The sequence below is a fragment of the Adiantum capillus-veneris genome, chromosome 5, assembly GCF_014529385.1.
Source record: "Adiantum capillus-veneris isolate H3 chromosome 5, ASM1452938v2, whole genome shotgun sequence".
Taxonomy (NCBI): Eukaryota; Viridiplantae; Streptophyta; class Polypodiopsida; order Polypodiales; family Pteridaceae; genus Adiantum; species Adiantum capillus-veneris.
In genome coordinates this window covers 619,128-691,216 of record NC_140935.1, presented here as the reverse complement: position 1 = coordinate 691,216, position 72,089 = coordinate 619,128, and the positions used below count along the sequence as shown (strand labels likewise).

General features: G+C 41.6%; 1 protein-coding gene across 1 annotated transcript; it reads right to left on the bottom strand.

Annotated features, from left to right (window-relative positions):
* Positions 1-36,572: 36,572 nt before the first annotated feature.
* Positions 36,573-58,534, bottom strand: LOC147456765 (uncharacterized). The gene is made up of 4 exons (XM_086511894.1): positions 57,924-58,534; positions 37,210-37,259; positions 36,765-36,844; positions 36,573-36,677 (listed from the first exon to the last, which is right to left on the bottom strand). The coding sequence occupies exons 1-4, from the start codon at positions 58,532-58,534 to the stop codon at positions 36,573-36,575; spliced, it is 846 nt and encodes a 281-aa protein (XP_086368020.1).
* Positions 58,535-72,089: the final 13,555 nt, after the last annotated feature.

Sequence of the window (72,089 nt, the reverse complement as noted above, 5' to 3'; positions counted from 1 at the left end):
CATGTCATCAGAGGAGCCTCCCACCCCTTGTCACGGCACCATGACAACAAAAAAAGGGGGGGAGAGGGATATAAGGGGATTTTAGGGGCATTGAGATATTGTGAAAAAGAAGAGGACGCGAAGGATTCGAGGAAGGAAGGCATAAACAAAGGGAAGTGAGGAAGAGAGGAGGCAAAGGATTCGAGAAATGGGGGAAGGAAATATCTCTCTCTCTCTCTCTCTCTCTCTCTCTCTCTCTCTCTCTCTCTCTCTCTCTCGGCTTATTGGGAGCTTCAAAAACAACATGACGGAGGAGATAAGTTTATGGTGATGAAGGTGTAAAGCAAGGGAGTGTGACGGTGTCAGGAGTTTTTTGGAGCAAGGGATTGCGCATATGTACATACACATGCATGGTGCATCAAATAAAGAATTGCCCATTTTCCAGAGCCAGGTGGTTACGTGGGGCCCACATGTGTACAGGTAGGACAGCATGTACATAGTTCATCGATTTTCACTATCACCAGTACCAGTATGTTTTTTCTACAATAATGAGGAGTTTATAGCGCGTAAAACTTCTCGAGGAAGCTATCCGCGGGCCGACGACATGAGGTAAGCAGGTGCGTCAGATGGCATCTAGTGGCGTCAGGAGGGCGAACGAGGTCAATATTTGCACGCGGATGAGGACGGACACAACGTGGGTGTTTTCTTGTGAGAGTTATGCAGAAAGGTCATCATTAGGACCACCTTTTGGGGCCACTTCACGTGGTGGCGAGATGCATTATTGGAAAAAAGCTGAGTGCCAGGTGTGCGAATGATGCAAAAAGGTGACAACTATGCACTGCGAGGTCAGTTTTTGGCCTGTTCGGGGTCCGTTTGAGGTCATCTAAAAGGCCAAGGGTGCCCAACTAAAAAAGCTAAGTGTGGGAACTGAAAAAACAGAGAGAAGACCAGAAAAAACGTGGAGAAGAGAGGAGGAACAGCCGCAGGTGTGTTTTTGCTCATTTTGGAGCCTGTTTTGGCCGTAAACTGCTCATCCGAGGTCGGATTTGAGCACTTTGACATTGTAGACTGGGGTTTTGGGCCGTTCCGGACGCGATGGCGCTGTCCATTTTGCCAAATTCTTCACTCTTTTCCTGCTGTTTTTCTGTGTAAGTTTCTCCTATGAGCGAAGTTTCTTCTCCAATTTGTGATTGTATCTGGCTTCTTTTACCCATATTGTGTGAGCTATTTGCCCCATTGGTGTTGGCCCAAGCTCAATTGTATCTAAACATCAGAAATTCTCCTCTTTTGAGCTGAGTTTTTTGGGTGTGTGTGTCTGTGTGAAGTCGACAAGTGGATAGTTTCTCTCCTCTCACTCCAGAGGTGTGTTCCCTGTCTCGGCCAGGTGTGTTGTGTAAGCCGAGTGGTGCCCCATAGTGTGTGTGTGTATCTTCCCAAGAGTGTGTGTCGGGTCGTTAAAGAGGCGTTGTGTGTGTTTTCATCCCGCTCACATTCTTTTGGTGCCCCCACGGAGGATCTTCTTCGAGTACCTTCTGCTTCGAGCTTCGACCTTTGGGATTACATGTTGCAGGTTACAGATTACAGGTTACGGGTTACAGGGACAGGGACAGGTACAGGTACAAGTGAATCACACAAGTACAGGTAGCTGGAGTACAGTGATATACTAGTAGTGATGTCACTTGCAGTTGTTGTGGGAATGCATCACTTGGCGCCTATTTGAGCGCATTGTCTGCTGGATTGTACGTTTCTTGTGGAAACTGCCATTGTACGCATTTGTGGAGCCATACTTGGTTGTATTTGGCAGTCCCAGCCATTTCTGAGACTTGGTCTGGAAGATAGTCATTTCTGAGACTTGACTATATGCGATTTGCATTAGCCTTCGTGTGAGGGTCGATAGCGTGAGGTTTTTATTGAGCTGGGGGATTCTCAAATGTGGAGATCCTTTCGGTGATACAGGTAGCTGGAGCACCCTTTTCATGACCTCGCCATAGGCTATGTACTAGTGATTCCTACTTGATGCTCGGGTTCTATTGTTGACAGTTTATGCATACATAGACAGTCTATATTTTGGATTCTCATTGCTCTACTTCTGGGGAAACTCAGTCGAAATTTTCCCAAGTTATGATGGCTAGTTTTTTGGTATTTTGAGCCATTTACGCTGTTATGCTGCTGAAATTTTGGCAAAATCAGAGGTTGAGTCAGGTGTGCCTTCTTGGGAGCTTCATGGTTGGCTTTAATGGATGATCAAAATGGCCCTCAGTTCACTCCTTTTCATTTAACTCAAAGAATTCAGATTAATGTTCATGTGTCCAGGAAGATCTTTTTCAAGCAGCGCATAGTCTTCATGTTCGGGCCAAGAAGATTAAGGGAGATACTGGAATGTCCTTTGCCTGTTGTAATTTCGATGATCAACTATGAAAACTCATTTGATGTGCATGTGTTTGTTCTCATCTAAAGCTGAGCTCCATTGAAGTTTCTGAGGATTGGGTAGTGAAAAGTTTTGGGTTCTTGCACGTGTGTTTGAAGGGGTTCTCTAGCCATGGATTTCTCTTATCCGGAGTTTCATGGAAGAAGTGATGAAGATGTGGAGGACTTTCTGGAAAAGATGGAGGTTGCCTGCATTAGCAACCAGATTCATAACCCTGCGCAGATGTTACACCTTCTCCAAATTTGTTTGAAGAGTGATGCACGAGTTTGGTCCAAAGCATTTGAAGAGGAGCTGCGTGCAGCAGATCCACCTATAAGATTGAGTTGGGACAATCTAAGGCATGGATTGGAAGTGGAGTTTGTGAAGATAGAAGATCCTGACAAAGTGTGGCAAGAAGTACAAGGTTTGGTGCAGAAGGAAGGTGAGCCAGTAGATGCGTACATACGTAAGTTTTCATTGGCATGGGAGCGAATGTGCAAGGCTTTAGCACCACAGGTACCCCCGCCTGACATGATGAAGAAGGACAGGTTCTTGGCTGGTCTTTGGGAGAATATACGTTGGAGAGTGGAGCTAAAGAAGCCTAGGACATATGAGGATGCACTAGAGGTAGCAAGGAACAAAGAGTGGAAGCTGAGGAAAATGAGCCAGTTAGGGGTGGAGTCTTTGCCAATGAGGTCTGAATTTCAGCCTATAGAGTCTTTACAAGGGTGCATGTCAGGGGTTCATCATGAACCAGTAGTTCCTGTTACTACTCAAGTTATGCCAGCAGTGGTCACTACAGCAGTTCAAGATGATGGGCTAAGGCAAGACATGAGGCAAATGGTAGATTTGATGAAGAATCTCAGCCTAAACATGCTAGGTCAAGTGGGAAATAATCGAGGTCGAGGGAGGTTTGCAAATCAGCCAGGAGGTGAAGAAAGGCCTAGGAATGGTGTTGGACAAAGCAATGGTAGGTTTTGGAGGCATACGCCCACATGTTATAATTGCGGAGAGTTGAGCCACATCAGCCCGCAATGTGATAAGCCACCAAGGATGGGGGGAGACATGTATCCATTGCCAAGGCAGGTGCTAACTAGGTCAAATGATTATGGCATTGAAATTAAGGGAGACGAAGGAACGAGTGGACTGACCCAGGAGGAAAAGGGAAAGACAAAAGTGCTAAGTGTAGTCACCTTTGGAGAAGGCATCAAAGCTAGAGGATACATTAGTGATGCCTATTGGGAAGAGGACCACAGAGGATAAGGAAGGAAGAAGTGCCCCAGGTCCTAGTAAGAAGAAAGGAAAGAGCCATGAAGGCGAGGATGTCAAGGCCAAGAGGAAAAGGAGAGCTCGTCGAAAGTTTCATGTTTCAGATTTTCCACTAGGGGATGGGCAATTAAGCTATGACTTAAAGGAGGATCTGACGAGCAAGAAGGCAGATGTTACTTTTGGGCAGCTTATAGAGATGGTGCCTAAGCTAAAGCGACAGTGGAAGAGGATGGTTAACCCAATGGAGAAAGAGCCAGAGAGAGGTTCAGTGAAGGTGTTGGCAATGGACGAGCTACCAGACATTTGTCCAATAGTAGATGTGTGGCATAAAAGGAAAAATTTGGGACAAGGTTATGTGGATGGCGGAGCCCAAATATGCGTCATAACACACTCATGCGTTGAGAAGATGGGTCTCACAGTGGCTGGGGTGTCAGGGTTTCGGATCAGATTGGCAAACCATCAAAAAGTAAAATGCTTAGGTGTTGTAAAGAGCTTAGAAGTGGAGGCATATGATGCAAAGGCAGTGGTTGATTTTCATGTGATGCCAGCAGGGTTGGGAGCATATCCTATTATACTGGGCAGACCATGGTTACGTGCAGTGGGAGCTGTTCAAGATTGGCGACATGGTACGATTAGCCTCTATGGAAAGACAGGTACCAAGAAGCTTTATAATATGGACACAAGGAAACGATTGGAGGAGCTTTATGAAGATGAGAATGAGTCTAGTGATGAAGACTATTCCACGGTGACAGATGAGGACAGTGATAGCACTACCAGCAGTGATGAGGATGCTGATGTTGCATTTCTTTTGATGGATAAAGAAATCCAGGAGTGTGGTTTAGTCGCATTTGCAAATGAAGTTGAAGATGAAAGTGAAGGGCCTTATGAAGTGATTGAAGGGCTGATGCAAACCAAAGTTGAGTTGTCAAAGAAGCAGGAATTAATGACGCAAATGATTAGTAGAGACCTCTCAGCTATGGAGAAGGATATATATTTGCATATGCTGGCTAGTTTTCCTGATTTGTTCATTACTTCATATGAAGAGATCAGAGGGTTCAAGGGTGAAGAGATGCATATAGAGCTGAAAGAAGGTGCTAAGCCAGTGCGGCAAAGGCTAAGAAGGATGGGTCAAGAGCAAATGGAAGCCTTGCGGGTAGAGGTGGACAAGTTATTGAAGGCAGGGTTCATAGTTCCAGTGGAGACCACAGAATGGGTGAGTCCAGTTGTAGTCAGTCCAAAGAAGGATGGGAAGTGGAGAATTTGTGTGGATTTTAAACCCTTAAACGTAGCCACTAAGAAGAACCCATATCCTCTTCCATTCATCGATCAGATCTTGGATTCAGTGGCAGGTTATGAGAGGTACAGTGTGTGTGATGGTTTTTCAGGCTATTTTCAATTGAAGATTGCTCTTAAAGACCGCACAAAGACAACTTTTATTACGCCATGGGGCTGCTATTGCTACACAGTATTGCCATTTGGGTTGTCAAATGGACCTTCCTTCTATCAAGAGAGAGAAAATTGGGTGTTGGAACCATTCATTGGTAGTTGTGTTAAAGCTTTTATGGATGACTTCTGTGTCTATAGCAGTAGGGCTGATCACCATGAGAAGCTGCAGATGGTATTCGCTCGATATGATGAATGTGGAGGACAACTAAATCCAAAGAAATGTCATCTAGCACAGCCAAGGGTGAAGTTATTGGGCCATATGGTGTCAGAAAATGGCATTGAGGCTGATCCAGATAAGGTGAAGTCTATTATTCTTCTTCCATCACCTATGAGTACGAAGCAATTGGCAACCTTTATACACAAAGTGAAGTACATGGCACGGTTTATTCCATTGTCTTCGCAGCTTCTTTATCCATTACAGCAAGTGGCAAAGCATGATCCATTGCAATGGGATGACAAGTGTGAAGAAGTGTTTCAAGAGGTGAAAGAGGTGTTAGGGGGGTTGTCAGCCATGCAGGCTCCTGATTGGGAGAAAGTTTTTTATGTAAATCCATCAGTAGGGGATGATGCCATTGGAGCCATGTTATTGCAAAAGGGGAAGGGCAGCCATTATATGAGGCCAATGTATTGTGCAAGCCGAGTGAATTTGGTAGCGGAGAGAAAGTTATCGGAAGTAGAGCTAGTGATGGCCAGTGTAATATTTGCTTGTCGACGATTTCGTCATTACTTGCTACCACGGCCTTTTGTTTTCTTGACGAGTTATGCCTTTTTGCCACAGTTAATTAATGGTATTAACATGTCAAACGTGGTGAAGAAATGGGTAATTGAGCTGCAAGAGTTTGAGTTCTCTTTTCTAGTGGAAGATAGTACAAGGGCTACCCTAGCTGATTTGTTGACCTACAAGGAGAATCCCCTTATTGTTAAGGAAGAGGTGGTGAGAAAGGTAGTTGAAGAAGTGCCACAGATCAGCAATGCACATGTGTTGTTCTTTGATGGTTCATACAGAAAGAGCCACGATGCAGCTTCAAGGGGTATAGCACTTTATGATCCAAAGGGGAAGCTAGTATGTAAGAGAGGGTTCAAATTGGATGCGCATAGTAACAATGAGGCTGAATATGCTACATTGGAAGCCGGATTACATATTTGTTTGAAGCATGGGGTTCGAAGGTTGAGCATAAAAGGTGATGCCTTGTTAGTGGTGAAGCAAGTGCTGGGTGTGTGGAAGAGCAAGAACACCTCATTGAAGGAAATGTGCTTCAGAATTAAAGGCCTGTTAAAAAAGTTCGAAGCATGGAGCATCAGACACATTGAACGTGCTCTAAATGGAGAGGCACATGAAGCAGCTCAAGGCATGATTGGGGAGCTATTTGTGTTGAGGACCACTTTACCTCTTTATCATGGAGAGGCACATGAAGCAGCTCAAGGCATGATTGGGGAGCTATTTGTGTTGAGGACCACTTTACCTCTTTATCATGGCCGGGAAAGTTTGGCTCAAGAAGAGGAGTTTTTGCTAACAGGAATCATTCCAAAGGAGATTCAGAAGTCTAAGAAGTATGGCTTTGTGCGTAGAGCATACAGGTACAAATTGATTGGTGATGTCTTATACATGAAAGGGGCTGATCTCGTGTTGAGACGTGTACCTTGGCGGGAGGAGCTTTACAGAGTGTTGGAAGAGAATCATGAAGGCGCATGTGGTGGCCATTTTGCTCTAAAGATCACCTTGCATAAGATTTTGCAAGAGGGGTATGTATGGCCTAGTTTGCACAAGGATGTTCACCATTGGTGTAGGTCTTGCAATAGGTGTCAAGCATTTGGGAAGAGAGTGTTGAAGCCAGAGCTACGAAAAACCATTATGGCGTTTGATGTGTTTGAAAAGTGGGGGATTGATGCAATAGGCCCGTTACCTATCACAAGCAGGGGCAAAAGCTATATTTTGACGGCAGTGGACTATCTTTCTAGATGGGCAGAGGCTATAGCAGTAAAACAGATCACTGCAAAGGATGTGGCAAAATTTGTGTATGATGAAATATGTTGCAAGTTTGGGGTGCCATTAGAGCTACTTTCAGATAAGGGGCCAGGATTTAGAGCTAAACTGCTAGACTTCTTATGCACAAAGATGAAAATTAGGCACCAGCATACCACTCCTTATTACCCACAGTGTAATGGCTTAAATGAAAGATTCAATGGTGAGTTAGTACAGATTCTTTCGAAAGTGACAGAGCACCAAGGAAAGAATTGGGATTTGGAATTGCCTAGTGCATTATGGGCTTACCGTACTTCGGTGAAGACAGGTACAGGGTTTACTCCATTTCATTTGGTGTATGGAAAAGAAGCACTATTGCCTGTGGAAGTAGAGTTGCCTGCGGTCAAAATGTTGGAGAAGTTGCTTGGGCCGCCTAGTGATGCATTCAAAGAGAGGCTCTTGCAGTTACAAGAGGTCCAGTTGGATAGGATGAGCGCATTGGAGCATTATGGGCAGATGCAGGATAAGGCTTTGGCAAAGATAAATGAAAAGGTCAAAAGTAAGGGTATCAAGAAGCATGACTTGGTTTTGCGCTACAACAGCAAACTGGACAACACCTTCCAAAAGAAGTTTCAAATTAAGTGGGAAGGCCCTTTCAAGGTAGTGGAGTGTTTCCCGAATGGTACATATCAATTGGCTAACCTGGATGGGATTTTACATACGTCAAGGGTAAATGGATTGCGTCTTAAGTTGTATCATGCCAGGTTGATGATGGTGGAGCAAGATGAGTTTTCTGAAGAGCGAGTGATGTCTGTGAGGGATGAGGAGACCTGTGATGCGGCGAGTCTCATATCTCTCTTTGCTGCTGCTGATCATGAATGATCTAGCAGGCTAGGGGGTGGGCAAATTATGTCAGGAGTTTTTTGGAGCAAGGGATTGCGCATATGTACATACACATGCATGGTGCATCAAATAAAGAATTGCCCATTTTCTAGAGCCAGGTGGTTACGTGGGGCCCACATGTGTACAGGTAGGACAGCATGTACATAGTTCATCGATTTTCACTATCACCAGTACCAGTATGTTTTTTCTACAATAATGAGGAGTTTATAGCGCGTAAAACTTCTCGAGGAAGCTATCCGCGGGCCGACGACATGAGGTAAGCAGGTGCGTCAGATGGCATCTAGTGGCGTCAGGAGGGCGAACGAGGTCAATATTTGCACGCGGATGAGGACGGACACAATGTGGGTGTTTTCTTGTGAGAGTTATGCAGAAAGGTCATCATTAGGACCACCTTTTGGGGCCACTTCACGTGGTGGCGAGATGCATTATTGGAAAAAAGTTGAGTGCCAGGTGTGCGAATGATGCAAAAAGGTGACAACTATGCACTGCGAGGTCAGTTTTTGGCCTGTTCGGAGTCCGTTTGAGGTCATCTAAAAGGCCAAGGGTACCCAACTAAAAAAGCTAAGTGTGGGAACTGAAAAAACAGAGAGAAGACCAGAAAAAACGTGGAGAAGAGAGGAGGAACAGTCGCAGGTGTGTTTTTGCTCATTTTGGAGCCTGTTTTGGCCGTAAACTGCTCATCCGAGGTCGGATTTGAGCACTTTGACATTGTAGACTGAGGTTTTGGGCCGTTCCGGACGCGATGGCGCTGTCCATTTTGCCAAATTCTTCACTCTTTTCCTGCTGTTTTTCTGTGTAAGTTTCTCCTATGAGCGAAGTTTCTTCTCCAATTTGTGATTGTATCTGGCTTCTTTTACCCATATTGTGTGAGCTATTTGCCCCATTGGTGTTGGCCCAAGCTCTCAATTGTATCTAAACATCAGAAATTCTCCTCTTTTGAGCTGAGTTTTTTGGGTGTGTGTGTCTGTGTGAAGTGGACAAGTGGATAGTTTCTCTCCTCTCACTCCAGAGGTGTGTTCCCTGTCTCGGCCAGGTGTGTTGTGTAAGCCGAGTGGTGCCCCATAGTGTGTGTGTGTATCTTCCCAAGAGTGTGTGTCGGGTCGTTATAGAGGCGCTATGTGTGTTTTCATCCCGTTCACAACGGCTTGGCCTTGCATTTAATAAGGAGATACCAATAAGGGATGCGTAACAAGATAAAAAGATCGACATCAAGAGTGTTCTCGCTCTTTACCGAAGTGGCTATGGGCAATGAGGATTCTTTCGTTCTTTTTCTTTTGAATGAGGTGAACATGCAGCAACATTATGCTCTAATAGCTTGCATACTAATGTGGACAAGCTTTTATGGTGTAATCAGGGTTAATTTTACTCACAAGGCAGGCTTTTGAGAGGATTAAGCTCTCACAAGTTGGAGATTTGCTCTAACAACGTCTTTAACGGCCAATTGTAATCAAATTTCACTTTGGTTAACCATTAGCAGCTTGTGGCTTTCAAGGTGTCAATTTTAATGGTTTTTCTTAGTGTCCTACATCTGGTCTCTTATTTTTTCCACAGTGAGCAACCTGCCGGCCCACCTCTCAAACCCATTATCCTCGACATTGGGACTACCCCAACACTTATAATTTCTACATGATCCAAAATTGTGTCAAACACAAAAATTTATCAAATGTTCGGTACCACTAATTTTTGTTATGCAAGTGGTTCAAGTGGCCAAACAGAAACTGGGTGGCTGTCCTTGATTTTTCCAGTAGTAATGGATATGGTTTTCTTGGGACCCCGGGATCTCGAAGCTTGGGAAAAAATAGATCTCCGTGACTCCAAGTGACGTTCGGAAAAACCCTCCTTATAATCTGACCCGCAACCTTCATGCTCGCTCCTTTCACTTTGAAACTCCTCCGAGAACTCTGTAAAATTGATGATCACTGGTTGTCCTCTCTTCTTACTTTGTTTAGGTATGTCCACTAGAGTTTTTGGGCAAGTCTTGTGGATATACACACATTGTACGTGACTATATGAGCAACCAAATGCTAGAAAAATGCCATTTTATGGTTCACTCCCACGTCTGCCCTCTTTTTTTACTATTGAGAATGTGTGTGGTGGGCTAGAAAATTCGGCCACTCGCAAAGCGGGAGATCTTCAAGGTATCAAGCCAAAAATGATTAAATGGATGGGAGATTTTACACTTGATTGGATGTGTGATATCTTCAACCTTGCACTTCAACATGGTATGCCTTGTGATTGGATTACTAATTGGGTCAAGCCTTTGCATAAAGGAGGGGATGTAAAGAATGTAAATATCTATCGGACTATAATGAGTGGGTCTCTTATGGCCAAGTTGTTTGGGTGCATAATGGAGATAAAATTGAGTGATTGGATTGAAGAGAACAGCAACCATGCAAAAGGATAAGAGAATTTTTGTTGATGCCATAACACCATTGATCATCTCGTTACTCTTCATGTTCTCATGGAGGAAAGTCGGTTGAAAGGCAAACGATTGTATTGCTGCTTTGTGGACCTTAAGAAAGACTTTGATATGATTCCGCATAGCAATTTGTGGAGAAGGATGGAAGAACTCCAAGTTCCAAGTGAGTTTATGCTTACGGTTTCTCGAATCTATAGAAGGTGATGTGTCAATTGCACATGGGAAGAGGAATCTATAAAAATTTTGCGATCACTATTGGTGTTAAACAAGGATGTCGGTTGTCACCAATTCTCTTTGCTCTATGCATTGATCAATTGAACAAATGGTACTTGACTTTATGCAAGAAGAAGGCATTGGAGAGGTCACGATTTGCAATGTGGTAATCACACTTTTGTTGTATGTAGATAATGTAGTGCTTCTAGCGCACACTTTAGAGGATGCACAAAAGATTATGATTCTCCTTGAAATTTTTTGATTGCATACAGAGCTGATTGTGAGTGAATTCAAAACAACCATTATTCTTGTGAAAACCAACCATAAGGAGAAGCCATGCATTATGTACAACAATGAGACACTCAAAGTTGTTGAGAGCTTTAAGTACCTTGGCCTTGAGGTTCTGGCCAATCTGAACTGGCATGAATGTGCTATGTGTCATTTGGAAGCGAAAAAGAGAGCGTACTATGCACTGAGAACATGTGTAATGTAGAAAAAAATCAAGTGTTGGGTTCTCAAGAAGTACATTTTCACACATTGGTGACACTGGTTCTTCTTTATGGAGTTGAAGTGTGGGGCGGGAGAATCTCAAAGTCTACTTGGAAAGAGTTTGAGAATGTCCAAAAGCATTTTCTTACAAACTTTCTCCAAGTTAAGACACAAACACCAGATATGCTCCTACTTCTTCAGTCGGGATCTCTTCCAATTGAGGTTATGGGCAAAGGATTATTGAGTACATGATAAAGATGCGTCAAAACCTCTCAAATCAACTTACTACATTTGCATGGGAAGAAAAAAAAAAGCTCAAAACATGCATGAAAGCAAGATCTTGAGCATGTGATGGATGCAAGACATAAAGAAGTGGTTTGGGAGATGGGAAGCATTACACTTGCTACGTGATGCTTCTAAAATCCAATGTATTACGGCTTGGAAGGAATCCAATGGGTCATGCTTCATACATTACAACACCCATATTGCCCCCAACTACAAGACCATGTTCTTTGCTAAAAGAGGAAATTGTACTCAACCTTACATGCTTGAGCCTATCCCCTTGTCAGTGATACGCATGTAAGGCCAAGGGCCAACCTAGGGGATCACAAACCTAGGCCAAGGGCCTGTACTACTGAACTGTGGAATGGTGATCTGTTAGTAGCAAGCTAACTCTGATACCGTTTTTTTGAGCTCTTATTGTAAAAACACTTATTATTTTTTATAAATCGGGAATATTATAACTCCTATTTTACTGATAAATTCTTGTAATTGATGAGCCGAGGCTACAAGCTTCCAGATTGTATCAACTTGTCAATACCCATCTTTAGTTAGAGCTCCCAGATTATTAGTTTTGATCACAAAAAACCTTGGCTAAGGTATAAAAGCCAATTTTGGTAAGTTATTATTAAGTTTTGGATAATGAAATACACAGTGAGCTAACGTCACTCACTTCTCTCCTTCTCGCGCTCTCTACTCCCTCCCCGGTTGTCACATTGCAGTCGTGTTTGTTGCATTGCAACCCCAGGTAAGAGCTCTACGCATTAACGTAAGCACATCACAATATTTTGTAGCTTTTGGCGTCGTCGACCCGCAGCCTAATTTCATCATAAGTAGGAATTTACACTTCAAAATAAAAAACTAAGCATATGCGGGGTATTGGGGCATCATTGCTAAGCATTTATGTGCATTCTGGATCGAAAACGGCTAGGTAAAAAATCCACTGTTGTTAATAATCGCGATTTTGGCACTTGACCTAAAGTAGAATTTGAGACCATAAGCATGTGTGCTTAGGTCTTATAAACATGTCCTATAAGTTTCGTTATGTTTGGATGTCATTTGATGCTGTAACGGATGTGTTTTGTTTGCCGATGAGCGATTGGTTTTTGGCGATTTCGGTCACTTGAGTGTAGCTTGAGTTAGATGTGAGTTGTTTGTTGTTTTCCAAGAGATAGACAACCTCTTGTAATCTCTATGCACTAGGCGAGTCAGAATCGTCCCATGGATCGACAATTTAACCGTGGTTCTTGCTAAATCTGCAATAAGATAGGAGTGAGGTTAGACACCCGTCCCACATTTGGCGCCGTTGCCGAGGATCGAAGAGACCTAAACTAGGGAAAAACAAGAGTGTCTTGTGAAGTTATCCTTTAACTTCCTCTAGGATCTTTTAGAGTCAAAACTTTCTTTTTTAGAAACCACATAGCTTAAGATTGTCGTCTTTTGCTGTGTAGAGGTATCTTGGAGGTAAGTTGTACTTGCTGAGTGCCTTTAGGATTGTAGGATTGTAAAATTAGATTAGGATTTTAAGAATGATTGATAGACAAGACAAGTCTTAAGATCAATGCTCAAGAAACTATAAAAAACAAGAAAACGAGTGTTTGAAGTCACTTTCCACAACCCCATTGCATGAGAACCTAGGAGTAGGGTAAGTAGGATCCGATGCGGATTTCAGAACATTGCTCTCTCCGAAAGAATAATTGTGAGTTGTCATTTGAAGTTGCAGAATTTCAAGTCTACGGCTAGAAATAGCACAGAAAGACTCCAAATCACTCAATCCGAGTGGAGAGTATGCTTAAAAGTTGTATGAACCAGTGGGTAAGTTCAAAGACACATTGAGGTAAAAATTTCAAGAGTTTGCAAAAACTCAGATTATTTACTTTTTTTTTGATATTCTATGCCAAATTAAGTTTTGACTTGATTCATAGACTTAAAATAACTCATGAAAAGACTGTCCAATGAAAAAGTGCAAAAAAATGTTCATTTTGGGCATAAAGTAAATAATTGTGATTAGAGCAAGGTTGATACCAGTGACTCATTGCACATGTATAAACAACTTTTGCAAAGGCACAAAAGATTTGGATCACCAAATTGACAAAAAATTGGGTAAAAACTAAAGTTTGTACTGACTTCTGAAACTTGAGTGTAAATTGGAAAACAATTGTCCAAACTTGTTGAAATTTGATTCATAGACTTATATTGATGTGATAGACATGTGTACATTCTCACTTGACAAAAAAGATGCAAAAAATTGCAAGTAGTAAATAATCACGATTATTTACATCTACTCTATTTTTCGACTTTTTTGACTAAGTTAGCATACCACTAGTTTTACCATGTTGTAATAAGCCCACAAACCAAATTTGATAAGATTTGGATCATTGGATTGAAAATTGTGACCAAAGTTGCAAAGTCGATCTGCGGGCAAAAAACTGATGATCATTTGACCAAAAATAGTCTAAAGTTGTTCAAACTTGGCTAGGGACCTTAAGCTGAAGTGCCTAACAGATCTGTGTCAAGATTGGGATAAAAACTTGCAAAAAATAGCCAGAGTAAATAATCACGATTATTTACGTCCGCTATAAAAATTGACAATTTTGCAAATTGGAGCATACCACAAGGTCAAGCATATCAAGTAGACCACACAAATCAATTTTGGTGAGAATTGGATCACAAAAGTGAGACTTAAGCCAGATTCTTAGAGTCTATGGACACGAAACATTTGATAAACTTGAACAAATTTTGTCCAAACTTAGTGAAACTTGTCCAGGGACCTTAACAGGTTGTATACTTGGCAAGTCAAGCCAAAAAGTGCAAAAAGCTGACAAAAGTAAATAATCGCGATTACTTACTACTGCAATACAGACACTTAGTTTTACTTTTGAACTTGTACACTGTTAGACCAACATAATACAAAGCCACCGGAAAATTTTGGGTTCAATCAGATCCAAATTGGTACATGTTCACTCAGTTTTCAAGTTGCAGATTAGTCCTTTGATTTTTGCTAAAGTCGAGTTTGAAAATTTTAATTTCTGACTCAATTACCTCGATTTGCACTGATACGCATAGACCAATCATAATACCTAGCAAAAACTATATGAAAATTTTAATTTCTGACTCAATTATCTCGATTTGCACTGATACGCATAGACCAATCATAATACCTAGCAAAAAATATATGGTTTTTGTGAAAGAATAGCTAACTTGATCAAATTTGTACAAGAATCAGGTCGCAGACAAGGAATCAATAGCTTGATAGAAGTTGCAATCCAGTCAAGTGGAAGAAATTGACAACAATTCAATCCAAAGGTAAGTACTCTATCCAGGGCTTCACAAGTTTTTATGAACCTTAAATCTGGTCGTGTACTAGGAAATCTGGGCATACTTGGAGAAACCTCCAGTAGAGTATCCACTAAAGAAAGCGTGAATCAAGGCAATTCCTTGCACACTATTCTTGAAGACGTCTCAAACACTTTTTAAGATTCAACATCTGAAATGTCTTCCTATTCGACTCACTCAGAAACCGGAACGACAATGTGCTACAAGCATATACTCTCATTTTATAAGACTACTGGCCATGGAGCTTAGGTCTACCTGGATCCTAACGAAGAGTATGCTATTCGCATTGATGACCATGGTATTGAGTTCAAAGAGGAGATTAGGGAAAATAAACAAGGAAAAACGTACATGGATAGAAATGAAACTCAGTATTTACAAGTCGAAGCCCCTGATGTGATAGACAAATGGGGGTTAGAAGTAAATACCATAATTTCAGATATGGCCGCAAAAGAAGGACCACCAACTTTAGAATTCAAAGAATACGATCAAGTTGATTTGAAGCCTTTGAAACGGCTTAGTACGGATAATCCTAGGATCGGAGTCTATTGTTGGGAGGATAGAAATGTAAAAGATCTTATGTGGACTTCACATGCCAAATCGGGACAACTAACACTCATGAAGATCATCTATATCTTCAAGATAAAAGATAAGGGATCAACATATCTACCAACCTACCTGTTTAGGGATTATTATAACAATAACTTTGTTATGATGACTCCTGAGGAGGTGGAACAAACCAAAGACCAAGGGTATTACATAAGGGATTGGATATTGGGACAAGGACCAAAAACTATTCCAAGGGATGAACACTGTGAGAGATCATCTGAGAGTAATGTTAAGAAACCAGAAACCACCTCATCACGAAGGAAACCGGGTGACACCAAAGCCAGTCCAGGGCTACATAAGTGACTATTTCCAACATACTGGTTTGAAGGACTCGGAACATGACCAACTGCCAGGAGACCGGGGGTTGAACCCAATAGACATGTCAGACCAGTTGATTTTAGAAATGGGTCAGAAAATACAGTGGATCAAGGATCCATACGACCACCTAGCAAGCTTTAAGCAAGTGCTAAGAGCAGAAGGCATATTTGATTTCCATACTCAATTCGAGGGGGTTGGAATGACATTAGAAGGGAAAGCATTGACATGGTTTCAAAACATTCCACCAAGGTCAATCATGGATTTGAACACATTAGCTCAAGGATTCGTAGCTGCTTGTTCCAAAACAGGGATCAAACACAATACGGTAGCTCAAATCTACAGCTTTAAACAGAAACATGGTAAGTCTGTGCAACTCAAATGAAACAATACATTGCCAGATGCCCAGGGCTAGAGATACCTGCAGAAGAACGACTAGTATCATTGTTTCTAGAGGGACTGCTAAACAAAGGACTTCATGCTATATTGTATAACAAGAAGCATACAACCCTAGAAGAGTGTGTGTCAAATGATATTGACTTAGAAGACAATTGTGATATTTTCAACGAAGAGGATGTCCCTAAGGATAACCAAAGTGAGAAAACAACATTCACTAAACTAGCACAAGTGGGAATGGCTGCTCTGCAGCACCACTTTCAACCATAGAAAACATGCTCAAAAGAATGAATGACATGATGAATAACATGCAAAAAGCACCTATGAGGGGACCAAGGCAAGGGAGACCTCAACAGGGACAACCAATTAGACCGTAGAAATGGTGTGCAATCGAGGGTAAATGGACCAACCATGAGACCAATGAGTGCTACTACCGACCAAAGTATGATGGGAATGTTCAGTACGTGCCCATGAGGCCACAAGGACAACCCATGTACAAATATCAACCTAACATGGTACCAGGTCAAAGACCACCGATGGGTATTAAAAGACCTCAACCCGTGTTGGGTCAACAACCTCCATATCCAAAACATAATGCAGTGCCTGTAAAGTACATGCATTCAGAGGGAGTCATAGATGAACAAGCACTAGTGCCTGTTACACCCTATGAGCCTAGTCTATCTACAATAATGGTAGAAGGAGATTGGTATAATTCACATTCACCGCCAATGGAAGAACCTGTGACTTATGCTCCACCAGAGCTTGCACCAATGTAATATGTAGCTAATCAAGGTGTTAGACCTTCTATGTTAAGACCCATGATTAAACCAAGAACAAGAAACTGTCATAACTGTGGTGCAGATGACCATTGCAAAAATGAATGCCCAGAGCCTGACAAAAACCTCAAGCCAGTTGAAGCTTATTGCATACTATGTTGCAAAAAGGGAGGACACTTCCCGAAAGATTTTCCTAAAAATCCTTCAAACAAGGGTAAAACAGTAGTGAACGTAGTCCAATGATATTTAGTAGCTCATCAAAGAGTGAACCGATTGTTCCAATCAAGGTAATCACTAGAGCTCACACTAAGAAAAAGAAACATAACTCCTCTGATGAGTCGGAGAATACAAATATTGCCTCTCAAAAGACCAAAAGAATCAGAAGCAAGAGGTATGAGATAAGAAGGTAGAAACAAAAGGCTGAAATTGAGGAAAAAGCAAAGAGGCTATTCCAGGAAAAGGTGAAAGAAACTAGAAGCAAAGTCAAAGAAACAACCGTGAAATCTGGGGGATTAATTTTGGTTGATAAATTTTTTGAGCCTATTAATGCAACCTTGGAAGCCTACCAAGCAGGACTTAAAGCAGGACAAAACATAAAAAACAAATGGAAAAACTATCCTTCTCTAGACATGGAAGCAGCTAAGCTTATCAAAATCTAGTAAGAATCACGCAAGAGATGCTAGAAAAACGAAAACCCAAGCTTGAAAGTATGGAAAAACCGGAAGAGCTTGTGGTAAGAGACACCAAAGAAAATCCAAAGTGGTGGTAGAATCCCACCTTGAACCAAAAGAGCCAGAACTTATAGTGCCGGACAACAAAGATGCCTTAGACGGAATTCCATTCGTAGAGGAAGACTGACTAAAACAATTATGGAAAAAAGTTAGAGAGATTAATGATGGGAGCCTAACTTTAAATTCAGCTCCTATAGAGGAAGTTTGGTTAGACAACCTACCTCCTGATATGGACATGGATGTACAATCCTTGTATGGGGATTGTGGATTAAAGCTTCAGGAATGTCAAAACCATTGACCTTGAAAACATTACCCTCTTACTTGGGAGATAACAAAGATGAATCCATAGTGTGTAAGACCACTCAGGTAAAATGAGTGGACCATAACCTAGAAGTAGAAAACATTCATTCAATCATGTCTACACCCATCCAATGCACTCTTACTTTGGAAGAACTGTTGAAACTCAGACCATATTTATGGAATGATCTACAGAAAACCCTAGAGAAGGTGCAGATAATGGGGCTAGTCGCACAAAATTTGGGAAAATTGAAACACGAGATGGACAACAAAGAGATTCAGTCTTTTCTAATGAACAAAGTCGGAGAATATTATGAAGGGGAGGAAGGAAACACCACCCTTCCAGTGAAATATAATGACATAGAAACCATGGCAATATTGAATAATGGAGTAGGCATAGACATAGCCATGGAAGCAGTTTGGAAATCCTAGGGCCAGCCAGCCATTAGACAAACTCGAATGAAATTGCAATTGGCTGATGGGCACATTGAAAGACCATTAGGGCTACTTGAAAAAGTGATAGTTAATTCCTGTGGGATTGAATATCAACACACTTTTGCCATAGTAGACTTTGGGAAGAAACTCAATTACGAAATCATATTGGGAAGACCTTTCATGCGACAAGTACAGCTCATCCAAGATTAGGGAAACAATTACTTGTACTTGAAGTAGGTGGGATCAATAACAAGGGTTAATATAAAAGATCACACTTATAGAGACGTCATGAAAACACCCATACAAGAGTTTGATTTAGTCTCTTCGGTTGAAACTAAGCTTCCATCTTGGTTGAACAAGGTCACTCCTATTTGGATGTGCAGAGCCTTAGAAAATGGGAGCTTAAAACGAGAAGAATATATCTTAGAAAGGGATTGCATGGATAAAGCTTATGTACCTGAATCCTTTCCAGAGCATTTGTTTGAGCCATTTGAGTGGACTCAAATTTTAGCGATAATGGATGTATGTGTGAATATGTCTATGCCTACTCAATTTTGCATTGAGGACGGCTATGACATAATTCCCATACAAATGATGTCAACCCTCCACATTGAAGATGAAATTTAAGAAACTAAGAACTTGATGAAAGCTCAACAAGTCTTTTCAGACCTCTACTACGATGCAACAGATGAGTTAGAAGACACTCAGCTACCTCAAAAGATTTGGGGTCAGAAAAAGAACATGTGAGAGCCAAGCTACTCATGAAAGGAGGGGAGGAAAAGTTTTTAGACTTTCCTAACCAAAAACCGAGAAGAAAGAAATGGTATAGATGAAAAAGAGACACCAAAAACGTGAAATCTACATCTATGCCATCAGTCTCCAGTAGAACCCAGTTTCTGATGCAGATAGATGCACATGATTGTGTCAAGGACAAAATCACTGGCAGATATCCTTCAAACGAAAACCCAAAAATGTCAAAAACATCGAGAAAAACGAGGAAGGATACTCAAGAAAATCCAAAAAGACAGGAAAAGGAATCAACCATGACACGAGTTGAGTGGAAAAAGAAGTATCAAGAGTTGAAAAAGGCTCTAAAGGCGATATATACAACCGAAATGGAAACCACAGAAGAGGATGGTAAAGATGTAATGAGTGGTCCATCCCATTATAAAAAATATACTCTCCAAGATCAAAAAATCATAGTTGAACGTTCTGTTAGAGAACTATGAAAATAGGGCGAGTCCTACGAAGGGCCTGAAAACGCAAAAAAGATAGATATGGCTGAGCCAGGAGAAGAGCCTAGGCCTGACTACATTGCAAATGACCTAACAGAAGAACTAGAAGAGATTTTGTTAAGCTTACTGAAAGAATACCGAGATATCTTTTCTTGGTCTTACAAGGATCTCAAGGGTGTTGATCCAAAAATTAATCAACATACTATACCCATGAGAGATGATGCAAAACCAAGTAGACAAAGGCCATACACATACAATGAAATATTTGCCAGAAAGATCATAGAAGAGATTGAAAAACTAAAGGAAGCCAAATTCATTTATGAAATTGAACACACAGATTGGGTGTCTCCAATTGTGGTAGTACCCAAGAAGAATGGAAAACTACGAGTGTGTGTCAATCTCAAGAAAGTGAATGCAGCTACCAGTAGAGACAACTTTCCTCTTCCAATCACTGAGCATGATTTAGAACGAGTTGCAGGTGAAGAAGCTTACAGATTCTTATATGGATTTTCAAGATACAATCAACTTTTGGTTGACCCAAAAGATCAGCATAAAACTGCTTTTGCAACGCAATGGGGTATTTTTGCCTATCGGGTTATGTCTTTTGGGTTAACTAATGGTCCTGCCATCTTGCAAAGATTGATGAGCCATGCTTTTAAAGAATATCTTAGACAATTCTTGGAAGTATATATGGATGATCTATGCGTACATTCATCAATTCGGGCTGATCATTTTGAACAACTCAAAAAGGTATTCGAAAAATGTAGACTTTATAGGATTTGCTTAAACCCTGAGAAGTGCACATTCACGAGTAGACAAGGAAAAACTCTTGGACATATCGTGTCTAGATATGGCATAGCTATTGATATGGACAAAATTCATGTCATTGCTGATTTGCCTAGACCAACAATAGTTAAAGGGGTTGAAGCCTTCATGGGACATTGTGGATATTATAGATGGTTCATTTACATGTACGGTATAATTGCAAAACCCATGTATAGCTTGGTTACACACTTTGAGTGGACTGATGTGTATGAAGAATCCTTCATGGAGCTTAAGCAATCTCTCACTTCAGCTCCAATATTGAAAGCACCATATTGGAATAAGATATTCCACATACATGTAGATGCTTCCAATTTTGCCATAGGGTGTATACTAGCTCAACCAGGAGACAAGAAAATTGATTTTCCTATTTCTTATGCTAGCCGACAGTTGAACATGGCAGAAAAGAATTATACCACCACTGAAAGAGAAGGATTAGGAATGATCTATGCCGTAAAAAAGTATAGACATTACCTATTAGACAACAAATTTGTGTTCTTCGTGGACCACCAAGCCTTATTATACTTGGTCAACAAGCCATGCAGCACAGGAAGAATAGTGAGATGGTTCATCATTCTTTTGGAATTTGATTTCACTGTGGGTGTAAAAAAGGGCACCAATCATCAAAGAGCAGATCATTTGGCAAGGATTGTTTCAGGAGAATCACCTAAAGGAGTAGACAATGATCTACCAGATGCCTATTTGTTCTCCATGGAAATGATACCTCGATGGTCAAAAAATATGGTATCATTGATGACCATAGCTCAAGTGGATTCACAAATACCACTTCCTATTACAATCGAATTTACTGGTAAGTTATACAAAAGAAACATAGAATATTACTATTATGCATTAATCTTGAAGAGAAAACCAAATACCTAAGTCAAGCACATATTACCATAGTAGGACTTCACTTTGCGGAAGACCAAACTATGCAAAGGATCTTGAGACTTGGAGTATTTTGGCCAACTATGAGGAGTGATATTCGATCTTTTGTAAAGGAATGTCCTCAATGTCAAAAACAAACACCCATACCTCATGTAACATTGTTCCAAATATCACTCGTTCCTAAGTGGAGTAACTATCTAGTTACTTACTTATCGAGCCGAACATTTCCTAAGGATATGAGTAAATGCCGTCAAAGAGCAATTGAAACTGAAGCAAGAGACTATGCTCTTATGGGAAACCAATTGTATCGGAGAGGTAAGGGTCAACATTTGCATCTTTGTGCAAATAAAGAAGAATATATTCCGATTATAGAATAAGCACATGCTGGATTAGCTGGAGGTCACTTTTCTAGTGAAACAACCACAAGAGTAATCTTAATGGCAGGCATATGGTGGCCAAGACTTTTTGTAGATGCCAAAGAATATGTTCGAAGGTGTGATGCTTGTCAACGAGCAAAAATGCCAACAAGAGTAGATAGCATGCCCTTAAGACCAATGATGGGGGCTAGAGCTTTTGCAAAATGGGGTATAGATTTTGTTGGGCCAATACATCCACCTACTTATAGAACCCAAGTTCAATATATAAAATTGTAGCTACGGATTGTTTGACCAAGTGGACTAAGGCTAAAGCAACTCAAAATAATGATGCCAAAACCACTGCCGCATTCTTATATGAGTATGCGTTCACAATATATGGACTATCAATAGAAATTGTCAGTGATAGAGGAACTCATTTCCTCAATGAGGTAAGTGAGTATTTGCTTAGTGAATTTATGGTCATTCATAATAAATCAGCTCCCTATCACCCACAAGCAAATAGACAAGCTGAGCATACGAATAAAATTCTTAGCTCGGTATTGACTAAAGTGGTTAGTTCAGGAAGGACAGACTAGGAAATGAATCTCCATGCAGCTCTATGGGCTTATCGAGTTTCATTCAAAACACCTTTAGATGCTACACCCTTTAATCTTGTTTATGGTCTTGATGTCATACTGCCAATAGAATTTCTATTGCCGACACTAAGGATAGCTAAGGATCTTGAGTGGATTGGATATGAATTGTCAGAAAGACTTGAAGATTTAGAGAAGTTAGATGAGCAAAGGCTAACTGTTGTAGCTCACATCTATGCCCAAAAGCAGAAACAAAAACAGTTTTTTGATTCCCATCTAATTGCAAAAATCTTCAAAAAAGGAGACTTAGTTTTAGTCTATTCCCTTAAGCAGCACATTCCCAAGTTTAAGGAAAAGGGAAACGATGTGTCTCCAAGTGGAGCAGTTAAGTTATCCACCCTCGATGGTGAACCAATGGCTAATTGGATTAGTGGATGTCATTTAAAGAAGTACAATCTACCACTAACCAATCAATTACTAGAAAGAATGCATGCAGCTAAGTAAAGGAAGATAAAACGACATCAGGTTAGTGATGAAGTCCAGAAAGAAGCTCGGTATTAGGTACTCAAAAGGAAAGCTGCTGTCAAGAATCAACATATACAAATTCCCATCAACACACTGGAAATAGATGACAGACAATGGGAATTGCAGAAAGATGCAGTGTCAACAGATGATGAATGGTTAGATGGAATGGACCTTCGCATCAAAGTACAACGCAATAATCATAGCACGAATGCATTGGTCGACACGAGAGCTTGAGTAAATGCAGTCAGTTATTCCACGTACAAGAAAGCAACAAGTCAGTCTTTGACAGCAAGAATAGCGACTATCAAAGGATGCAACAAGAACCCAACACCAAATTTGGGAGTAGTAAACTTAAATGTGATAGTACATGGATGTTCATACCCTCACCAATTTGTATGCTTACCAGATGAACACATGAATGAGACAATGATTCTAGGAAACTCATGGATGCGGACGTACAAGGTGGTACCAGATTGGGATACGAATCAGCTCAAACTATCACCTAAAGATGGACAACTCATTGTTCCAATTGCACCAAGCAAGGATGAATGGAAAGTATCTCATCAGCAAAGCAAACCATGAACCAATCAATCTTCTCCATCCTATCGACAAGAAAATGCTACAAGTAACATGCAAGGAGTCAGGAAAATTTGGGTACCAAAAGCACAGCTTAAGGAAAAGCCGATTCAAATCTAGGTTCCCAAAACATCATCGACAATACCAAAGATGGTTCCAAAGATCAAAACACAGAGACGAGCATCTCTGAGTAAGGAACCTAACACAAAATGGATTTGGAAGAAAAAGGAGCATTTATCTTCTTCGCAAACTGCAAAACAGATCAAGCAATGAAGAGTTAAACCTCAGAACACTCAACCACACCATTCTACGTCAAGCAAACCAAGATATCAATGGCGGAAAAAAGCTCAACGATAGTCAAAAGTGATACCAACAGCTTAGGCAATCAGCGTGCTAAAGCATCCTGATGGTACAATCAAGCAGAGAGCACACAAGCTACAAGATTTTCTCTTCGGAAGACATCATAAGAAAGCCTCAACATCAGAAACCCTTGAGTTAATTTCTCAAGACCCAACTCTTGCACAACATATTGGTTTGAACTGCATTGATTTTCAAAGCATGGTAGATCCAACCACGGCTATGCATAGACACGATTGTTCAACCCATGCACGCAGTCGTTCCGGAGTATGCTTCTAGGAGGGGTGGAAGAGTACTAAGTAATTAAGGGCAATGTTTGAAGAGGGAGGAAAAAAATTTGATACTAACGTGTGGTTTTTTGCAAAATTACCTAATAATGCCCTTATAATTCATCAACAGGGGAAATTTAACTGATAATATCACCCCAATTAGTGTAAATAGTGTATATACTATCAGGAAATCATCAAAAAATAGTCCTTTTTGGTTTTTTTTTTTCATTTTTCTTGATATTGAGACTTAAAAATGAAGAAATCCAACAAAAAACAATAAAGTTCTATTTTTCAACGGATTTTTTTAATTATTGGATTTTCATTTTGCTTTTTTAGCGCATTTTGTTATTTTCTATGATTTTTTCTAATAAACATGTCAAAAATTAAATTATAAATAGCAAAGGAGCTCAGATGAAAAAACTGAAGACATGGTGGTGATAAAAAATACAAGGAGGACAAGCACAAAACATTTCAATGAAATCGGTAGATGGAAGTGGGAAGCCTAAATTAGGCGGCTGGACCTACTTTTTACAGAATGAGCTACATGAATCCGATTGGGGAAATTTTTGAGTCTAACATAGATTTCACGGCCTAGTAGGATTAACAGGGGAATTTGGGAAAAAATGGTTTGGGAAGTCTGAGTATAGATACCCAAGGTAGGCTAAAATCACCTCATTTCCACTTGTTGCTTTTGGAGAGAGAGCCTTTCGACCTTCTTCACGCGTATTTTTCGGAGTCCACAGTCAACTATTTTCAGCGCTGTCTCACACGAGACATGAGGGGTAAGTTCCATAATTATCAATGATCCATTTTGTACGGCTAGTAGCTAGTCTAAACCCCTAGAAAAAACCCTAGAATCCGAGCAGTGCACGAAGATCTACGACCAAAAATTGACCATAGTGGCCTGTCAACTTAACCAAATCAGATAAGATTTGAATTGTAGCATGCCCCAACATAATAGACCAGTTCTATATCACCAGTTGACCATGCGGCAAGGGTCGAGGGGGTCCCAAGTAGAAAAGCCAGGTTTTTGGCAGATGCCAGAATTGCATTCTGACTCCACAAACAGCTTGCATACGAGGTCCATACACAATGTATATAATTGGTTGCAAAAAATCAATCAAGCCAAGCCCTCGAAAAGCAGAAAACGGCTCGAAGACTAAAGCGTCAAATTCGACATACAAGATCAAATTGACTCCAAACGGACCAAAATTGGATGAGTTCCTTCATGACTATGTTGCGGAGAAGTCCATAGCCTCAAAAGTGACTAACCAACCCTACAAGCCGTGTAGTCACAAAAATCGGTGATTTCAGAGTCGACAAAGCACAAAGTGATGCCGACAAGACCAAACTTTACCAAATTCAATTTAAGACTTGTTTTAGGTGTATAGAATGTGTTTAAGTCAAAATTTCCATGTTTTGCAAGAAAATGTTGAATGCTGTAACTAATCGCGATTATTTACTTTTGCACTATTTTGGCTTGAAAATTGTATCATCACCTCACTGTTAACCCTCACGGCACACGGACACCCTATCACCTACGATGGACGTGTATTATGTATTTGGTAGAGTCAGGTACCGGGCTTGTTGGTCCAATAGGGAAAGGTAGAGTGATCGCCGATGAGAGGCGCACTTTAACTTGGACATTCAAGGGATTAGTTGGCTAAGCATGGGCGCCCAAGTGTGAATGGGGTGAGCTCCTATAAAATCCAACTAAACCTAATTTTTACTCATTCTCTCATTTGTGCAATTGAAGAGTGCTCTTGCTCCATCTCCATCTTCTTCTTCTTCACCTCCTTGTGTGTGTGTGTGTGTGTGAGAGAGAGAGAGAGAGGGAGAGTGTGTGTGCGATCGAGCATTACGAAGGCACGACGGCGGCGAAGCGGTTGAGCGTGGCACGACTGCAGCTTCTTCTTCATCGCGGCGAGGAATCCACCACGAAGGCGAGCGTAGAGCGGTGAGTGACACACCCTTTGTTTTCTTGAGCTTGCTAGTTTAGGCTTGTTGTGTGCTTGGAGCCGTTTGTGGCTCGCACACGGTGTATTGGCAAGTCCCTTGCTTCGACAGTGCGGCAAGGAGCGCACATTTTTGGCGCCGTTGCCGGGGATATGCCCTACACTAAGCTCGGTTAGCACTTTATGCTTCCTTGTGGTGCAATTTCTATCATAGGAAAGGCAGGGAAGGAGTGTGTGGAGATTTCTGTTTTTTGCGTTTTCTGCATTTGCTGTCAAGTTTCAATTTCTGCTATTGTCTGCGTTTTTTCAATTTCTGCAATTTCTGCATTTTCAAGTTCGGCGTTTTTAATTTCTGCAATTTTCTGCATTTCTGCGTTTTTTTCAATTTTCTGCAATTTTTGCATTTTCAAGTTCGGCATTTTCAATTTCTGCAATTTTCAATTTCTGCGTTTTCAATTTCTGCAATTTTCTGCATTTTCAATTTCTGCATATTTGCGTTTTTCCAATTTCTGTATTTTCTGCACCAAAATTTTTTTTTAAATTTTTTTTTTATTTTTTCTGAAAAATAAAAAACTGGGAATAAAAAATATTTAAAAAAAAATTTGAAAATTAAAAACGCGAGTGAGCGGGTGGCGAAATTTTTCGAAAATAAAAAACGTGACTCTTAAAACGGACGGGTTGGTTTGTATAAAAGATAGATCGGGATCGGGATCATTTGCCCAAGCCCAAGCCCAAGCCCAGGCCTAGGCCCAGGCCCCAGTCCTCAGTCTTATGATATATACTAGACTCACTCCTATATATATACCCTACTCCCTCAAGAGAGAATGAGAGCATGTGGGACAAGTCCTCCACTCTCCTCCTTTCTCTTCCCACTTGCACCCTTAGACTTTCTAGTTTGGGCCTAGTTCCCTACTGGAAATTGACAGTTTTAGGGATTCCGAGGACATAGAGTGACCAAACGGAGGGCTGTAAAGCACGGCACGACCCTCTGACCGATACGCTCGTTTCGAGCTATCACACGGCCCATTCCACGACACGCTCTAAAAAATCTAGCAAAAAAACAAACAAATAACACGCTAAAAACTAGTCACAAGGCCTCCTAGAGAAGCTTTTTGACACCTTAGGGTATCAAAAGTACATGCACTTACGCTCTGGGCGGGTGCTAGAACACGAGCATATTGAGGGTGCCTCTGTTCATACGGACACCCATTACCCATCCACGATAGGATCTAGACCCTCAGCGGGGACACAAGGTAGCACCACCCAAGACCCTAAAATAGCCGCTAGTGATTCCTCCTCCGACTCAGAAATCATGGAAGCATACCCTAACCAAAACACTGAGAGAGAAGGCCATGCACCTCCCGAAGCTCCACTGCCTAGTACTAGTATGTTTAGCCGTTTCATGGAAACATTAGGTAGAGCTACTCGCTCGGAACCTGATGCAAATGAAGCACACGAAGGGGGTGGGGAAGTGGAATCTCCTTTCACATCGCACGTGGACCCCACACCCCCAAAGAGTGTCCATGTGGATAGCCTACCAACTTCTTACCAAGAAGGCCCTGTTGAGTTGCCTCCTTCAGAAGTTCCCTCTAGAGTACCGTTGGTGACAAGTAAAACCACGGGGAGCAACATTGCTTCTACCTCAAAAGAAACCGTTAACACGTCGACTCTAGAAGGATTGTTCATTAATGATCATTGGACATACGACCTCCACACTGAGGTGTTGACGGATCTACACTCTGGCCACGCCTACCATGTAGGATAGATAGAGATTGTACAATCCACCTCTAGTGCCACGAGCATCGAAGATCAACAGAAAATGATCTGTAATGTTATCCATGGCATTATTCAATCAGAAAGGCAAAACCGAGGGGTAAATATACTCTCAACTGGCCCCATGAGATTTCTGGATACGAGCAAGGCTCAACAGCCTACTCTATCACAAATGGAGACTCCTCTAATGAGTCCCATGGACCCATCTTACGTCATTTCACCTGGGGTCTCTATGCAATCTGAGCCTCCGAGCGAAAACTTTAGCTTCCCTAACTTGGCTCAACCCTCTATTAAGGAAAACACAGTGCTCACTCCAGGGATAAGCCTGACAGAGAATGTACCGATGACATCTACGGTTAGCGCAGTGCCACTACCTAGTGTCGTAGTACCTAATATGGGGCCTCGACCATATGTGCCTCTAGCCCCTTATGCACACATGGCCCCCACACCTCCAATTGTACCACTTGCTTATGCTCCTCGAGTGCCGCTCCCTAGCTCTTATCCGAGTGGACCTATGCCCGGTTATGTTCCATATCCTGCATCATCCACACATATACCAAGACCGGCACCCGTCCCTCTCCCACATATGATTCCAAGAGTACCTCCACCGGCCCTGCCTCCTCACATAGGTGACTTGGCAGCGTTTGCTCAAACCATAGGTCGATCTATCGCGGAAAATATGCGTCACGCATCTGATAGAGAGCCTAGAAGTAAGGCAGTACAAATTGCCAAACTCACGCAAAAATTCAATGGGGACGAAGATGCTCGGAAACACATTGAAGTGTTTGAACAAGTATGTGATTCCTTAGGGGAACGCAACGAACTACATAAGTGCAATGCCTTAAGCTTGACATTAAGTGGGAAGGCTGGAGATTGGTATAGGACCCTAAGGGTGGACGAGAAAACAATCTACCCTACCCTTCGAAGGTTGTTTCTAAAGGAGTACATACGAGAAGGTGTGCTTTGGGGTGTAGCATCTCAGCTACAGAAGGCCGAACGTAAGGAAGGAGAGTCAGTAAGGGACTTCATTAGTCGTCTAAAGCACTTAAACTCTCGCTGCCCTGTAAATGAGCGCTTCAACAATAACCAACTGCTTGATCGATTCATTCGAGGGTTGAGAAATGAAGGAATCTATAATGGACTAGTGATTAGAGGTATCACAACCTGGGAAGATGTCACTGCCAATGCAATCCAATTAGAGGACAACTTGATGATAGCAGGCATGAGGGTGTCTACTGACACGAGATCCACTAGCTCACAAGCCATTGAGTATGAACCCATGACTGCAAAGCCCATTGCCAATGAGCCAAAGGTATTTGAGACATTCTTGACAGACCTCACCAAGGCAATCCAAGAGTCTCTTAAGGATAATCGACCCCCTCAAAATAGTCACATGTATCCAAGAAGGGAGCAACAATGGTGTTCCATTTTCTTAGGTCCACATAGCACTAGTGAGTGCCCTACGTTTAGAGTAAAATTTAATGGAACTTGCAACGCATGTGGTAGGTATGGTCACCAAGCTAAGGATTGTTTAATGATCAAACGTATGATGGCAAATAGACCACCTGTAGCTTGGACGGATGCACCTCGAGCTCCGGTATTGATGCCTGCTCCACCTGTTGAGCAACTACCACAACACATGGTCCCTAGATCTCAAAATGTTGTACAAGCTACACCGCTACCACCTCCTGTGCTAGGACTGCAGCCCCCGCATCCAAGAGCCGCCCCTATGAACCAAGTGGGTTGCGAGCCATCAAATGCTTATCCAGATAGCTGTGAGGAGGAAATAGACACTAGTATTGCCTACGGACTTGATACATTGGAAGAATGTCCTATATACTACATGGAAGATTGTTGGGGACAAGTCAAGCCGGTTTATCAAGCTGCTGCTCTCGCATCCAGAGGTCAAAATATCAACACCCAGGCTAGGAGACCAGCTCTTCAATGCTACGAGTGTGGTGGACCACATCGAGTAGCGGAGTGCCCTATTAGGCTGCAAAAGAATGCTGCATAGATGCAAATGAATCAAGGGAGCACGTCTGCAATGCCAATACTCACATGTAATCGTTGTGGCATAGATCACTTGATTGCCCAATGCCCCTATAACCCAAATGCGCCTAAAATCACACCCCTAAATTTGGTCGAAATTGCTAGTGTGACATCGCCAATACCACCCGTCGCACCCGCTTATGCGATTACACGGTCCATGCTTCAAGGGCCAGGCCATATCCTCGAAGAGAGAGATACCGCGTCAGTTATCCAAGCAAAGAAAAAGAAGACACGAAGGAAGAAGTCGCAGAATACGGAAAATTCAAAGCCAAGTTCCAAAACAAACATAGGAACACGAGATGACCCCGTGTATATGAATGACCTCGAGGATGATTCAGATTCAGTCGAGACAATGGAGACTAGAACCAATACCACAAAGAGAAAGACCGACAAAGAAAACCGTAACATGGAACCAAATGAAAACCGAATAAGAGAAAATCATAAAGAGCCTCTGAAAACACCACAAGTGTTTCCAAATCCAATCCAAGACCCCCAAGATAAACCGCAGGGGCAAAAAGGGAAGAATCGTAAAAAGAAGATTGGGACGTACCCAAACCCAATAGACGAGATTGAGCAGGTGAAACATCTAAGAGGTTTAGTGGAGGAGACTCAAAGGAAACTAAAACTAGAACCACAACCCATGCATGTCAAAATTCATGACACAGTGTTTCCCACGCAAGTTCATCCACCCCACATGAACCATAGACCGTTAGCCATATCTAGTATCATCCAAGAAGGGAGTGAGGACGGGACATTAGAAAGTGAGCATACACCCTTCTTGTTGGAAAGGATGTTTAACGAAGGAATACCTGATCCCATTGAGGAATATGAGATTCCATCCTCACCAGTTCCTAGTCAAGGACCTACACCCTGTAAAACGCCAATGAATGTTGCCAAACTAGTGGACTTCATGTCTTCTGAGGTCCGAACCACGATCATAGCAAAGCTGTATGGAGATCCTGAGTTATTCCTTGCACTTCGAGCATTCCTTAACGGAGAGCTACGAACGGGATTACCGCAGTTTGCGCAACCAAATAGGCCTGACTCGATTATGATTGATGAGGAAAATCATGTGCAATCACTTGACTTAGATGGACACGAGTCTGTGATTGAGGTACCCATTAACGAATTAGGGCAGTATTTTGAAGGCGACGAGTCTAATGCGACCCTACCCATCACTACCAAGGGATTAACTATAAAGGGAATTCTTGATGGTGGTGCGGGAGTTAGCATCGTTACAAAAGATTGTTGGGAATCCATGGGAAAACCCCGCCTCAGTGTTACTAACATTGTGGTAAAGATGGCAAATGGTACCATAGCCAAACCTATGGGGATGCTCAAGGATCTTAAGATCAAAGTTCTAGGACACAAGGTACGACATACGTTCATTGTAATGGATTTCTCTAAACACCTTATGTCATATGAAATGATTTTAGGACGACCATTCATGAGGGAAGCACAAATGGTTCACGATTGGTCTAAAAATCATGTCTATTTGCAATTCCAAGACTCTGTCCTTAGAGTGGATTTGGTGACTGGTAAGGTACACCCCTTAGGGAGTAAAACCATTATTGATCATCGCTCTAACACCACAGTTCACTCGGCCCCACTACAATATTGTTACACTTGTAAGAAGGATACAGACATTGGCCAAGATTCTCCTTATATGGATGTCCTACCTGGGATGACTGAATCAGACAATGTGGATTGGGTCCACCTAGCATCAACCATAGACACTTGGGGAAACAGGGGGACGACCTGGGTAACACCTGAGGGGGATGAAATGCTTATACCCTTAAATATGCTACAAGCAATGCATATCGCTTCTGACAAGACTCGTCCTAATGTCACGAAGAAAACATACAAGTGGGTCCCTAAAGCTTCTTTAGTGACCATAGATAGTGCTAAAAAATAGAAGCCTTGTAAGAAACATACCACTCGCTCCAAGAAAAGTAAGAAAATGTTGCGATGGATCCCTAAACGACTATTGGAAGCCCAAGGCTACTATCAAGGAAATGATCAAATCTGGGTGCCAAAACGTAGATTGTGCTCTTACCTATCACCTGACCCAAGTGAGCCCAATCCCGTAGCTCCAAAACGAATCAATGATCGTGGAAAGAAAAAAATCACAGAATGCTACACACCCACTCCCGAGCTAGTTTGGGTACCAAAGAAAGAACGACTTGTTCCACCTAGCTCAGGAAGGGGGGAATCCCATGAAGCTTCTAGCTCCTCATGTAATACATCCATAGAGGTAAAAGCTTCTACACAGCCTCCATCTATAGTAGTGGACCTCCATGAAGCTACAAAAGAATCCACACCTCCCAGTGTTCAAGAATCACCTGATGAACCACTTCAAGTTCGATCCTGGGAGAGTACCTTACCACCCTTGCAGCTTGACGAGGCACCTAGGGTAATAGAAAACTACTGGCAAAAATCCTCACCTATTACCAACTGGAACAATTGGTTTCAAAGGGTGACAAGCTCATTTCAAACGGTATGATCTACCCAAGGAAGGGGGGAGTGTTTGTGGACATCCATCATTCACTTGTTTCCCTCTCAACCTTTTTCCCTGACCTCTCAATTCCAATCTTAGGGAATGTACATATAAAGCTTTATACTCACAAAAAACAAAAAATAAAGAGCAAGAGCAAGAGCAAGAGCAATTAGCAAACGAGTATACACATTAAAAGTCAAAACATTGACTCAGACCTACACATGTCACATCTGGTACAGTGAAACAGAAACCTATGCCATAAAACACCTTTGATCCTCATCACTTGAGTGATGGAGGGTAGGTAAGATTAGTACGATAGGAGTGTTTCTGTTTTAGAGATGAGTGATTAACAAAGTTCTCTTTTCTCACTGATGTGCCTCCTAGAGGTATTGTTTGTGTTTCATAGTGTGTACAGGAGCGTGTTGCTATTGATAGGATTTGGACCTTCATGGAACCTTTCTCTCGTTCACCTTCAAATCAAGCACGACCATCAACACAAACAGGTGTTTCTTGTCCATTAGCATTGCCGTTATCTTTTTGCATCTATGATTGTCTGCTTTGATTGTGATTGGTAGCATAATATTCAGCGCATTGGCTTAGTATCAAACATTTAATTCAATGTAATGTTTTGTCATAATCACTTGTTTAGGTGTAAAAATCAAGCAGTCCGACTAAGCTAGTTTGACCAAGTTAGGTGTTAGAGATCTTCTCTTAATACCATGGGGAATGCCTTCCTAATAAGCAATGGTTACTTAGGTTCTTAATCCGATTTAGGCAGCATTGTGTGAAATGTACTAGGGCTTTCTAGTGGGCTTGACCCTATTGACCTTTAGCTTAAGTATTATAAAGGGAGTTTACTAATGTGATGAGCCTCGGGAGGGTAACAATGTTTTATGACCCCCCAAAGTTACAAAATTTAAATGCTGAAAATGAACAAGCAAAAAATCAAAGTGCCACAATGTAAAATTTTAAGCTGGAAGAGAAATCTCTGCTTGATTTGGTACTTCACTCACATGTATTGTCTATGGTACTAGAGCCCTAGAGGTTCCCAGTGTGGGCGCTTTTCCTTGAAAAGCAAAAAACCCAAGGCATACAAAATAAGCACACAAATCAAAATTGAATCAATGTGAAAAGACCTTGGGGGGTCAATGAAAAAGTAATTAGTCAGGCGATGATTTCATGAGAAATTCCTTTTATGGTAGCTTAACTACAAAGTCTTCTAGATATAGCCTCTAGTCAGCCCTCGAACATGAATACTTGGCTCTCGCGATTAAACAATTTAATTGACCACTGAAAATTAAGAAGCTTACCCATGGTATTAATATTCGATCTCTAGTGCCTTTCGACCGTCAAATTAGCGACCCCAGACTTGTTTAATTTTCTACCTTTACATCTGTTTATGCATTTGATTACATTGCAATTTAATGTTCATTGCTATCAAATTGTTTGAAATTCTTTTACCAATCAATTTGTCTACCTAAACTGCATATGCTTTTTAAGAGAATGCAATTACTGTGCCAATGTTGTTTGATTTTGCAGTGACTGAAGAAGGCTAAGGACATTCATCTCAAATGCTCTTCCACCTCGACGAACCAGCTTCAACTTAATAGCTTTCGGGGACGGAATCTACATTAGGAAGGGGGGCATGTTAACCCTCACGGCACACGGACACCCTATCACCTACGATGGACGTGTATTATGTATTTGGTAGAGTCAGGTACCGGGCTTGTCGGTCCAATAGGGAAAGGTAGAGTGATCGCCGATGAGAGGCGCACTTTAACTTGGACCTTCAAGGGATTAGTTGGCTAAGCATGGGCGCCCAAGTGTGAATGGGGTGAGCTCCTATAAAAGCCAACTAAACCTAATTTTTACTCATTCTCTCATTTGTGCAATTGAAGAGTGCTCTTGCTCCATCTCCATCTTCTTCTTCTTCACCTCCTTGTGTGTGTGTGTGTGAGAGAGAGAGAGAGAGGGAGAGTGTGTGTGCGATCGAGCATTACGAAGGCACGACGGCGGCGAAGCGGTTGAGCGCGGCACGACTGCAGCTTCTTCTTCATCGCGGCGAGGAATCCACCACGAAGGCGAGCGTAGAGCGGTGAGTGACACACCCTTTGTTTTCTTGAGCTTGCTAGTTTAGGCTTTTTGTGTGCTTGGAGCCGTTTGTGGCTCGCACACGGTGTATTGGCAAGTCCCTTGCTTCGTCAGTGCGGCAAGGAGCGCACACTCACCTATCACTTGTACACACCTATTACATGCCAAATTTCAAGTATGAGCCAAAATGATCAACTATAACTTGGGAAATTGCCAAAAAATGCAAAGAAGTCCTTGCAAGCCAAATTCTGAGTTATGAGCCACATTTTTTGATCCAAATCACCTCATATCATAGCAAGGTCTATACCATGCCTAGAACCAAGTTGTACCAAAAAATGTTCCTTTTGATGAAAAAGTTAATAATCACAATTATTTACTTTTTGGCCAAAATGGCGGAGATTTGCAACTTTGCCATCATGGGACCAAAGTACATGATGTCCTAAGCCCACAAGCCAAGTTTGAACAAATTTGAAGCTCAAAATCTCAAAATTCCTTTACAACTAATGTTTCAAAGACCTAAAGCCTAAATCTGGCACCATTTTCACCCCGTGCACCCAAATGAGTCCATATTTCACTCAGAGTATGTATTTGGTATACTTCCAGCCTATAATGCCAAATCTGCAAAAAGTTGAAAAAATTACTCAACTGTAAATAATCACGATTATTTACTTTTGTTGCAAATTTTTCTTTTGACTTCATGAATTTGATCTTTACATGTTTTTATGCATCTATGCATGTTCAAAAATTGATTGAAGAAAATTGGACTCAATTTGTCATCATTTCAGACTGAAGTACATTTCAGAGAATATTCTGTCAATTTTGCTAATTTTGACTCTCTATTCACTTAACAGGAGCCATGCAAGTTGCAGAGAAAGCCAAGAAGAAGCTCTCACAAAAGGAGAAGCTGTAAGAGCTACCTCCATATCAATTGGACCCCAGTTCAGTCAAAACTACCAAAGCTACCTATCTGTCAAGAGAACAGTTGGAAGAGAACAACACCACAATGTTCACAGGCAGATTCAATAGCGAAGATGGACATAAGGTAGAACTGCAACTTCTACCAAAAGAAGTTTATGATGTCGTTGCAAAGCCCAAGACTAAAGAAGCCAACAGAAGGGTGTGACTCAAAGATTTTTACGAACAAGAGCCATGTGGAGTGGACTTCCAAAAAGCTTTTGAGCTCTTGTCCACGATCAAAGAAGATGGAACCGCCCAAATCTCTGACCAGCAAGGGAACAAAGTCAAATTGGTGATAACAAAAGAAATAGTGGCATAAGCTTTTAAACTACCAACAAAAGGAATGACCATGAGGGCAAGAGATAGAAAGACGACAGGAACTGTCACTAAGAAAACCACCGCTGCGACATTTGCCGACCTCATCCAAAAACAGGTGGAAGAGCCTGCAAGATTGTATCATCAGCACTTTCACTTCCGCACCAAGAGACCGCCAAGATATACAACACCCAATCATGCGACTGCCACAACATTTACACAAGTTCTCAAATCAACAACCAGGCAACCAATTGACCATGCACAATACGTGTTGTCCACATTGAAAGGGACAAAGAACAAAGGAAAAATAACATATATGGGAGCACTAGAGGTTCTAACTAGAATTACCTACCATGCTATCAGCATGGCCGACAACTTGCCGCGTGCCTCAAATCAGAACACTTGGATAGTGTCAGCACAACCTTCCCCTCGAGCCACAAGATCTACCAAGAGAACATACAAGTCTGATGAAGAGTTTGATGAAGAGTCTGTTGAGAGCTTGCCAGAACGCCATAGTAGTGAAAGCTCTGATAATGAGGAAAAAGAGCACAAAGGGAAAGAGATGAAAAGAAAAGCCGTGGCAGCACATCAAGAGGAGCCGCAACAGAAACATGCTAGGTTTGAAAGAGAAAAGAACTCCTACAAACGCAGCCGCCAAGCTCAAGGTAAGGACCTGGCAAAGTGGGTACCTATAAACGTAAAAGGGCCAAGAACAAAGCACCATACGAGGAAAGAGGCCAAAGATCCCACCAAGTTACTGGAAAAAATGTATCAGGAGGAAAAAGATTTGAAGTTGAAAGAAGCCCAGGAAGCAGAACGAAAGGCTAAAGAGACGGCGGAGCAACAAACGCAAGCAGAGGAAGCAACTACACAAGGAGAAGCACAACATGAACAATGTGATATGTCTCCCCAACTTTCTTCACCTGCTTTAGAACAACATGATCACCCCATGCTAAGCCCACCACCATCACCAACAGATAAAGCCACAGAAACTGAGTCCACAAAGGAGACGGAGCCTGAATAAAGCGAAGCAGCTGAATCTGCACAATAGGCAGCTACTGCAGAAGAGTAGCACGAAGAGCAAGATCCAGAGCCGGAAAGAGAAGCAAGTCTTGCACCAGAGGACACCGCAAAGTTTGAACAAACAAGAGAACAGGAATCTGAGGAAACACCTTTTACCTCTACACAGTCAGAAAAGGCCGAGGCATCCATGAAGCCTCAGGATGACAAAGTGGAAGAAGACCAACCACAGCCTCAAGGGCAAGAACAACCAGCCGCCACAACGCAGCTGAGAGAAACACAAGAGACTGCCGAGACATCTGGGCAGCTAGCAAAAAATGAAGATTGGCAATCAAACGATGAGGTAATCCTGCAAGTCAATGAATATGCAAAGCAAATGCAGGATATGACAGAAAGAATCCGAACAACAGCACTTAGACGCAGCACAAAGGCTAAAGAACTAGAGATGGTGATTGATGCTCTCCAAGGAGAGTTAAACGAAAGATTAAATATCATCACCGATCTACAAAGGCAAGTGCAGGAATTGAAAGATGAAGCTGAACGACATCAGCTAGCAAGAGATAAACAACATAAGGAAATGGAGGAGCTCGGTGACCTACTTAGTTGTCAAATGCTTGCAAAGCAAAAGATGAACAGCTGACAGAAGTTACCAACGAACTTCTAACTACAAACCTGTTGGTTCAGAAGATTCAAGTAGTATAGCTAGATGTAGCGAATGCTTCCTGTAATACTCTGAGCAGAGAATAAATGATCAGGCAACTTTCTTGTCGCAAATACGAGAAAATCCCACAGTAGCCTCGATCAAAGGATAGACGAGGTCTACAAAGCATTAGAAAAAAAGAACAAGGACCTCGAGCTAGAGCTTAAACTGGAGTAGTCTCAGCGCAGAGACTTGGCTTTAATGCGGGTGCAACGAGAAGAAGAGCTTCTAAAAGAAATAGCCGAGCTTAAAAGAGTCAACCAACTGCTGAGAGATGGCCGGCCAGAAACTCAAGAAGAAGCAGGAAAGTCAGAACAGCTAGAGATAGATATCCCCTCAGTATCTTTTGTTGAGATGGTGACACAGCCAACAGAAGGGCTAGGTGACGAGGATGAATTTCAGGTACAAATAATAGAAACTGATACAGTGTCGATGGTCCGATTGTCAAATGCTGAAGAAGATGCACTGAAAGAAAAGATTACACAAGAGGTGGATGAGCAGTGGAAAGCAACAATGGATTGGGAGTAGAGAATCCTTTACTCTGTCAATGTTAACTCACTTCCAATCAAATCAATGCGCAATGGCATCAGCAATCCCTACCATACCCTTTGATAAAGGTGGAGTTGCTCCAAGTCAAAGAGAGGCTTTACAAAGAAATGCAAGAAGAAGGCGCAGATGAAGACCATCCAAAGTGGAGGCTGAGCTGGTTGAACAAGAATCCAAGGTGTTTGATTCTGTTCACAAGAGCACCTGCGATACTACAAAAAGATCCTACTTTTTGTCATGTACCAAGATTAAGGACCTGGCAAGCACATGAGGCAATAATGAAGAAGTGGCCAACCTGGCTGAACTACCCAAGGTTGCCTGCTTCAAAAAAGGGAGAGCCGACAGAAGAATACATGGTGAAAGCCCTAACGGGTGCCATGTCCTTCTTCAAAAGTCTACCGGATCTATCATGTGCAATGCTATATAAAATCTGTAGAATGTTGCTCACCTGCATCGAAGTTTTCCATGAGCCAAAGCAAGCACGCGCCCTGTGGATGTCATTCCTCGAGGGTAATAAAGGTTTATGCTACGATCTCAGTGGTCAACCTTCCAAAGAAGTCCTCTATGGATTCTACGGCCGGTGCATGTTCTTACCATCACACAATATGTTGGCATTTAGGGAAGCATTCTACACAGGGTTCTTCACTTGGCAAACGAAGATATTTGGGCCAGTGATGAGCAGTCTGACTTCGAGATTTGTAGGCTACTTAGCTGTGAAGCTTAAAAATAGAGTCACTATGCAGTTTTTGCAGGTGCCAGATAAAGAAAGAAAGATCAGATATGAAAAGGCCCTAAATGCGCTTAAAGATCGCCTCGCTAGCTGTCAACCCAAAGGCTACTTCAGTCCATAAAGTTGTGTTAAGGGACAACATGCGAGGAGGTGGGGAATGTTAGCAGCAAGCTAACAAGGATATCATTTTTCAGAGCTCTTATTCTAAAAACACTTTTTTTTTTTTTTGATAACTCGAGAATATTGTAACTCCTATTTTACGGATAAATCCTTGTAATTGATGAGCCGAGGCTACAAGCTTCTAGATTGTATCAACCTGTCAGTACCCATCTTTACTTACAGCTCCTAGATGATTAATTTTGACCACCAAAAACCTTGGCTAAGGTATAAAAGCCAAATTTTGTAAGTTATTATTGAGTTTTAAATAATAATATACACAGCGTCAGCTAACGATGCTCACTTCTCTCCTTCTCGCGCTTCCTACTCCCTCCTCGGTTGTCACATTGCAGTCGCGTTTATTGCATTGCAATCGTAGGTAAGAGCTTTATGCATTGACATAAGCACATCACAGTATTTTGTAGCTTTTGGCGTCGTCGGCCCACGGCCTAATTTCATCATAAGCAGGAATTTACACTTCAAAATAAAAAATTAAGCATAGGTGGGTTATTGGGGCATCATTGCTAAGCATTTAGGTGCATTCTGGGTCGAAAATGGCTTGGTCAAAAATCCACTCTTGTTAATAATCGCGATTTTGGCACTTGACCTAAAGTGGGATTTGAGACCATAAGCATGTGTTCTTAGGTCTTATAAACATGTCCAAGAAGTTTCATTACATTTGGATGTCATTTGATGCTGTAACGGATGTGATTTGTTTGCCGATGAGCGATTGGCTTTTGGTGATTTCAGTCACTTGAGTGTAGCTTGAGTTAGATGTGAGTTGTTTGTTATTTTCCAAGAGATTGACAACCTCTTGTAGCCTCTATGCACTAGTCGAGTTAGCATCTCCCATGGATCAACAATTTAATTGTGGTTCTCGCTAAATCTGCAATAAAATAGGAGTGAGGTTAGACACGCGTCCCACATTTGGCGCCGTTTCCGAGGATCGAAGAGACCTAAACTAGGGAAAAACATGAGCATCTTGTAAAGTTATCCTTTAACTTCCTCTAGAATCTCCTAGAGTCAAAACTTTCTTTTTTAGAAACCACATAGCTTAAGATTGTCGTCTTTTGCTGTGTAGAGGTATCTTGGAGGTAAGTTGTACTTGCTCAGTGCCTTTACGATTGTAGGATTGTAGAATTAGATTAGGATTTTGAGAATGATTGATAGACAAGAAAAGTATTAAGATCAATGCTCAGGAAACCATAAAAAACAAGAAAACGAGTGTTTGTGGACATTTTTCACAACCCCATTGCATGAGAACCTAAGAGTAGGGTAAGTAGGATCCAAGGTGGATTTCAGAACATTGCTCTCTCCGAAAGAATCATTGTGAGTTGTTATTTGAAGTTGCAAAATTTTAGGTCTACGGCTAGAAATAGCACGAAAAGACTCCAAACCACTCAATCCGACTGGAGAGTATGCGCTTACAAAAAATCAGATTATTTACTTTTTCTTGACAAAGCATTGCAACCAAGTCTGACGTAAGAAGGCAAGGCCTGAAAATGGTAGATGTCCCTCAAGGTTAAGGGCATCATACCACAGACTTGGGTAGCCTTTGAGGTTGTATTTAGAAAATAATTTATGTCCACAAATGAAGCGGACAAAAATTGGTCTCCTTGGGATAAGCGTTCTATGCATCAACATAAAACACTGTTGGAGTATTTCTTGCACTATCGTGATGTCATTTCAAGATGGAGGGGTTAGAAACCTTTCATCAAGTGCATGCGTTTATCCATGGGGGCTAAAACCAAAGCTTAAGAAGCATGTCAAGACTCAGGATCCCAAGATGCTTAAGGAGGCTATAGTGCAAACACATATACATGACGATCACAATGAGAAAACACTGCATAATACTCATGTTCCTGCCACTACACATGCAAATGCACGCACACAGCATGGGCACAATAAAAGAGTTTATAGTAGCTACATTGGAGGTGTCGAAGAAAACCAAGGGTCCTAGGGCCCCTCTGTCCATTGAATAGTTTGAGAAGGCTAAAAAAGAAAATTATGTTTCACAGTTTTAGGGAGTGGGAATGGAAAAAAGGATTGTCCCAAGGGGAAATCTGTTGCATAAGAAAAGTAGAGAACAGTGCACATGGTGCAGACATTGCCTCTTGAGTCCTCCTCTCATTTGTCCATTGTGGAGGTAGCACACATCGAGGTGGTGCACAAATGTTGTATAACGGCCTCCATGTGCTAGCTGACCTTCGGTTCACATGAGCTAGTTTGTATGCATGGGTCCATCCAAGGGCACATGGTCCAAATTATGGTGGACGATGGTGCTTCGCACAATTTCATTAACTATAAGTTAGCGAAATGGATCAAGTTGCCTAGACTTTGAGTTCCCATCGTTACAAAGTAGTGATGATAAACGGCCATGATGTCGAGGTGTAGGACACTCAAGTGAGAGATGTAGCACTCAAAATTCAAGGATATCACACCTCCTTGAATTTCACTATTATGAATATGGAGCGGGCGGATGTGGTCCTTGGTCAAGCGTTGCTACATAGTCTAGGATCATTACTTAAACATAGCTATGAGCACAACAATTTGATATTCAAATCCAATGGCGTGCATGTGCTGCTATTGGGAGAGAAGGGTGTGCCTTCCTTGCCATTCATATGTACATCAAAGCTTATGAAGCTCACTTCTCATGAGGAAATAGAAGAAGATTTTTTGTGTTACTCCATGTGTCATTTTCTTTAAAATGTTGATAATGTTTTACATGATAATTCTTCAACTCCACATGCTTCTCTCTCTTCTATTGCATCTAAGGCTACTACTCTCTCTCTCTTGAACAAGCAAATGTTGCTAATAAGCTAAAATTATTATTAGTAAAATATAAAGATGTATTTTTGGATGATTTACCACCACGGTTATCGTGGACACGGGCTATGCAGCATGGCATAGATGTGGTTGCATGCATTAAACCACCCTGCAGAATGAGCCATTATGAGGCTATTGAGGTTGAACGTCAGCTTGTTGTCTATCTCAGTGGAGGTCTTGTACAACCCAGTTCTTCACCATGGGATTCTCCCATCTTGTACACCTCCTATTTTGGCTATTGTGGATCCTTTGAAACCATTCATTCTAGAAATAGGTGCTAGCAATCGTGCTATTGGAGTAGCCCTTCTGTAGGATGAAAGGCCAATTGCATTTGAAAGCAAGAAGCTTGATTCTAATCAACATAATTATTCTGCTTACGAAAGGAACTCTATGCATATTTTGTAGATGGAATGAACCTTTCGCCTTAATCTTTCATTTTTACATGTCCCAATGCCTAAGATTTTTTTTACAATGAGAAGTGCATCCCCTTTTATCATGAGAAGTCATATCTTTTGAGCAACACACATCTGCAAGCCATGGAGTAGTATGTTGTACTCTGCTTCATTGTTGCTTATGGACTCTGGCAAACTCACAGTTCTTTTACAACAACCACTCCATTTGGATCAAGCAAGACAAGCCCTCCCCCTGCTTTTCTTGTGGCCTTCTTGAATGCTCCATCAAAGAACAAGGTGAATGAATTAGGTATGCTTTTAGCTGCTGGCAAGAGTAGGCTTTTCACTTTAGGCACTTTCATATCCCTTTTGTGCACTCTATAGGTGAGAATCCCTGCCAACTGTGCATGTACACTATCTTCTACCTTGAAAGAGTATTGGAATTCTTGAAATCTCATAATTCACTTTGAGATCACGGGACTTAGTGTCATTTGAGAGGACACCCAAGGAAACAAGTTTTTGGCAGTGAGTATGACAAAAGGCTTTGGAAGGAGATACGATCTAAATTTCTCACTACAAAGATGAGAGAAAGCATCATAAACTCTTCTTTTGTGTAATACTTTTCTAGTGCGTTCATGACCCTACTAGAAAAGTAGACATGCCGCATCCTATTGCTATGTGGACCTCAGTGCACCCAATGTCTCCTTACCTACACTTGAGCTAACAAGAAATGTGTATTCCCAACATGGAGGCATGAGTGTCGAGAACTTTGACAAAACAATCTTTATACTGCAAAAGTAATCCTCAAGCTCATCAGACCATGCAAATTCTACCTGCTGTGTCAACTTTTGGAGGGGGTGAAGTAACTCTAATAATACGTAGATGAGCAGAATATGTAATTCACTTTTTGGACAGATGAGATTACTTCCTTGAGACTTTTTGGTGACGGTAGGTCAATGAGGGATTTTTCCTTGGACAGATCCGCTTCAATAGCCTTGAATGAGACTTTGTGGCCGATAGCCGACACATACCCTCCATTTGCCATTCTTTTTTTGGAGTGACCACAACTGGAGATACCCACTCACGATTTTCTACATGATAAATGAACCCTACTGCTAGAAGCTTTCTCACCTCTTTGAGTGGTGCTTGCTTCTTGATGACTCGTGGCCAAGATTTGGCCTCTTGCTTTAGCTCGATCTTGTGTTGAACATCATCTACTCCATGCACATCTGTTTAGTATTTAGCAAAAATCCTAGAAAACTTCCTTAGCACACATTTGAACTCCTCTCTTTCTTCCTTTGTAAGTGTTGTTGATAGCATACCTTCTATCATCCCTTCATCTTTGCACATTTTGGTTCTCTTGGGAACCTACCTCATCCAAACCTTGACAAGAGGTCTCTTGATTGTTTGGTTTAAACCTCACCCACATGGCGTCAGTGGAAGAATCCTCTTCAATAATGCTACCGCTACCTTCTTCTTTTGAAGTGCTATCAGTCCACTCTTCCTTCATCTCACTTTGCAATGATTCCTCATGGAGCTCCTCTTGACGTTTCTCCTTCATGTTGAAGACAACCTTTTTATGATTTCCATTCCTACAAATCAACTTTCCACTTTCCCAATTGTGCAAAGCTTGCATTTTCATTAGCCATGGTCTTCCTACGATAAATGGATAGCCACTTCCCTTGGTCGACATAACATAAAAATCTATTGCCTTCTTAATGCCGAAGGCCCTCCACAAAATCATTTTTACAAATGCTTGTGCACCTAGCCTTTCTATTGTTTGCCATTTTGACTTTCATTTTAGGTGTCTCATGGATGTGCATGCCTAGTCTTTTGCATGAGGCCCTCTATTATGATGCAAATTCTTGCACCCCCATCCACTAGACCTTTCCTAACCAACCTTCCTTTGATGTAACAATCTAGCACAAGTGTAATATCCTCATACATTTTAGCTTGTGCAATCTTCACAACAGGCACATTCTCTTTTACCTTTCTCCTAATGCTAATAACCTTTGTTAATTCCCTCATAACTTGTGGACACAATGCAAGAAATTGTGGCCATGAGATATCAAGACCCTTACCTCTCATGTCTTCCAATAGATTGTATGGAGCCATACCATGTCCAAGAAGGAAGTCCTGGAGGTCGATACGATGTGGAGTCCTCTTGGCTTCCTTGGTCTCCTTGGCCTTCTTGTCTCGTCCATGGTCACTGTGTGATGTGACTCCTTCTTTCTCCTTACCTTTTCCATGGCCGTGCTTGATGCTATTTACTTCCATGTCAATCTCATTTGAATTTGTCACATCTACCACATGCAAATTTGGATCTGGCAAAGGTGGAACTCCTTCCACTCCTTGTGGAGGTGGTCTTTATAGAAGCCTTGGTTATCGACCAGTTCCTTCACCTATATTCATCACTGGTTAATTCAAGCTAGGTCTCCCTGGCTCCCCACAATGCCAAGGACAATTATACATCCCATGTCTAGATTCTCCGCAGTTCCAACATTGCAAAAGTTGCCTAGGTCGTGGCTCCCGCTCCTTTGCCTTCTTTGATTGTCCCTTGGGACCTACAACTTGTGCAAGATGAATTGCAAAACTACTTAAGAATTCATTTAAATTTTGAATCACCTCAGTTGCTACCTCAGGAATCTCTCTAGATGTTGATGTTTGCAATTTTTCCTTGGGTCTAGGCCCTCTATTGGAACCTCTCCCCTTAGGCACTTGAGTTTTTTATACTTCTCAATAGCCCTAGTTTTAGTTGCATCAAAGGTAGAAGGTGCACCCACCTCAACTTTTTTCTTTAGTGTGGGAAAGAGACTAGCTATGAATCTCTCCTTCTTTAGGAACTTTGCACCATCACCAGGGTTAGCAACATTTCTCACCCATACAGCCCAAAGACGTAGAAACTCTTGTTTGTACATGTAGTAGTCATCTAAGTCAGTTTTCTTGTGAGAAATGATGTCTTACCATAACTTTTGAGTGTTTTGGGGGCGAAAGAAGTATCGCTTGAAATGATCAACAACTTCCCTATAGTTTCCCTTAACTATAGAGAGTAAAACCAAGTGGTAGAATCTTTCCTGAGGACCACTTAAAACATTTCCAAGCATTTCTCATCTCCTATTACCCTTTTTATGCGGCAAACCATTTTTAAATTTGCTAAAAATAACTCGGCATCCTCATCAGGCTCTCCAAAAAAAGAGGGATATCCTGACATTTGACGTTGGGCCTCCATTGAATCAATTTCAAAGTGACAATACGTTTCTTTTTTTTCTTCTTCTTCTTGAAAAGATTTACACAATAATCCTTTCTAAATTGCAATCTATTCTACAACAAAATATAATATGCACATCAAATGATCTACGATAGTCAATAAGAGGCAGGATGATAGGATTTGGTGACGCGAGAATTTCTCCTACTCTTTGAGTACCGAACATGAACACCATACGTTATTGAAAATGGATCTTTCTACTAATTGCAATGTTTATTCTAATGTGTGGAGTGAAATGGAAGGGGAAAACCTCTATTCCTGTTCGATTACAAAGGGATTATACCCTTAATAGAGCTCCCACCTTGCTTCACTCTCACCACCTCATATCCACCTTGTTGCATCAACTTCAAAATGCACCACACTCCACCACACTCTTCTCTCCTATTTTTGTGTGTAGAAAGGCCTCCATTTGTAGGCCAAAAGGGCCATCCTCTCTCATGAGAGGCAGCCGTGTGTAGCCGCCCTTGTGTAGACAATTCCGAGTTGGAAACTCCAATGCGCCCATGTGTGACCACCCTTGTGTAGACAAGTCCAAGTTGAATTCTCCCATGCGCCCATGTGTGGTTGTCTTTGAGAAGACAAATCCGTCTAGAAATTGGCCACTAGCCATTGAATTTGGTCACTGACCAAAGACTTCCGTCCACAGTCCACCAGTCACCGCCCATTGACTACCGGCCAAGGCCAATTGGCCAACCGACCGGCCGTTTTTTGACCACTTTTTGGTCATCATTCAGGCATAATATTCCGGCAAAAATAAATATTCCTACGAGTGATTTTTTTTCACGCACGATGGCTTCTTTTTATAACAAGGAAATCACAAATGTGCGTTTTTAATACTGAAAATTACAAGGGGTAAATCAGGCTCCATACTTAACAATCTTCCACTCGGAGACTGATCTCCACACCAAACATATGCTTGCTTTCCATCCTGACTTCTTATCTTTGAATGCCAATTGAAGATGAGCAAAAGCTCAACTTCTCCTTGTTGACTACCTTTGTAAACATGTCTGCAAGATTCTCACTTGTGTGTACCTTTCCTTGCTTTAGTTGTCCCTCTTCTAAAAGAGTGCATATGAAGTGATATTTCACCTCAATGTACTTTGTCCTTGAGTGAAAGGCTGAATTCTTGGCAAGTTGGATAGCACTTTGGCTATCACTATACAAGATGCAGTTGTCTTGCTTGTATCCAAGCTCTTCTAAGAATATGTGAAGCCACAATATTTCTTTGCTTGCCTCTGTTAGTGCTACATACTCTGCTTCCGTGGTAGAAAGTGAGACCACTTTCTATAGCTTTGAATCCTAGCTTATTGTTGTGCCACCAATTGTGAAGACATAACCAATAGTGCTCCTTCAAGTATCTTTGTCACCTACATGAACATATTAGTTCCTCCAAAATACAAAGCATTTGTTGTTGTCCCTTTCATATACCTAAGTATCCACTTTATGACTTGCTAGTGTTCTTTAAGTGGATTGCTCTTCTCGTTGTACCCACATCAGTGCAAGGTATCTCCTTTGTGATTGCTCTAGCTTGAGATTCTTTTTTCTTTTTTCCAAAGTCTTATAGACTTCATCTGTACCTTTTATTGAAGCGACAGCAGGATTTTTCCTTATCTGTCTCAAAAATGCTGCCTGATCATTAATCCCTTCGCTCAGAGTACTGCATAGAAGCATTCGCTACATCGAGCTACACTTGGATCTTTTGTACTGACAGAGTGGTGGTTAAGAGTTCATTTGTTACCTCTGTCAGCTGTTGATCTTTAGTCTTACAGGCATCAAATAACTTGGTTAGAAGTTCTCCCAACTCCTCCATTTATTTTTGCTGCTTCTCTTTTGCAAGCTGGTGTTGTTCGGCTTCAGCTTTCAGCTCTTTGACTTGTCTTTGTATATTTGAGATTATGTTCATCCTCTCATCCAGCTCTCTCTATAGAGCCTCGATGACTAGCTCAAGATCTCTAGCTCAAGCGATTAAATGTGGCTGGTGCATCGGTCAAACCAAAAGGCATGACAATGTATTCGTAAAGATCAAATGTAGTACAAAATGCAGTCTTTACAATGTCTTAATCAACTATCCTTATTTGATAATGGCCACTTTTTAAATCAATCCTACTGAAGTAGGTCAACCCTTGTAGATTATCAAATAGGTCTTCTACCCATGGAACGGGAAACCTATTCTTGATAGTGATCTGATTTAGTGCTCTATAGTCGACACACATATGATATGTGTCGTCTTTCTTTTGCACTAATAGCACATGTGAGCAAAATGGAGATGAGCTAGGCCTAACCAAGCCCTTCTCAACTAACTCATGCACTTGCCGCGTAATCTCCTCTTGTTGAGCTTGAGAAACTCTATAAGGAGGTTTATTAGGCGGTGAACTTCTTGGAAGGAGTTCAATTGCATGGTCACCATTACCTCAACTAGGAGGTTGTTCACAAGGGATGTCATCAATAAAGGTATCTTGAAACCCCTTGAGAAAATTGGATAGCTCTAATTCCTTGTGATTGTTTATATTTTCTTTTGCTAAAGCATTACGTTCATTTTGAGAAGCTTTAACAAAAATCATGTACGCGGAAAAAGAGCTCTTTATTGACTTATTGAAAGCTTGCGTATGTTACCCGCATCTATGTACATATCTTTTTCCCTGTACTTAAAAGTAGATTTTCCTTTCAGGGAATTTAACATTGGTAGCCATGCGATCAAACCATGGTGCCCTTAGGATTACATCCTCGTGCTTGAGAGGAGAGATAAAGAAGTCCTCTTTGTTGTCATAAAATCTAATATCTAACCAACCCAAATGATTTTCTCATATTAAATTGATCACTTAATGTGGGAGAATAAACGGGAACAAGTGTTAAGATATAGATATGTGCGTATAGATCTATCTCAACACGGGGCCAATAGTAAAGGGGCCCAAATGGGAGATGGTCTATCAAGAGCAAGGCTAACCAATGGAGCATAAGACCTTAGGGTTAGCTTCATTGAAGACCTCCAATAATGTGTGTAAAAGTCCTTTGACCTTAGGTAAGCTAGGGCTGAGCTTGAGGTGGGAACCCGGCCCAAACTCGAGGTGCTTGTCGTGCTTGAGGTGCTTGTCCTGCTTGAGGTGCTTGTCATGATTGAGGTTCTTGATTAAGATGCTTGAGGTGCTTGACTGGCTCCATGCTTGAGGTGTTTGACTTGGTGCATGATTAAGGTGCTTGAGGTGCCTTGAGAAGCTTACCTGAGATGCTTGTGGGAACACCCCCTACTTCAAGTGCTTAGTCATGCTTGATGACTAAGGAGCTTGCTCATCCAAAGTCAAAAAGATCCCTACAAGGAGGGGGGCGAGCCTACAAGGGGGGGGGGGGGGATGAGAGAGAACACACACACACACACACACACACACACACACACACACACACACACACACACACACACACACACAAGGGAAGCCCCAGCTTGAAGAGGCAGCAAGGACACTTGTCAAGTTCCTCCTCATGTTGCCCTCATGGTGTGCCTGAAACCTATTGGTTGGCCACCCAAGGGGTCCAATGATAATAAAGGATATTTAATTAATTGATTTTGCATTTATCAAGTCCTCTCTCTCAAAGGGGAAAGGGGGACACTTGTCCCAAGGCTATCCCTGTTGCTTGTAATGGCTCCTACTTGTGATTGGCTAGGCCTGGAGGGGTCCAATGAGCTTCAAGCATGAGCTACAAGGGGGGGTCGACCCAAGCAAGCTAGGCGGGTGCTTAGGGGGTATACTCACCCACACACACTCACAAACACTCTCATTGTGTACTATGCAAAGTGCAAGAGCTCCCTCTCTTTCTCCAAGCAAGTAGAGGTTGAGAGCCTACACCAACACTCTTGGCTATGGAGTGCAAATCCATCCAAGAGCCATGCTTCAATGCTTGAGCTTGCTATCTATTTCTTCTTCATTACTATGCTATTATGTATGCTAGCACAAGAGTTATGATAAGTGAGGAACTAGCTCTTTCTCGTATGAAATGTTTCTTCTTCCTCTTCCCTACCCTCATTCCCTGCTAGCTCTCTCCACCTTCGAAGGTGTTTGAGGTCTTGGGACTGAGGCTTGGTATAGTTAAAGATTTCTTCAAGTTTAGGTTATGCTATGATGGTGATGCATGAAGCTTTCCATCGTCATTGCTTCACCTAGGTCACAAGGAACACAAAGAATGTATTGTAACAAGTCTCTCTTTATGGGAGAAATCATAATACAAATGCCTATTGGAGGGGGGACTGGCTCCACATAAATCTGGTCCTCAAGTGTTGTCATGTTCTCTAAATTCTCTCTCTTGCAAAAGTATTGTCTATGCCAAGTTAACTAATTGCTATGATTATGTTGCTATCTTCAATTATGTCAACCCGCTGTGCTCACAAAATCATTTCTTGAAAGTACTCTCATTAAATTCTGTTACTCTCAAATTGAATAGGCAAATTCCATTACATTGGTATGAGAGCATTTGGTTTCTCTTTTCTTGCTTAAGAAGAGAGGTCCTTAAGTAGCCTATAAATGGTTGATGTTGTTAATTATAATAGAGTAAGTGGAACTGGGATCTAATATCGGTTTTGTTAAGCCCACAGTGTGGGGGATGGTGCACACCTCGGGAGCTTTGGACTTAATAATGGAGTCTTTTTAGACTTGCCTATGGCTTTATCATTATTGATCCATAAGAAGTCCGAAAGGAGCTAGCCCTTGGCAACTCTGCTATGTTAGACCTACTCCTCTACTCTCTATAATTAACCACTTTGAGCCGTGGGTGTAGATACTTAAGAGCCGATTTTCAAAGGCTAAGAGGAGTGGCAACTAAGGTTTTGTATTGCCAAAGCATACACTAAGTATAAACATAAATGTTGTTAACATGGCTGACAATAATCAAGAGAGTAGAATGAACATTGATAGCTTTGATTTTGCACATGAAGGTGCTAATGATGAGGCTCCCATGTTTGTGAATTATCTCGTCACTAGGTTGCAACAAGCTATGGGCAACCCTGCTTTGCAAGCCGAAGTTACTCAACAACTTCGTGCTTATGGAATTTCCCTTCCTCTCCCAGAGGAGAGAGAGCTTAGGAGGCCTCTTGAAGAGACCCCCAAAAGAAGACTCTCTCCCATTCGAGAGGAGGAATCCAAAGAGAAAGAAAGCAATGATAGTCTAAGTTCTTCTGAAGATGTGGCTCCACGAAGACGGCGGTCTAGACGATCGCCTACTCCTCCTAAGAGGAAAAGAGCAACCCATAGTCCTTCTCCTCATCACTCTGAAAGGCAAGAGAGGAAACAAAGGAAGAAAAGGGCTAGGAAGAGGTCACCCTCTTCTCCTTCTTCTTCACCTTCCTCCTCTTCCGATGAAAGTTATGGCTATTCTCCTAGAGAATACAAGAGGGGAGGACATCGCAAATCATTTCCTGCATGGCGAAGGTCACAAAAGCTAAAGAAGTTCAAGGAGGGAGGAAAGAGTATCTCTTTTCTCACCTATGATGGTACCTTTGGTGCTACCGACAAAGTCTTGGCCTTCATCCAGCAATTTGATGCGGCCTTTGGGGACGAGGGCTTCACAGAGTCCTCCAAGCTACGCCATGTAGCTATGCACTTCCAAAAATCAGCTCGTCAATGGTGGGCTAGCCTTCGTGGCAATGGAGAAGCCCCAAAGACATGGAAAACTCTACGAGTTTCCATCATGAAGCAATTTCTTCCAAGTGATACTAAAGATAAAGTTCTTACCGAATGGCGCGGCTTGAAGCTTCTCTCTCATGAGTCTATCAACAAGTATGTAGACAAGTTTTGGGATTTACATCTCAAAGCTACTGTCTTTCAAAAGATAGACTTTGCCAAGCAAAGACAACAATTCTCTGCGGGATTACCTGAAGAGATGGCTGAATACATCAACTCTCAACGGCCCGGTACTATTACCGAAGTAATCCACCACACCATGGTTGCTTCACACATCAATTTCCATCAAGGGGCTAGACGTAATGTCAAGCCCATGGAAAACAAAGATAAAAATGATGCAAAGGGGAAATCCAATGCTCAAAATAATTCCCAAGGCACTTCCAACAACAACAACACTCGGTCCAAGGAGAAGGGAGTTTATAAAGGTAAAAACAAACTCTCTCCTGAAGAGCTTGAAGCTTTTCGCAAGGACCATAAGTGTTTCAAGTGTGGGGAGCAAGGACATGGCTATTGTTCTTGCCCCAAGAAGAATACTCGCAATGAGACTCCTAGGGCTTCCACCATCGAAGCTCCAAAAGAGGATGCTCATTGCAAAGGATCATCACTTTCCTATGCATGGGGAAAGGTAAGAGAGCATGATACCTTCATCTTGTTTGACCCAGGCTCTACTCTCAACTTCATATCAATAGAGTTTGCCACCAAGTTGGGCATTCAAGCTTTTGAGATGGGAGATATAGTAACAGCTGATGTAGCTTTCAAGGGACAACAAGCCTCCATTAGTCCCTTGATTGGGAAGTTGAGGCTTCATGTCCAAAGCTATGTCGACAAAGAAGACTTCTTCATCCCTCCTCTCCAACATCAGGATGTTATTCTAGGGGCACCATGGTTTGATCGCATGGCTGCCAACATGAAGTTCCCTGAAAGGAGAATTTACTTCACCTACAGGGGAAAGAACATGTATATAGATGCTAGTGAGCGTGGTCGCACTATTCCACTTTTAAATCCTCTTTCTTTTGATAAATCAATGAAGAGCTCAGTTTCTGCGTACATGATTTATGTCAAAGAGTCTCTAAAAGCTAATAATGTTTCATCAAATGAAAATGATAGGAATCAAGAAGAGTTAGACTTGTCTACTTTTCTAAAAGGATTCCAAGATGTGTTCATCGATGATATCCCTATGGACCTACCTCCAAAAAGAGGGGATGATGACCATCGTATTGAGCTCCTTCCAGGAAGCTCACCGCCTAACAAACCTCCTTATCGAGTCTCACAAGCTCAACAAGAGGAGATTATGAGGCAAGTACAGGAATTGGTAGACGAAGGTATGGTGAGGCCTAGTTCCTCTCCTTTTTGTTCTCCAGTCCTTTTAGTGCAAAAGAAAGATGGTACATACCGTATGTGTGTGGACTATCGAGCACTAAACCATATCACTATCAAAAACAGATTTCCCGTGCCTCGGGTAGAAGATCTGTTTGATAAGCTACAAGGCTCTACCTACTTCAGTAGGATTGACCTTAAGAGTGGCTATCATCAAATAAGGATAGTGGATGAAGATATCCTAAAGACCGCGTTTTCGCACAACATTTGGTCTTTATGAATATCTAGTCATGCCTTTTGGCTTGACTAATGCACCAGCTACTTTCAATCGTCTCATGGAGAAAATTTTTAGACCATATCGTAAATTCACTGGAGTGTTCTTTGATGATATCATCATCTACTCCAAGTCTTTGGAGGAACATAAGCAACATCTCCAAGTGATTTTTCAAGCCATGAGGGAGAACAAACTTTTTCTCAACCAAAAGAAAAGTGAATTCTTCCTTCAAGAGATTCAATATCTAGGTCATATTATCTCTCACGATGGTATTCGTATGGATCCATCAAAGTTAGAGGTAATAAAATCATGGCCTAACCCAAGGAATCTACATGAGCTAAGAAGCTTTATTGGTATATGTGCATACTATAGACGCTTCATAGCAAAATTCTCTCAAGTAGCAGGACCACTACACGACTTAACAAAGAAGAACGTTAAGTTTGTATGGATTGCTAAGGAGCAAAATGCTTTTGAAAAACTCAAAGAGAAGCTTACTTCCCAACCAGTCCTCGTGCTTCCAGATCTCTCAAAGCCATTTGAGTTCCAATGTGATGCTTGTGGTGATTGCCTTGGAGCGGTTTTGCTTCAAGAAGGGCATGCCATAGCATATGAGAGCCGAAGGCTCAATAGTGATGAACGAGTCTTGGGCATTTATGAGAAAGAGCTTTTAGCTGTTCTACATTCCCTAGACACATGGAAGCACTACCTATTGGGGACTCCATTTATCCTACGAACCGACCACCAAAGTCTCAAGTATTTCATGACGCAAACCAAGCTTTCCGACAAACAAATGAGGTGGGAAAATTTTCTTTCGCAATTTAATTTCCATATTGCTCACATAGCTGGTAAGCACAATCAAGTTGCCGATGCACTTTCACGACGACCAAAAGTTAATGCGGTGTCTATAGCTACTCACAATGATCTATCCTCTATGATAGATGAGTATGCTACTGACCCTGACTTTAGAGACATAATGTCAGCCCTTGCTTTGGGGAAGAAAGAGGAACCATTCACATTGCAGGATGGTTATCTTCTCCACGGCAATAGGCTATGTGTTACCCATTCCGTTCGTGAGAAGGTTATGTATGAATCCCATGCTCCTCCATATGCAGGGCATAGAGGTACTCAACCTACTCTCTGAGGAGTAGAGACGTATTTCTATTGGCCTACCATGAAAGTGGACATACAAGAGTATGTTTCAAAATGTGTAGTATGCCAAAAGACCAAGTATGATAGAGGGAAGCAACCTGGATTACTCCAGCCATTGCCTATTCCAAATTCACCATGGGAGAGTATATCCATGGATTTCATCTTTGGATTACCCAAGTCTATCCATGGGAATACAGGAATATGGACAATAGTCGACAGGTTTAGCAAGCAAGCACATTTTATTCCTGTAAAAAAGACTATTAAGGCACATCAAATGGCAACTCTCTTCATATCTTAGATTTTCAAGCACCATGGATTACCCACATCCATCGTGTCAGATAGAGATCCTAGAATGACCAGTAATTTCTTGAAAGGTCTCTTTGAAAATCTAGGAACAAGATTGAATTTCTCTTCGGCCTATCACCCACAAACGGATGGCCAAAGTGAGATAGCCAATCTTACGATACTCGATCTACTCAAGAATTATGTTACCGAAGTAGATCAACGCTCACAATGGGAAAAGTATTTACCTCTAGTAGAGTATGCCTACAATAATAATGTCCATACTTCTACGGGGAAAGAACCTTTCGAGATCATAGAGGGAAGACCTAAAAGTCCCTTGCTACTCAAAGTACATGGGAAGATCTTCGCCGCCGATGAGGATAGCCGTGACCTACAAAAATCTTTTCAAAAGATTAGGGAGGCTATAGCCATCTCTCAACAAAGGCAAAAAGTTGCTGCTCATAAGCACAGAAGAACCTTAATGTTCAAAGAAAATGATTGGGTCTTACTCAAGTTTCCTAAGGCTCGATTAAGGCAAACGACGGGCAAAAATCCTACGGGCCATCAAAAGTATTATGCTAAACTAGCAAAAAGATACTATGGTCCTTTCCAAATCTTGAAGCCCATCAATGTGACGGGTTATCAACTCAAGTTGCCCAACCATTGGCTTATACACAATGCCTTTCATGTAAGCCTACTTAAGCCCTACAAAGGAGAGCCACCAACTGAACCAATTATTGAAGACCCTCACGAAGTTGAAGACCAAGAAGAGGTGCTACAACCCGAAGCTATCCTTCGGCATGAAGACAAGGTACTACGACATGGTAAGATAATCCGACGGTATCTTATTAAGTTCAAAAATTATCCTTTTGAAGATGCTAGATGGATGCAAGGAGTACAACTTAAGGATAGTATGAACCTTGTCAATGCTTACAATGCTACATTAGAGTAAGCAAATGTACAAATTTCTTTTAAATGACTCATGTTTTTGTCTTATAAGACTAGTCCTCTTTTTAATTGTGCACAAATTTAACTAGTATGCATGCTTAGAATCATGTTTGTGATGACGACGTCTCTCAAACACCAAGTAGAATTTGTCACTCTACTTTGGGAGAATGAAATGGACTAAAGAGCAGACATGCTTGCGGCAGCTATGTCTCCCAAGCACCAAATGGATTAGTCATCCATCTTGGAAAGATGTCGTAGGGTAAAAAAGGGATCCTCTACCCACTAAGTACGATTGACTAATGACTAAGGCTTTATCTCTTCTACCTCATAGTCGAGGACGACTATGATTTCAAGAGAGAGGTAATGTCATAAAATCTAATATCTAACCAACCCAAATGATTTTCTCATATTAAATTGATCACTTAATGTGGGACAATAAACGGAACAAGTGTTAAGATATAGATATGTGCTTATAGATCTATCTCAACACGGGGCCAATAGTAAAGGGGCCCAAATGGGAGATGGTCTATCAAGAGCAAGGCTAACCAATGGAGCATCAGACCTTAGGGTTAGCTTCATTGAAGACCTCCAATAATGTGTGTAAAAGTCCTTTGACCTTAGGTAAGCTAGGGCTGAGCTTGAGGTGGGAACCCGGCCCAAACTCGAGGTGCTTGTCGTGCTTGAGGTGCTTGTCCTGCTTGAGGTGCTTGTCATGCTTGAGGTGCTTGATTAATATGCTTGAGGTGCTTGACTGGCTCCATGCTTGAGATGTTTGACTTGGTGCATGATTAAGGTGCTTGAGGTGCCTTGAGAAGCTTACCTGAGATGCTTGTGGGAACACCCCCTACTTCAAGTGCTTAGTCATGCTTGATGACTAAGGGGCTTGTTCATCCAAAGTCAAAAAGATCCCTACAAGGAGGGGGGCGAGCCTACAAGGGGGGGGGGGGGGATGAGAGAGAACACACACACACACACACACACACACACACACACACACACACACACACACACACACACACACACACACACACACACACAAGGGAAGCCCCAGCTTGAAGAGGCAGCAAGGACACTTGTCAAGTTCCTCCTCATGTTGCCCTCATGGTGTGCCTGAAACCTATTGGTTGGCCACCCAAGGGGTCCAATGATAATAAAGGATATTTAATTAATTGATTTTGCATTTATCAAGTCCTCTCTCTCAAAGGGGAAAGGGGGACACTTGTCCCAAGGCTATCCCTGTTGCTTGTAATGGCTCCTACTTGTGATTGGCTAGGCCTGGAGGGGTCCAATGAGCTTCAAGCATGAGCTACAAGGGGGGGTCGACCCAAGCAAGCTAGGCGGGTGCTTAGGGGGTATACTCACCCACACACACTCACAAACACTCTCATTGTGTACTATGCAAAGTGCAAGAGCTCCCTCTCTTTCTCCAAGCAAGTAGAGGTTGAGAGCCTACACCAACACTCTTGGCTATGGAGTGCAAATCCATCCAAGAGCCATGCTTCAATGCTTGAGCTTGCCATCTATTTCTTCTTCATTACTATGCTATTATGTATGCTAGCACAAGAGTTATGATAAGTGAGGAACTAGCTCTTTCTCGTATGAAATGTTTCTTCTTCCTCTTCCCTACCCTCATTCCCTACTAGCTCTCTCCACCTTCGAAGGTGTTTGAGGTCTTGGGACTGAGGCTTGGTATAGTTAAAGCTTTCTTCAAGTTTAGGTTATGCTATGATGGTGATGCATGAAGCTTTCCATCTTCATTGCTTCACCTAGGTCACAAGGAACACAAAGAATGTATTGTAACAAGTCTCTCTTTATGGGAGAAATCATAATACAAATGCCTATTGGAGGGGGGACCGGCTCCACATAAATCCGGTCCTCAATTGTTATCATGTTCTCTAAATTCTCTCTCTTGCAAAAGTATTGTCTATGCCAAGTTAACTAATTGCTATGATTATGTTGCCATCTTCAATTATGTCAACCCGCTATGCTCACAAAATCATTTATTGAAAGTACTCTCATTAAATTCCTATACTCTCAAATTGAATAGGCAAATTCCATTACATTGTCCACATAGCTTTGGACATGGAGCCTCAATTTCTCGATTAAGGGAGTGAATGAAGCTTCTTGCCCCTTGAAAGCACCACTTGTGGGTAGTACATCTCCCATCTCATAGGCTTGGATGCCTAGCTTGGTGGCCAACTCTGTGGATATGAAATTGTGAGTAGAACCAGGGTCAAAGAGAATAAAATCATCATGTTCTCTTACCTTTCCCCAAGCATGACATAGAGGAGATCCTTTGTGGTGAGCTTTCTCTTCTTGGATTTTGACCAAGGTAGCTCTAGGAGGCTCATGGTGGGTGTTCTTTTGGGGACAAGCGCGGTACGCATGTCCTAGCTCGTCACACTTGAAACATCGGTTATCCTTGCGATAACACTCAAGCTCTTCAGGAGAGAGTTTGTTTTTGCCTTTATAAATTCCCTTCTCCTTAGCTTTGTTGTTATTGAAATTGCCCTTAGGAGACTTTTGGACATTGTCCTTCCCCTTAGGCTCATTGGAACCCTTGTTTTCCGTGGGCTTCGGATTTCTCTTAGCCCCTGTTTGGAAATTGATTTGAGAAGCCACCATAGTATGGTGTATACCCACAGATATGGTGCGTGGCCTTTGGGAGTTGACACGCTCCACCATTTCTTCAGTTAATCCCGCACAAAATTGTTGTTTTTGCTCTCCAAAATCCATGTTTTTAAAGACAGTGCCTTTGAGATGTAAGTCCCAAAACTTGTCTACATATTTGTGAATGGATTCATAGGGAGAGAGCTTCAAGCTTTGCCATTTGGTGAGTACTTTGTCTTTGGCATCGGTGGCCAAAAACTGCTTCATGATGGAAGCTCTTAAAGCTTTCCATGTTTGTGGAGCTTCACCTTGGCCCGTAGGCTAGACCACCATTGATTGGTGGACTTTTGAAAGTGCATAGCTACACGGTGAAGCTTAGAGGACTCCGTGAAGCTCTCATCTCCAAACGCCGCATCGAATTGTTGGATAAAGGCCAAGACTTTGTCCGTAGCACCAAAGGTGCCATCGTAGGTAAGGAGAGAGACGCTCTTTCCTCCATTTTTGATCTTCTTGAGCTTGGACAACCTCTTCCACGCGGCATAGGATTTCCTATGGCCTCTCCTTTTTGATGGTTCAAAAGTTGCACCATCGCTTTCTTCAGAAGATGAAGAATTTGAGGAAGATGGAGAAGAGGGTGACCTCTTTCTCGCCTTTTTCTTGCCTTGATCCTCTTTCTCTGCACCATCACTTTCTTCATAAGAGGAAGAGGATGAAGAAGATGGAGAAGAGGGTGAACTCTTTCTCGCCTTTTTCTTCTCTTGTTTTTTGTCATCCCTCTTTGATTTATGGTGTGGAGAAGTGTGCAATGGTCTTCTCCATTTAGGAGGTGATGGAGAGCGTTTTTCCCGCCGTCTTCGTGGAGCCATCTCTGCCAAGGTGGCAAGAGACTCGCTTCTTTCTCGTTCCTTTGGTGGGGGATCTTGACTTCTCCTTTGGGAAGGAGATGCGTCATCAAGAAGCAAACTTTTGAGCCCTTTATATGGATTCTCTTCTTCTTCCTGAATCGGAGAGAGGCCTCTTTTGGAAGTCTCGCAAGGAGGCTTCCTAGGTACTTTCTTTTCGTGGTGTGGAGCTTGGAGAATACCATGAGCACGAAGCTGCCGTTGTACTTCAATTTGGAGGGATGGATCGCCCATGGCTTGTTGAAGCCTAGAAACAAGGTAGTTAACAAGCATAGGGGCATCATTAGTAGCCTGGTCATTAGCAAAATCAAAGCTATCAACATTAATTTCACTCTCTTTACTATTGTCAGCCATTCTAACAACTTTTAGGTGTAAACTTTGTTAGGTGTACTTTGGCACTTCATGACCTAGTTGCTACTCCTCTTTACCCCTTTAGAAAAGCACTCAAGCTCCTGTACCCGTGGCTCGAATATCATTAATTGCAAGGAATAGAAGAGAGGGTCTTTCAACACCAAAACAACATCGACTCCTGTCAAGCTTCTAATAGCTCAATAGTGGTTAAGCCATAGCCAAGCCCCGTAGGACTCCACTATTAAGACCATAGCTCTCGACGGTGATGCCCCATTATCTCCACGAAGGCAGGCGCACTGCAAGGCTGAAAAATCCCTATTCTACTTACTCAATTGCAATTAATAATACAAACCATTTATAATTAGCTTGAGGAGTTCCCTTCTTGAGCAAGAAAAGAGAAACCTTGTGCTCTGATACCAATGTAATATTTAATGGCCTAGAAACTTGTGTGTAGCGGAAATTAGCATAAACATAGTGAGCATTTCATTAGAATAGGTTCCTAATGAGCATAACAAGAGTGCTTGGGTGGAGAGAGCAACAAAAAGCATAGCCCCTAGTTAGATAGGCATGAACAATACTTCAAAAGAGAGAGAAATTAAGCTATTGACAATATTTGAGGACCCGATTTACATGGAGCCGGTCCCCCGTCCAAAAGGCTTTGTATTATAGGTTTCCCCCATCAAGGGAGACATTTTACCATACAATTCTTTGTGTCCCTTCAATAACGAGCTAGTGCAATGAAGATGGAAGCTTCAAGCAGTAAACAAACACTTATAAAACACAACATCAATTCCCTCACGGTCTCAGACCCAAGACCTCACACACCGTGGAAGATGGTGAGAGCTAGCAGGGTATGAGAGTAGATAGAGAGGAAGAAGGAGTAGTCGAGAAAGAAGTATATCTCCTCACATAATCACTCATAAAAGCTTAGCATAGATTAGTAATTAGCATGGTAGAGGAGATGAGCATGCATTGAAGCTTGGCTCTTGGTTGGATTTGCATCACAAAGCCAAGAGTTGTTGGTGTAGGCCTCCCTTCTCACAAGCTTGGAGTAGGTGATAAGCTTTCCATTAAAGCTTGAGAAGGAGAGAGAGAGAGAGTATTCTTGCTTCACGAATGAGATTGTGTGAGTGTGTGAGGAATAATGCATTTACAAATCAGCCCCCTCTCTCATCTTGGTCGACCCCTCTTGCTAATTCCTCCTGCTGGCTTCCCATTGGGCCTTTCCAAGCTTAGCCAATAGGAATTAAGAGGCATAAGTGATAGCCTTGTGACATGTGTCCCCCTTTCCCCTTTTGTGAGAGCTTTAGGTAATTAAATAATGCAACTAAACTCTCATTGGACCCCTTTGCCTTCTGGCCAATAGGAAGCAGGCAAGCCATTGGGCTATTGGATGCTCATTGGACCCCTTGGGAGACTGTCCAATAGTCTTCTAGAGAGCTTAATTCTTATTGATTCTTTTATCAAGTGTTTTTAAATGAATTAAACTAGATTTACTCTAGCCTAATTCTCATTGGTCCACCTCTATGGCCATCCAATAAGATTTGAGTGCACCTTCTGAGCAATTGCCCTAAGGAGCTGACATGTGTCCATTATTCCCTTTGTGTAAAGGGGCTTGCATGAGTGTGTGTGTGTGTGTGTGTGTGTGTGTGTGTGTGTGTGTGTGTGTGTGTGTGTGTGTGTGTGTGTGTGTGTGTTTCTCTCTCATTCCCTACTAAAAGGGCTCGCCCCCATCAATCTATGACCACTTGAAGACGTTTTGTACACTCACAAAGCATCCAATTCCACTAAGCTTTATCATTTGGACTTACCTTTGAATTTTGGAACCTTAGAAATTTTGGAAGTCTTAATGGGCTGAACCCTAAGGTTTTTGGAGCCCATTGTTGCACATTGCTCTTTTGCAGATGGCCCCCCCTTTGGATCCCTATTTTCCCTCCTTTGGATCCCTACTGTGGCCGATCTGCCACCTTAACCAATATTCTACCTTTTTCTCCCCTGGTACTTTCCCATCTTAAATGACCAATTTAACATGAGAAAATCATTTAGGAGAATTAGATATTAGTTATTATGACAGGGGTGGTGTACCGCGGCGGTCTCTTTGATAAAAAGCGAAAGTGCTGATGGTATAGACGAGCTGGTTCTTGCACTTGCCTTTGGATGAGGTCGGCAAAAGTTGCAGCAGTAGTCTTCTTGGTGAATGTTCCTGCTGTCTTTCTATCTCAGGCCCGCATTGTCATCCCTTCAGTCGGCAGCTTTAGTGCCTCAGCCACAATCTCTTTTGTGATCACTACTTTGACTTTTTGTCCTTGTTGGTCGGTGATATGGGCTGACCCATCTTCTTTGATTGTTGACAATAGTTCGTATGCTTTCTCGAAATCTACACCGCATGGTTCCTTGTTGTAGAAGTCCCTGAGGCCTAGCCTTCAATTGGCTTCTTTTGTGTCTGGCTTAGCAGCTACATCATATATTTCCTTCAATAGCATTTGTAGTTCCATTTGGTGTCCTTCTTCGCTCTTGAACCTACGTGTGAAATTGTTTTCTTCAAGCTATTTTCTTGATAAGTATGTTGCCTTGGCCGTCTTCACTGAACTTGGGTCTAGGTGGTAAGGTGGAAACTCTTGCAACTTGTCCTTTTGGGACACCCTTTTCTTGGCCTTCTCAACAGCTTGCATTGCTCCTGTTAGGAAAATACAGTGCCAAAGTTAGAAAATTTTACAAATTCTGCTCTGAAATGCCCTTGAGTCTAAATTGCTGACAAATTGAGTCCAATTTGCTTCAAATCAATTTTGAAGCATGCATAGATGCATAAAAACATGTAAAGATCAAAATCATACAGTTAAGGCAAAAATTTGCAACAAAAGTAAATAATCGCGATTGTTTACAACTGGGGATTTTTTTCAACTTTTTGCATTTTGACATCATGGGCTTGAAAAATATAGCATTTAGGTGCTCTGAGTGAAGTGTGGGTTCAATTGAGTACACTGGGTGGAAATGGTGCCAGATTTAGCTAAGCTTTCAATCTTTGAAACTGTAGATATAAAGGGATTTTGACTTTTTGGGATCCAAATTTGCTTAAATTTGGTCAATGGACTTGGGACATCATGTGCTTTGGTCCCATAAGGTCAAAGTTGCAATTTTCTCCCATTTTGGCAAGAAAGTAAATAATCACGATTATTGACTTTTTTAATCAAAATGTTCATTTTTTGTTGCAACTTGGTTCTAGGCATGATGTAGACTCTATGTATGAGAAATGGGGTGATTTGGATAAAAAATGTGACAGATAACTCAAAATTGGAAAGGCTTCTTTGCGTTTTTTTGACAATTTCCAAATTTTCCTCGATCATTTTGGTCATACTTGAAATGTGGCATGTAATAGATGTGTACAAGTGATAGGTGAAGTGAAGGTGTCATTTTCAAGCCAAAAAAGCACAAAAGTAAATAATCGTGATTATTTACAGCACTCAATTTTTTTTGCTAAACTTGACAATTTTTTACTTAGACATATTCAATACATCTAAACAAGTCCTAAAATGAATTTGGTAAAGTTTTGTAGTGTCGGCATCACTTCGTGCTTTGTCGACTCTGAAATCACCGATTTTTGTGAATTGATGGCCTATGGAGTTGGTTAGTAACTTTTGAGGCTATGGACTTGTCCACTACATAGTCGTGATGCTACCCATCTAGTTTTGGTCCATTTGGATTCACTTTGACTTCGTATGTCAAATTTGCGCTTTGTAGCCTTCGAGCTATTTTCTGTTGCTCGAGAGCTTGCCTGGATTGTTTTCATGAAGCCATCCAAGTACATTGTGTATAGACCCAGTCTATAAGTTGTCTCTGGAGTTAGTATCCAATTCTGGCATATGGAAAAAACCTAGATTTTCTACTTGGAACCCCCCTCGACCCCTACCGAATGGTCATCTGGTGATATAGAAGTGTTCTATTATATAAGGGCATGCTACAATGCAAGTCTCGTCCAATTTGGTTGAGTTGACAGGCCGCTATGGTCAATTTTAGGTCGCAGGACTTCGTGCACTGCTGGGTTTTTAGGGTTTTTTCCTTGAGCCTATACTTGCTATCGGCCATATAGAATTGATCATTGATAAGCTTAGGACTTACCCCTCATGTCTCGTGTGAGATGACGCTGTAAACGGACGACTGTAGACTCTGGAAATCACGCGCGAAGAAGGTCGAGAGCTCTTTTCTCCAAGGGCGACTAGTGGAAATGAGGTGATTTTAGACTACCTTGGATATCTATACTCGGACTTCCCAAACTATTTTCCCCCAATTTCCTTGTTGGTCTTACTAGGCCGTGAAATCTATGTTAGATTAAAAAATTTCCTCAATCGGGTTCCGGCAGCTCATTCTGCAAGAATTTGCGAAAGTAGTTCTTGGTAGCCTAATTTAAGCTTTTCGCTTCCATCTGCCAATTTGATTGAAATTTTTTGTGCCTATCCAGCTTGTCTTTTGATCATTAGCATATCTTCAGTTTTTCCATCTGAGTTCATTTGCTATTTATTTTTGACCTGTTCATTGAAAAATCAAAGAAAATAATAAAATGCGCTGAAAAAGCAAGGTGAAAATCCAATAATTAAGAAAATCCATTGAAAAACATAGCTTTATTGATTTTTGGTGGATTTCTCCATTTTGAAGTCCCAATATCAAGAAAAATGATGAAAAATAACAAAAAAAGATCAATTTTTGATGACGTTCTGATAGTATATACACTATTTACACTCATCGGGGAGATGTTATCGGTTAAATTTCCCCTGTTGATGATTTTGTAAGGGCATTATTAGGTAATTTTACAAAAAATCACGCGTTAACATCAAACTTTTTCCTCCCTCTTCAAACACTGCCCTTAATTACTTAGTTCCCTTCCACCCCTCCTAGATGGCGTACTCCGGGACGACTGTGTGCATGGGTTGAGCAATCGTGTCTATGCATAGACTTGGTTGGATCTATCATGCTTTGAAGATCAATGCATTTCAAACCATTATGTTGTGCAAGAGTTGGGTCTTGAGTAATTAACTCAAGGGTTTCTGATGTCGAGGTTTTCTTTTGCTGTCTCCCAAAGAGCAAATCTTGTACCTTGTGTGCTCTTTTCATCAGGATGCTTTGGCATGCTGATTTCCTGAGTTGTCGGTTTCAATAATGATGGTTGTCGAGCTTTTATCTGCCATTGGTATCTTGATTTGCTTTGGTCTGAATGTTGTGGTTGAGTCTTTTGAGACTTAACTCTCCACTGCTTTATCGGATTTACAATTTGCGGAGAAGATAAGTGCTCCTTTTTCTTTTAGATCCATTTTGTTTTAGGTTCCCTGCTTGAAGATGCTCCTCTTTGTGTTTTGAACCTTGGAACCGTCTCTGGTATAGTAGATGATGTTTTGGGCACCCAAATTTGAATCGATTTGTCCTTAAGCTGTGCTTTTGGTACCCAAATTTGCCTAACTCCTTGCATGCCACTTGTAGCATTTTCTTGTCTATAGGATGGAGAAGATTGAATGCTTCATGGTTGGCTCTGCTGGTAACCTCCTTTCCATTCCTCTTTGCTTGGTGCAATTGGAACAATGAGTTGTCTGCCTTTAGGTGATAGCTTGAGCTGATTGGTATCCCAGTCTGGTACTGCCTTGTACGTCCGCATCCATGAGATTCCAAGAATCATTGTTTCATTCATGTGTTCATTTGGTAAGCATACGAATAGATAACGGCATGCACATCCATGTGCTATCACACTTAAGTTGACTACTCCCACTATCGGTGTTGGATTCTTGTGGCATCCTTTAATAGTCGATATTCCTGCTGTCAAAGACTGACTTGTTGCTTTCTTGTATGTGGAATAACTGACTGCATTTACTCAAGCTCCTATATTGACCAATGCATTTGTGCTATGATTGTTTAGTTGTACTTTGATGCAAAGGTCCATTCCATCTAGACATTCATCATTCAATTGACATTGCATGCTTCTGTAAATTCTCATAGTTGTTCATCTAGTTCCGAAGTGTTGATGGGAATATATATTTGTTGATTTTTGAGAGCAGCTTTCTTTTTTAGTACTCAAAGCCAAGCTTCCTCTTGGGCGTCATCCATAACCTAATGTTGTTTTATCTTTCTTTGCTTTGCTGCATGCATCTTTTCTAGAAATTCATTGTTTAGTGGCAAATTGTACTTCTTTAAACGGCATCCTCTAATCCAATTAGCCATTGGTTCACCATCTAGGGTGGATAACCTAACTGCTCCACTTAGAGATACATCTTCAATGATAAACAATTCGTTTCTCTTTTTTTTAAACTTGGGAATGTGTTGCTTAAGGGAATAGATTAAAACTAAGTCTCCTTTTTTGAAGATTTTTGTAATTAGATGGGAATCAAAAAACTGTTTTTGTTTACGCTTTTGTGCATAGATGTGAGCTACATCAGTTAGCCTTTGCTCATCAAGATTTTCTAAATCTTCAAGTCTCTCTGACAGTTCATGTCCAGTCCACTCAATATCCTTTGCTACCCTTAGTGTCGGCAATAGAAATTCTATTGGCAGTATGGAATCAAGACCATAAACAAGGTTAAAGGGTGTAGCATTTAAAATTGTTTTGAATGAAACTCGATAAGCCAATTGAGTAGCATGGAGATTCATTTCCCGAATCTGTCCGTCCTGAACTAACCAATTTAGTCAATACCGAGCTAAGAATTTTATTCCTATGCTCAGCTTGTCCATTTTCTTGTGGGTAATAGGGAACAGATTTGTTATGGATGACCATAAATTCATTAAGCAGATACTCAATTATCTCATTGAGGAAATGATTTTCCCTATCACTGACAATTTCTATTGGCAGTGCATATCTTGTGAACACATTTTCATACAAGAATGTGGATGTGGTTCTGGCATCATTCTTTTGAGTTGCTTTAGCCTCGGCCCACTTGGTCAAATAGTCAGTAGCTACAATGATATATTGAGCTTGGGTTCTATAAGCTGGTGGCTGTATTGACCCAACAAAATCTATATCCCATTTTGTAAAAGCTCTAGCCCCCATCCTTGGTCTTAAGGGCATGCTATCTACACGGGTTGGCATTTTTGCTCGTTGACATGCATCACACCTTCGAACATATTCTTTGGCATCTGCAAAAAGTGTTGGCCACCATATGCCTGCCATTAAGATTGCTCTTGCAGTGGTCTCACTCGAAAAGTGACCTCCTACTAATCCAGCATGTACTTGTTCTATAATGGGAATATATGTGTCTTCATTTGCACAAAGACGCAGATGTTGATCCTTACCTCTCTGATACAATTGGTTTTCAATAAGAGCATAGTATCTTGCTTCAGTTTCAATTGCTCTTTGGTGGCGTTTACTCATATCCTCAGGAAATGTCCGTCTTGACAAGTAAGTAACTAGATAATTACTCCACTTAGGAATGAGTGATATTTGAAACAATGTCACATGAGGTATGGGTGCTTGTTTTTGACATTGAGGACATTGTTTTACAAAAGAATGACATCCCTCCTCATAGTTGGCCAAAATACTCCAAGTCTCAAGATCTGTTGCATAGTTTGATCTTTCGCAAAGTGAAGTCCTACTATGGTAATATGTGCTTGACTTAGGTATTGGGTTTTCTCCTCAGGATTAATGCATAAAATCAATATTCCATCTCGATTTCTTTAGTACAACCTTCCAGCTAGTAATCGATACATAGCCGATTGCTCAATTAATCCAGTTGTAATAGGAAGTGGTATTTGTGAATCCACTTGAGCTATGGTCATCAAGGATACCATGTTTTCCGACCATCGAGGTATCATTTTCACGGAGAACAGATATGCATCTGGTAGATCATCGTCTACTCCCTTAGGTGGTTCTCTTGATATAATCCTTGACAAATGATCTGCTCTTTGATGAGTGGTGCCCTTTTTCACAACTACAGTGAAATCAAATTCCAAAACAATGATGAACCATCTCATTACTCTTTATATGTTGCATGGCTTGTTGACCAAGTACAATAAGGCTTGATGGTCCACAAAGAACAAAAATTTGTTATCTAATAGGTAATGTCTATACTTTTTTACGGCATAGATCATTCCTAATCGTTCCCTTTTGGTGGTTGTGTAGTTTTTCTCTGCCATATTCAACTATCTGCTAGCATAAGAAATAGGAAAATCAATTTTCCCGTCTCCTGGTTGAGCTAGTATACATCCAACGGCAAAATTGGAAGCATCTACATGTATGTGGAATATCTTATTTCAATTTGGTGCTTTCAATATTGGAGCTGAAGTGAGAGCTTGCTTAAGCTTCATGAAGGATTATTCACACTCATCAGTCCATTCAAAGAGTGTAATCAAGCTGTACATGGATTTTGCAATTATAGCATACATGTAAATGAATTGTCTGTAATATCCACAATGTCCCATGAAAGCTTGAACCCCTTTGATTGTTTTACGTCTAGGCAATTTAACAATAATATGAATTTTATCCATATCAGTAGCTATGCCATTTTTAGACACTATATGTCCAAGAATTTTTCCTTGTCTACCCATAAATGTACACTTTCCAGGATTTAAGCAAATCCTATAAAGTCTACATTTTTTGATTACCTTTTTGAGGTGTTCAAAATGATCAACCCGGATTGATGAAATATACACATAGATCATCCATATATACTTCCAAGAAATTCTGAAGGTATTCTTTAAAATCATGACTTATTAATTTTTGAAAGGTGGCAGGAGGAGCATTAGTTAACCCAAAAGGCATTACTCGATAGGTAAAAATACCCCATTCAGTTGCAAAGGCAATTTTATGCTGATCTTTGGGGTCACCAAAAGTTGATTGTATCGCAAAAAGCCATCTAAAAGCTATAAGCTTCTTTTTTTGCAACTCATTCTAAAACATGCTCAATGATTGGAAGAGGAAAATTGTCTCTAATGGTAGCTGCATTCACTTTCTTGAGATTGACACACACTCTTAATTTTCCATTTTTCTTGGGTACTACCACAATTGGAGACACCCAATCTGTGTGTTCAATTCCATAAATGAATTCGGCCTCCTTTAGCTTTTCAATCTCTTCTTTGATCTTCCTGGTGAATGTTTCATTATATGTGTATGGCCTTTGTCTACGTGGTTTCACATTATCTCTCATCGGTATGGTATGTTGACAGATTTATAGATCAATACCCTTGAGATCCTTATAAGACTAAGAAAAGATACCTTGGTATTCTTTCAGTAATCTTAACAAAAGCTCTTTCTCTTCTTTCATCAGGTTGTTTGCAATGTAGGCAGGTCTAGGCTCTTCTCTTGGTTCGGCCATATCTATCCTTTTTGCGTTTTCAGGTCCTTCGTAAGACTCGCATGTTTCCGTAGTTCCCTGACAAGTTGTTCGACTATGATTTTTGGTCTTGGAGAGTATATTTCTTGTAATGGGATGGAACACTCATTACATCTTTACCTTCCTCCTTAGTGGTTTCCATTTTAATTGTATATATCTCCTTTAGAGCATTTTTCAGCTCTTGATATTTCTTTCTTCGTTCAACTCGTGTCATGGTTGAATCCTTGTCCTGGTATTTAGGTTTTGCTTGAGTTTCCTTTCTCATTTTTCTTGATGTTTTTGATATTTTCCGCTTTGTGTTTAAAGGATACCTACCAGTAATTTTGTCTTTGACACAATCATGTGCATCTATCTGCATCAGAAATTGTGTTCTACTGGAGACTGATGGCATAGGTCTAGCTTTCAAGTTTCTCGTGTCTCTTTTTCTTCTATACCATTTCTGTCTTCTCGGTTTCTGGTTTGGAAAGTCAAAAAACTTTTCCTCCCTTCCTTTTATGAGTAGTTTAGCTCTCACATGTTCTTTTTTCGACCTTGAATCATCTGAGATAGTTGAATATTCTTCTAACTCATCTATTGCATCATAATAGAGGTTCGAAAAGACTTATTGAGCCTTCATCAAGTCCTTGGATTCTTGAATTTCGTCTTCAATGTGAAGGGTTGAGGTCATTTGTATGGGAATTATGTCATAGCTGTCCTCATTGCAAAATTGAGTAGGCATAGACGTATTTACACATATATCCATTGTTGCTAAAATTTGAGTCCACTCAAATGGCTCAAACAAATATTCTGGAAAGGGTTCAGGTACATAGGCTTTGTCTGTGCAATCCCTTTCTAAGATACATTCTTCTCGTTTTAAGCTACCATTTTCTGAGGCTCCGCATATCCAAATAGGTGCGTCTTTGTTCAACCATGATGGAAGCTTGCTTTCAGTCGAAGAGACCGAGTCAAATTCTTGAATGGGTGTTTTCATGACATCTTTGTAAGTGTGATCTTTTATATTAACCTTTGTTATTGATCCCACTTGCTTCAAGTACATATAATTGTTTTCCCAATCCTGGATGAGTTGTACTTGTCGCATGAAAGGTCTTCCCAAGATGATTTCATAATTGAGTTTCTTTCCAAAGTCCACTATTGCAAAGGTATGTTGATAATCAATCCCACAGGAAGTAACTATCACCTTTTTAAGTAGTCCTAAGGGTTTTTCGATATGTCCATCAACCAATTGCAATTTCATTCGAGTTTGTCTAATGGCTTGTTGTCCCCATGATTCCCATACTGCTTTCGTGGCTATGGCTATGCTTGCCTCACTATCCAGTATTGCCATGGTTTTTATATCATTGTATCTCACTGGAAGGGTTGTGTTTTCTTCTTCCCCTTCGTAGTATTCTCCGACTTTGTTCATTGGAACAGATCTAATCTCTTTGTTATCCAATTCGTGTTTCAATTCTCCCAATCTTTTTGCGATTAGCCCTGTTATTCCCACCTTCTCTAGAGTTTTCTGTAGATCATTCCATAAATATGGTCTGATTTTTAATAGTTCTCCTAAAGTAAGAGTGCATTGAATTGGTGTATACATGATTGAATGGATGTTGTCTACCTCTAGGGTATGTTCCGCTTTTTCTTATCTAAGTGGTTTTACACACTATGGATTCATCTTCGTTATCTCCCAAGTAAGAGGGTAGTGTTTTCAAAGTCACTGGTTTAGACATTCCTGAAGCTTCAGAGCCACAATCCCCATACAAAGATTGTACATCCATGTCCACATCAGGAGGTAGATTGTCTAACCAAACTTCCTCTATAGAGCTGACTTCAGAGTTAGGCTCCCATCATTAATCTCTCTAACTTTTTTCCATAAGTGTCTTGGCCAGTCTTCTTCTACGAACGGAATTCCATCTAATGCATCTTCATTGTCAGGCACTATGAGTTCTGTTTCTTTGTCATGACAAGGGTCCTACGAGGCAAGGCCCAACCTAGGGGGTAAGGGACCTAGGCCAAGGGCCTGGACTGGACCAGTGCGGACTGGGGATCCACTTAGGGCAAGAGCTAGGAGCTAGGCCTATATAAGGGGCGGTAGGGAGGAGGATCCCATGTTCACTTACCCTAGGTCTTATATTGGTATCATAGCTAGGGCAGAGGAAATCTATGGAGGAGGGAAGGAGAAGGGTCGATTGGCTGCTTGCAGGATTTCATGTCCTCTCTCTCTCTCTCTCTCTCTCTCTCTCTCTCTCTCTCTCTCTCTCTCTCTCTCTCTCTCTCTGGTCGTCAAGCCGTCATGGCGTGTGCAACTATGCTTGACAATCCGAGGGAGCCAAGGTCGAAGACCCACGTGCAAGGAAGCTTGTGCCGAGGGAAGGAGAAGGGTGGATTGGCTGCTTGCAGGATTGCATGTCCTCTCTCTCTCTCTCTCTCTCTCTCTCTCTCTCTCTCTCTCTCTCTCTCTCTCTCTCTCTCTCTCTCTCTCTCTCTCTCTCTCTCTCTCCCTCTCTTTCTCTCTCTCTGGTCGTCAAGCCTTCATGGCGTGTGCAGCCATGCTTGATAATCCGAGGGTGCCAAGGTCGAAGACCCGCATGCAAGGGGGCTTGTGCCAAGGAAGCGGGCAAGCTCGAGGTGCATGAAACCCCACGGGGTTGGGCTCTTCAGGATTGCAGTGCCTCTGCCAGTGAAATACAACACAGGGCAGGGCCACGGTTCGCCATGGACAGGAATCTGTCCTCGGGTTTCTGCTCGCTGCGCCATCACCATGGCCAATTACAGGGTTTTTTCTATAAAAGAAATTTATTTTTTGCTTCCTTTCAAAGTGGCATGCCCAAGGCCATAAGACCTTAGGGCAATATGTTTGTACAAGGGAGGGTACCCACACCCAAGGTCCCCCCCTCTCATGGAGTGTTGTCAGTCGACCTCAGTGCTCGACACGCCATAGCGTTGCAGGCAGCAATGGAATCGCATTTCAGACCCTTTTCGAATCACGCCAACACTTCCAGACGCACTAAAATTTTGGTTATCTCCCGAATTTGAGGTTGCGAGTATATCGGTGTCTGGTGGTGCCTACGAGGATTATGCCTTCAAAGCAGTGGATTAATCCAGGACTATGGCCTCATGCATATGACAACTACGAGCTACTACATTGGATTTGTGGATGCTACGACATGCATTATCATACAAGCTGGTAAGCAAGTTAAGTTAAAGGTTTTATGTCCTAAATTCATGGAATTTTGCAGGTCTCCCCGTACTTCAAGCATGGCAAGTAAAGGTTGCCTTAGTTCAGCAAGGGCAAAGTACGACAATTCATTCTTTTGATATTTTCACCCTGAACATTGGCACATGTACTTAATACCACGGGTAGCATCCAAAGTTGGGCTATTAAGCTATATCATGCAATGGCAAGGCCATGTCTTCCAGCATGGAGAAATCCCGACAAGGAGAGTACAACATGGATGATGGTTATTGGTTGATTCAAGACACATTGCTTGAGGCGGCAATTGACAAAGATAAACCCTACCATGGTAAGGACCATGGTTAGGGCTACAACAAGTCCTCAAGCACGACTCAAGAGTCCACAAAAATCATCGCCAAGGATGCAATAGCTTTTGTTTTGGTTTGATTATGCTTTCAAACATGCTATGTAGCTCTTGCATGCAGGCACAAGCACAGGTTGTGACAAGTTCCGTATGCAGTCAACTTTTTTCCACTGCTTTGTTTGCAAAGAGCCACTGTTTGGTTGAGAGATCAACATCGAGCAGGGCTTGACTACACAATATTCAAGCCATGGAAAAGGAACTGATACTTATAGGGATTGGCACGGCCGATAATTCTTACTGCTCAAGGGTACAAAGTTGTTTGCCAGGTGTACTTAATGAGCACGATTTCTCAGCGGTTCAATTTGATGCCACTCCATAGACAATTGGTAGTGTTTTGGACTCTCAAGGAAATTAGCACATCCAGTTGCTCGGCATGAACGACTCCTTGTCACTATTTCCAGTAGCTACTGGCGGGTGTTTGCCACACAGTATTAGTTCATTCCAATTGAAATTGTTCCACAAGGTCGATTCTTTTTCTCATGCTCTCTGTATGTCAATAGCCGCATCAGTTGGCTATTAGAACTAACAGATTTTGGTGAAGCAAGGCTTCAATTTAGG

Coding starts and splice junctions, on each gene's coding strand:
- LOC147456765 (XM_086511894.1), bottom strand. CDS start 58,534: ATGGGCGATCCATCCCTCCAAATTGAAGTACAACGGCAGCTTCGTGCT. Junction 37,260..57,923: donor TCCTATGCCGCGTGGAAGAG/GTTGTCCAAGCT, acceptor AGAGTATTACAG/GAAGCATTCGCTACATCTAG. Junction 36,845..37,209: donor TGAATCTTCTGAACCAACAG/GTTTGTAGTTAG, acceptor ATTTTTTGCTAG/CTGCCCAGATGTCTCGGCAG.